The sequence below is a fragment of the Spea bombifrons genome, chromosome 10 (genome assembly GCF_027358695.1).
Source record: "Spea bombifrons isolate aSpeBom1 chromosome 10, aSpeBom1.2.pri, whole genome shotgun sequence".
Classification (NCBI taxonomy): domain Eukaryota; kingdom Metazoa; phylum Chordata; class Amphibia; order Anura; family Pelobatidae; genus Spea; species Spea bombifrons.
In genome coordinates this window covers 17,722,755-17,794,843 of record NC_071096.1, presented here as the reverse complement: position 1 = coordinate 17,794,843, position 72,089 = coordinate 17,722,755, and the positions used below count along the sequence as shown (strand labels likewise).

Here is a 72,089-nt window from a genome sequence, read left to right as displayed (position 1 = left end):
CCAGAATTAGAAGTAATGATGAAATCAGATATAAGAATTGGAGAGTTGGAAAATAAAATTAGCTTATACGCAGATGACGTTTTAATATCCTTGTATGATCCGATAATTTCCGTAGCTAGATTGATGAGGGAAATTTACATTTTTAGTGAGTTCTCAAATTATAAATGGAACCCTAAAAAGACGCAAGCCATTCTGGCGAATATTCCAGATCAGATAAAAGCAAGCCTGGAGGAAACATACGATTTTATTTGGGACACCAATAAGATTGATTACTTAGGAATAGTAATTCCACTTAAAATATCTCAAATAATTGATGTTAACTAAAGTAAACTCCGAGCTGAGTTGTTAAATCAAATGAAGGAGTAGAAAGGACTATTTATATCTTGGTTCGGGAGCATAAACGTAATAAGATCGTATATAATCCCTAAATGGCTATATTTACAGATATGAAGTCAAGAATTTCAAAGAAAACTCTTTATGCTAGTAAAATTAGGGGGCTGAATGTCCCCAGTCTTGGGAGATATGTTCAGGATAGAATGTTGCTGCACATTTTGAAGCTACAATACAAGAATAGCAACAGAGAAAGCTGGTTTGAAATCGAACACGAATTGACTGGAATGTCAAATTTAGAATACCTATTATGCCTGCATCAACATAAGCTAAAATCAGTTAAAAACATCCTCCCTACTTCCCTTAAAAGTTTTATAGAATTCTGGTTTTCTTTCAAGCATCGTCTTTATTTATGATTTAGGATTTATGATAAAATAATTCCATCAGTGCCATTAGAAACTCTTCAATACAATATTTCTCAATTAAATCTTGGAAATTGGTCTAACTTTAGGAATAAGAGAATTAATTATATCATGCTCTCGAAAAAAATAAAATCTTTTTCTCAACTCTCCGAGGAATTTAACCTTGGCAATTCAGAATCTTTTAATGTTTTGGGGATTGGGTATTATTTAAGATCTCACATATACGATGAGGGAAATTTGGCTTTGGGTCAAAAGATGAAGGGTATGTTTTCCACAGAGGTAATTTCTAATTGTTTGAAAAAATTGTATTTTCTGCTTGAAGAGATAGAAAAAACACATGTCAATACTGCTTTGAATTCATGGCAACAGGATCTTAGAACTCAAATAGACCAAAATCTCTGGATTGGTAGTCTGACCGAAATTACTACCTGATTCGCACGTATTTTTTTTCTTTTTCAATATTTAACATTTAAACATTTTTATGATGTTATGTGTACTGTAAGCTTATTTATAATTCTTTATGTTGGTATTGTGATGTTTTATGTGAAATTTCTGAATAAATTATACTAAAAAAAAAAAAAACCTAAAAAGTCATTCAAACCTGTATTTGCAGGAATACATAAATGATGTATGGAAACATGGCATAGATGATATGGATCAACAGAATAATTGGAATTCACATAAAAACTCAGCATTAGAGGTAGTAGCGTACCTAGCGGGGGGGGTCCGTCCGTAATGTCCGCCGCTGGAGGAGCAGACTCTCAGACCTCCCATACCGCTCCCTTGCGATCGGCGCGGCAACTGCTGCTGTGTGCCGGGGTTTCTAGTCAGATCCCGGCACACAACACTGAAGCCGCGCCCACCGCCGTCCGTGCCCTCTGAACCGGAAGAAGACAGAAGAAGAGGAGCGAAGAGCAGGAAAAGGAGCTGAATGCTGTAAGGAGAAAAGAGGAAAGGTAGGAAAGCATTCAGTGAGAGTGACAGCGAGAGTGGATTGGTATGTGTGGATTGGTAAGTGTGGATTGGTATGTGTGGATTGGTATGTGTGGTTTGGTATGTGTAGATTAGTATGTATGTGGATTAGGATGTGTGGATTGGTAAATGTGGATTGGTATGTGTGGATTAGTGTATGTGTGGATTAGTATATGTGTGGATTAGTATATGTGTGGATTAGTATGAGTGGATTGGTATGTGTGGATTGGTAAATGTGGATTGGTAAGTGAGGATTGGTATGTGTGGATTGGTAAGTGTGGATTGATAAATGTTGTGAGAGTGATGGGTGTTATGCTGTACCATTTCCAATGTCTTTTTCATTATATAATTATGCTGTAAAAGTACATCATAACTCCCATCACTCTATACTGTTCCATACAGTGGTAGAGCTGGGAGACAGAGGCCTTGCACCCCCACTGCAGGACTCCTGAAAGGTAAGTGATCTTCAAAGGGGGGGAGGGTAGATAGTTAGGAGGGGGTAGAGAGGGAGAATGGAGTGAGAAGGGGTAGATAGGGCAGAAGGGGGTGAGAAGGGGGTAGATCGGGCAGAAGGGGGTAGATAGGGCAGAAAGGAGTGAGAATGGGTAGATCGAGAGAAGGGAGGAAGGAGGGTAGCAAGAATATTGAAAAAGAGTCAGAATGAGAGAGAGAAAATGAAGTAATTAATGTGTGGATGAATTGTGTGAATGAGTGAAAGAATTAATGAATTTGTGAGAATGCATCAATGAATATGTGTAAATAATTTGTGTGAAAGAATAAATGATTGTGTGAATGAATTGTGTGAATGAAAGTGAATTAGTGAGTGACTGTAAAAGTGTTTGTGTTATTTATAGGTGTATAATTGATTTGTCAAAAATGCAAAGATGGTATAAGCAGGGTGCTTACGGGACAAAAATGGCACAGGCAGGGTGTTTATGGGACAAAGATGGCACAGGTAGCGTGTTTATGGGACAAAGATGGCATACACTCGGCTGTTTGGGAACAATGCTGACTCATGCTGGGCTGTTTGGGGGCAAAGATGGCACGTCCTATGTGTGTGTGTAATTTGGGTGCTGGTCAGGTTCTATGTGGGCAATGTGGATGCTGGCTTTGGGGTATGCAATCTGTGATATATGCTGTAATTTAGGGGGTTTTATCTATACCTTTATTGCTGAGTTTTTATGTGATTTCTAGTTGATCTATACCTGCAATGCTATGTTTTCGTACATTATTATTGTATACCTGCAAATATGAGATTTGTTTGTCTGATTCTATGCCTCCAGTGCTGAGTTCACATGTGAACAATAATAATAACAATATTTATATATATATATATATATATATATATATATATATATATATATATATATGATTGCTAACAGCAGCCACACACCTATCATGCCCAGGCAACCAGTACATGCTAGAACCTGGGTATGCCTGGGTGTGATAGCTGTTAACAATTATATATCTTTGTTTCACAAGATTCCAAGCTATCATAAAATTTATTTGGGAGGCTTCATACAGGCTTTTTAGATCTGGATAGCCAAGACCTCCAGCTTCTATGTCTCTCTTGAGCAAATCTGTTGGTAGTCTAACCATTTTTGCCGCCCAAACAAATCGAGAAAATAAATTATCCCAATCTGTAATCGTTTGGTTGGGAACTTGGAAAGGAATTAATCTAAAAAGATAAAGAATTTGGGGTATAATATAAGCCTTAAGGATATTAATTCTTCCCATCCAAGAGGACTCGAGTTTTCCCCAGTTATATAACATAGATTTTACCTCTAAAAAGAGTTTTTTGTGATTTAGAACCGAAGTTTCTTCTAAAGCTGCTCCAATGTTAATCCCTAGATAATCTATATATATAGAATAATCATTAATCTGAATCTGTGTTTGAATTAAATTAATCTGAGATTCTGATAAATAGAATGGAATTATCTGTGTTTTAGATATATTAAGTTTATAATTAGAATATTGTCCGAATCTCACAACTCCTTCAAGCAAGGCAGGGACAGATGTCGATGGAGAGGACATTGTTAGAAGAACGAAGAACGTCATCAGCATAGAGGGTAATACGATAATCATATTTACCAATTTTTATACCCTGAATGTTCATGGAGTTTCTGATAAAGATCGCCAGGGGCTCAATTGTTAGAGCATAAAGCAAAGGAGCCAGTGGGCATCCTTGCCGAGGTCCATTTCGAATAAGGAACCATTCCGAATCTAACATGGGTCCTTTTATTTTAGCCACCGGGTTTGAATAAAGCGCCATTATTGAACAAAGGGAGAATCCATTGAAACCGAATGCTCGAAGAGTTTCTATTAAGAATCTCCAATTTACCCGATCAAAAGCCTTTTGGGCGTCTAAGGCCATTATAACCGAGGGAATTTTATTTCTATGAATACTTTCGATGATATTAAAAATATGACGAGTATTTTCTACGCCTGCTCTACCTGGGATAAATCCTGCCTGATCGGGATGAATGAGATCTCTAATTACTTGAGCCAATCTTGTGGCCCAAATTTTTGCATATATCTTGACGTCGATATTAATAAGAGAAATAGGTCTATAGTTAGAGACTAAAGTAGGATCCTTTCCAGGTTTTGAGATAGGTGATATAGTTACTTCCAGCATTTCTCTTGGAAATTCTTTACCTAGGGCGATAGAGTTGAATGATCTTAGCAAGATAGGAGAGATCACCGGATCTAAGATTTTGAAAAATAACGCTGAAAAGCCGTCTGGGCAAGGAGATTTCCCTCGTTTGAGTGTAGCAATTACATTCGAAATTTCTTGTAAAGAAAAGGGTTTATTCAGCTCTAATAACTTTTCTTCCGACAGTCTTGGAAGACCGAGGTTCTCCAAAAATTGAGTAATATCAGATAAAGGAACAGGAGATTCAGGTAAGTTATATAGAACTTCATAATAGATTTTAAATGCATTACTAATTTGTTTTGGTGATATACAGGTTTCTCCCTTATATAGAATTCTTTTAATTTTAAATTGTTGGCCTTGGGCTGTTAATCTTTTAGTTAGATCTTTACCTACCCTATTATTAATACAATACCATCTTGATTTCAATCTCTCCATCAATAATTTCAGTTTTAAATTTAAGTTTAGTAACTATTAAGTTTTGGATACTCTCTATCCGTTTGCAGAGGTCGTGAGAAAGATTTTGTTTATTTGCCCTCTCTAGTAATGCCAGGTCTATATAAAGGTCTGCAAGCTCCTTTCCTCTCATTTTTTTTAACCAAGCTCCCTTTTTAATCAAATAGCCCCTTAGGACACATTTAAGTGTACACCAGAGGTTCAGGTCTGAAGTCTCCCTATTTTCATTTTGTTCTAAAAAGGACCTTGTCTGTTCTATTAATTCATCCTTATCTATATCTCTTTTTAGAATAGTTTCATTAAGAGTCCATCGAGATCTTATTTTATAGTGGGGGTTGTCCTTTATAGAGACATACACTGGAGCATGGTCCGACCATGAGATATTCCCTATAAATGAGGAGATACATTTTTCTAGATTATAATTTGGGGTTAGAAAATAATCTATACGTGAGTAGGATTTATGTACCTTTGAAAAAAGGAATAATCCTTTTCATCTGGATGTTGGACTCTCCAAACATCATACAGATCATGGTTGAATAGGGAGGTAGAAAAGGCTTCTGCTTTAGCTTCCAGACATGTATCCGTTTTTCGCTTTTTAAGTGATTTGCTATCTTTCTCTATGTCGGATATACAGTTTAGGTCTCCCGCTATAATTAATATCCCTTTCGAAAGATTTTCAATTATTTCCATTGATTTATTTATGAATCTTGTTGATCCCTCAGATGGAGAATATAAACTAACAAGCGTGTAGGTAACATCGTTTATATTACAGATAAGGATAAGCCTCCTACCCTCCTGATCGATATCATGAAAAACATACTCAAATTTATTCTTAGATGCAATTAATATCACCACGCCCCTTTTTTTATTATCTGGGAGAGAGGATGTAAAGACATCACCATACTTGCGGTATTTCCATAACAATTTTCCCTTAGAGCTTAACCAATGTGTCTCTTGGACAAATGCAATATCCACCCTTTCTTTAATCAATGTATTATATAATAGAGATCTTTTATGCGGAGAGTTTAGGCCCTGTGCATTGATTGTGAGTAACTTAAGAGACATATAAATTTCGAATTTCCGTGGAGCCGGTTATTACATTATTTCCCAGAATCGTCCTCTTCTCAAAAATCCCTAATCTTGAAGCATCACTCCTTAAACATTCACACACATAAAAAACCATTCATTCTCTTCGTGCCATGAAGGAAAAACCATGTATCCGTCATTAGCAAGAAAAAACTCCCTGAACCAACAGAGAAGCATTAGCATATCACCAGACTGGTGAGCAGAGAAGAAAAAAAAAAAAAAAGAAACCTATAAATTCCATAACAAATAATATAGTCTTGAAAACTAAAATTATAAAAATATAGGGTCATTCTAGTCCTTTTTTGTGTGCTATTTAAAAAGTCTCCACTTTTTAAATACAGGCTACAAAATCCAGTGCAAAAGTGTTTAGATTAATAGTATTTATAGGATTTTTTATTAAACAATAATTTTAAAAGTCAAAATAATTTAATTCAATGTGTTAAGTGTAATTACCATAGATAAATATCTATAGTCGTGTGAATATTAATATATATTAATCTGTGACTATTACTCCTGTGAGTGACTCTTTCGAATCATAATTTATAACCTTAAATCAATGACTTAAATATGGGTATATTAAGTTATTAAGTGAATACCCATAAGCCTACGGATATTGAGACATATTAAAATATATATATATATATATATATATATATATATATATATATATATATATATATATATATAAATTCAAACAGGTGATATAGTCAAGAAAATAAAAATATAATATTATTATATTCTTATACCTTTCAAAATCCAAAACAAAAGTGTTTAGTTTAACAGTGTTTATAAAATTATTTGTTGAACAATATTTTTACAGCTCTACAAAATTTAATTTGGTGTATTAAGTGTAAGTAAAATAGATAACTGTAATCATGTGAATGTTGATGTATTAGTCTATGTCTATTACCCCTAAGAGTAAATCTTACATATTACCTTACTTCGGTGCTTAAATAAATATCCATACGCATATAAATATTCATATATATGGGAAAGAAAAAGAAAAGAAAAAAAAAAATTGTAGAAGGAAGAACCTGTTATGCTCCCAACATATCCCCCATATTAAATCATAATTTGTAACGAGACAAATGGATTAAGATAGCTTCCATTTGGACATGTATTCCTCAGCCTATATATGATTGTTGCAAATATACGTCTTTCCCTGGTATACAATTCTTAATTTTGTAGGAAAACCCCACGAATACAAAATATTATTTCGCCGAAGACATATAGTAGCGTCCATAAATTTCTTCCTTTGAAGCCTAGTTGCTCGTGAGAGATCCGAGAATGTTGTTAATGTTGCAAATTTTTCTGATTTAGTAGGGTTTTTCCTCATTTCCTTAACCAAAGTTTCTTTTAAGCGAATGTTATTAAAACGAACCATGACATCTCTTGGAGAGTTACTCTGTGACCATGAGGAAGGAAAAGGCAGTCTATGCACTCTTTCAATCGGCATATGGCCTTGTATATCATGATCCACAAATGTTGATAATAGTTCATTCAAGTATACTTCGAGATCTTTAACTTCTTCTGGGATACCTCGGATTTTTAGGTTTTGCCTTCGAAATCTATCTTCAAGGTCAGCTAACTTAAGATCTTGCTTTGTTATTTCTAGCTTCATAGATTCATTCTGGGATTGTAAGTCCTTACATTTTGTTTGTAGAATGGCTATATCTTCAGATTGCAAGGCAATAGACGTTCTTAACTGAGTCAATTCTTCTCTATATTCTCTGAAGTGCTGGTCCAAGTCAGATTTAATTTTATTATATAAAGTGTCTAGAGCTACTGTTAAGTTAGTATTCGTGATATACTCTGATAAGTTGGTGACACTTGTCTCAAATATTGGTTCCGGGGATGATTTAGATGAGATAATAGATGTATCTGTTTGGCTTTTAGGTGAATAATAAGCACTAATTGGTGGAGGTTTCTTCACTTTAGTAGAAATCTTAGCTTTTTCGTCTTTATCTCCTTTACCAGCTTTCTCCCCTTTAGGTGCCATTACAATAGAGTTATTGAAAGGATTTGTTTTTAAAGATAGAGCTGTTGTTCTTCTTTCTTCATATATTATTTACCACGTAACTATAATTATAGTTGTTTCAGAGAGATTGTTTCTAAAGCACCAATATCTTCAACTTTAATTTGTATATGCACAGATAAAAAAAAAAAAAACAATTCTAATCATTTCAAATGATTTGTGTGTAGCTCTTTTCCTTATAGGACTTAGAGAGGACTCTGTATTTAATGCTCTATATATAAATCTTCAGTATACTTGGTAGATACGTGAATATAATAGAGCGAATGCTAAGTTCAAAAAGTTCAGATCAGTCTAAATACTCAGTAATTGGAGTTGTATTCCAAGAAACCCATAAAGCTACTCCAGTAAAATAGTATAGAAATAACTGCAATCAGAAAAAGTCATTAACTTCAGATGGTTTGTGTATAGGTCCTTTCCTTATAAGCTCTGGAAAGGACTCTATTGTATCCCTCTGTGTATATGTATTCAATATACTTGATAAATACAAATCTATAGTATAATAGGTGATAGCTTCAAAAAATTCAGATCAGTCTTAGATAATCAATAATAATAATTAAAGCTGAATTAAAGCTGAGTTCCAGAAAATCCAATGAGCTGCTCCAATTATATAGTATAGAAATAATTGACTTCAGAGAAGTCAGAGAAAATTGATTAACTCACAATTTGGTGGACATTAGTCTTCAGTTCTTCTTATAGAGCATTAGCAGTTTCCATAATTAATCGATAGAATCAGTGAAAGATGATATATTTCTCCACTTCCCTTATCTAGGCCCTTATCAAGGCCTAATATGCAGCCTTCGCTTCGTCACCGCTAATTGCCTTGCGCCCCGGTCACCGCCGCGGACCCATGATGGAAGGCAGGGTCCAGTCTCCAGTCTCCTGCCCCAGCCTCCAACCTTGGTGCCGGTCTCAACGCCGGATTCGTGAACTGGTAGCCGGTTTCAAGAGCTGGTCTCAAAGCACCTCGGGGGGGGCATACAGTACCCTCGACGGCAAGCTACCTGGTAGACTGTCCGGATGTCTGTCGGACGCGGTGGCGCCGTGGCAGCCGCAACGGTCGGTCAGTAGATCGGTCGTGGCAGGCGAATCGAAGGGGTCAGGTGTCGGGAGCCGGGGATCGTCCCTCTACATTCTCTGCTCCACACGGAGGGACACGCCCCAAACACAACGTAGCTGCGTAGCTACATCATCACCACTGACAGACCCCTATTTCTAATATTCAAGGACTCTATAGTAACAGGGTCTGTTCCCCACGACTGGCGCATAGCAAATGTTGTGCCAATATTCAAAAAGGGGACAAAAAGTGACCCGGGGGAATTATAGGCCTGTTAGTTTAACCTCTGTTGTATGTAAACTGTTTGAGGGTTTCCTAAGAGATCCTATTTTGGAGTATCTCAATGAAAATAAATGTATGACTCCATATCAGCATGGGTTTATAAGGGATCGGTCCTGTCAAACTAACCTGATCAGCTTTTATGAGGAGGTGAGCTCAAGACTGGATCGGGGTGAATCGCTGGATGTTGTATATCTTGATTTTTCCAAAGCATTTGATACGGTGCCACATAAAAGGCTGGTCCATAAAATGAGAATGCTTGGGCTGGGGGAGAATGTGTGTATGTGGGTAAGTAACTGGCACAGTGATAGGAAACAGAGGGTGGCTATTAATGGTACATACTCTGATTGGGTGACTGTTACTAGTGGGGTACCACAGAAGTCAGTTTTGGGTCCTATTCTTTTTAATATATTTATTAATGACCTTGTAGAGGGATTGTATAATAAAGTATCAATCTTTGCAGACGATACTAAGCTCTGTAACGTGGTTAACACAATAGAGGACAGTGCACGATTACAAATGGATCTGCGTAGGTTGGAGGCTTGGGCTGGGATGTGGCAGATGAGGTTCAACACAGATAAATGTAAGGTTATGCACATGGGGAAGAAAAATCCAGGCTGGGAATATGTATTAAATGGGAAAACACTGGGGATGACTGACATGGAAAAGGAGTTTTAGTTAACAGTAAATTTACCTGTAGCGACCAGTGTCAGGCAGCTGCTGCTAAGGCAAATAAAACCGTATTTGCTCGATTATAAGACAAGGTTTTTTCCAGAGCAAATTCTTTGAAAAATACCCTTCGTCTTATAATCGGGGTCGTCTTATAATCAGACCTCAAATAGGTCTGACTATGAGACGTCTAAGATCCAGATCCCCCCCCAGATCCCTCGCCGTGCGAGGAATTCTCTCTGACAGTCGGGGAAGGTCTGCGCGATGGACGCAGACAACCCCCGCTGCTAGCCACACCTCCTTCCGGCTGCAGCGTAAGTTGTCTACGCGAATCGCGTAGACATCTACACGCTGCCCCGGCTGCATGACAGGGGACTCAGAAGCACCGGTAAGTTTGTGGGGGGGGCAGGGGAGTGTTAAATGGGGGCATAAGGCATTTCTGGAGGCTCTATACGCCACTCTGCCTCCTGAAATGCCTTAAACCTCCCTATATGCCACTCTGCCCCATAATATGCCTTTTAACCCCCTTAATGCCAGAGTGAAATGTAGGGGTATAAGGCATTTCTGGAGGCAGAGTGGCACATAGGGGGTCAAAAGGCATATCATGGGGCACAGTGGCATATAGGGTTAAAAGGCATATCATGGGGCAGAGTGGCATATAGGGGGTATAAGGCATTTCTGGGGCAGATGTGCATAACTGGGGTGGCAGGTTGGAAAATAGAAGGAAATAAAACCAAAATATTTTTCTCAATCATAGCTTTTATTAAAAAAAATCATTTAAATGAACTAAGATTTACTGGTAAAACTTTTTTCCTATAGGGTCGTCTTATATTAAGGCTTTTTCTTTTTTTTCCCTAAATTAATATTCAGATTTGGGTCGTCTTATAATCGAGCAAATATGGTATTTCATTTTTACTTATCCAGAGATAAAACGCCCTCCTGAATTTGTAGTGACTTCAGGGGACAAAACAGTCAAGGCACTGAAATCATTTAATGGAAAAGATAAGGTATTGTGTTATTTACTCTATAATATTTATTTCAAGGATTAGTTGTACTAAATTGTGGCATCAGGCTTCCCATGTTGAATGACCAAGTATTATGTATGTGTATGTACATATGTTTTTTCATAAAAATGGGCTGCTCAGTCTGAAATGCCCGGCCCTATTTTTTGTCCCTAGTCCGGGCCTGGTTACGTCCCACCAGTTTTGGTGGTCTTGCAATGTATCCCCCATTCCAATTTACATTCCTAGAGATAAGTAGCTTGCACTCCTTAAATTTTCCCATACAAGATACACTAATTAGGAAATATTTGCTGAAGCAGCTATATTCTTAAAAGCTTCTTTGTTCTCAACTATAGAGAGAACAAGGAAAGAAAAAAAGTCATATGACTGTAGAAAACAAAATGGCTCTGACTCCATTTTGTATTCTTGTAATATACACAAATATAAAATATTTGGGATTTTTAATGTAATCTAATAAAAGTTAATTGTTATCATATTATTTTTTTCTCTTTGTCATTTGTGCCTATACGTGTGCCTCAAGTGCGTGTTCCGTTATTAGATTCCTGTGTTTGACCTCATCTTGTTATTTGGTTATTCTGATCTCTGGCTCCCTGACCTTGGCTTGGACTCGATCAACCTGATATGTGGTGCCCTGACTTCCACTGGACTTTCAACTTTGTTGCTATATTCTTGTTGCCCTACCTTGTATCTGGCCTCAGATATTTTATCTCTAATCCTAAATTCTTTCAGATCACACACACACAGATCAAAATGTAAAATTCAAAATAATATATCATACCACAATGATACTTAATCAAGATACTATTTATTACATAAACACAATCTACAAAATGTCTATATTATCTGTGCAGTGAAAAAGATAAAACAGAAAAATGATCTTCAAAACACGTCAAAATAAATCATCATATAAAATATAGTGGTTTATCAGGTATTAATCACAAAAAACATACAATGATGGAACAGGTGAAACAGCACATTGCACAAACATTTCAGATTTATCAGAATGATATCACTTTACAGAAACAGCATGTGTTAATATCAAACCAGTTTATTTCCAATCCACTCAGTAACCACCAGTAAAAAAAAGCAATAATTAGGGTGGTATCTGTCCATAAGACTACTTTAAGCCATACTCTCCACAGAGCTGGGATTTAGGGAAGAGTGGCCAGAATAAAGCCATTAAAGTTAAAGAAGAGAATAAGCAAACATATTTACTGTTCGCCAAAAGACATTAAGGAGACTACACAAACATATGGAAGAAGGTACTTTGGTCAGATGAGACTAAAACTTAGCTTTCACCCAACACCTCTCATCAACCTGACAACATCATCATGTTTTTTTTTATCATTAGGGACTAGGAAATTTGTCAGGATTAAAGGAATGATGGATGGCGGTATATACAGCGAAATTCTTCAGGGAAACCTATTTCAGTCTTCCAGAGATTTGAGACTGGGACAGAGGTTTATCTTCCATCAGTAGCATGACCCTAAGCATACTGTAAAAGCTACACTCTAGTGATTTAAGGGGAAACATTTAAATGTTTTGAAATGGTTTAGCCAAAGACCAGTCCTCAATCCAATTGCAAATTGGTCGTATTACTTAAAGATTGCAGTACACCGGTGAACCCTCTCCAACTTGAAGGAGTTGGAGCGGTTTTGCCTTGAAGAATGGGCAAAAATCACAGTGGTTAGATGTGCCAAGCTTATAGAGTTGTTTCCCATGAAACCTGAAGCTGTTATTGCTATAAAAGTGGCTCTACAAAGTATTGACATCCATCTTGCTGCCTAGATGGGAGAACACTGGGATTACCTGGGCCAGACTGGCAGTGTTTGAGCTTAAATTTTCTGTGGCATCCCTGGATGGTTTAAGGACTGCCACTAGCTGGGCGATCACTGTCCAATCCTCCCTATTCAATGGAGATGTAATCCCAATATTATGATCTGAGGCAAGATTATGGATTGCCCTCTGCTGCTCCAAAATCCTCTCCAGCATCTCTAAAGTGGAGTTCCACCGCGTACTGACATCCTGTCATAGGCAGTGTACGGGAAGACCTGCCCTCTCTTGCTCTTCCCTCAAAAGTTGGCTAGCCTTAACACTATGGTGAAAATGCCCAGTGATCTTTCTGCAGGGGGACAGAACTACTGCTGCTACATTAGTTCCTTCTGACATTGCTGCCATGACTACAAGATGGATGATGTGGGCTGCACAGCGCACACCAACAATATGACCATCTTGCAGCGCTTTCACCATATTGGCACCTCCGTCAGTTACCACAAAACCAACTTCAACATTGGTTCCCGCCTCTGCTCCCACCCAAAGGCTAAACATTTTCCTCATTGCATGCAGAATATTTTTCGGAAGTGTGCTTTTCATCCATCACTTCTGCATGGAGAAGGAATGATCGGTAGCCTGCTGCAGCAGCTTCCTTAGACACACAGGGCTGCCACCAGTGTGCTGTCAAAGAAAGAAAGGCATGCTGCCCGCTAGGTGCACTCCACAAATCTGTTGTGAAATGAACACACTGACCAGCAGCCTTGGAAAGCTCTGCTTTCACTGCTGAAACACAGGACCGATACAATGAGGGGACAATGTTCCTACTGACGGAACTGTGTATTGTGGAGCCACAGCCGCCATCAATTGTTTGAAAGGCTCCCCTTCAATCATGGAGAAGGATGCCCCTCCAACAGCAAGGAACTGACCAATAAGTTGGGTTACGTTATTGGCCTGCTGTTTGTGCATTGATCTCTTGGAGTGGAATGCCCCAAATTCTTCCAGGGTGGGCTGGACATGCAGTGTTCCAACCTGCCTTGGTCTCTGGACGCCAGCATTAGCTGTTGCTGCTATTGGCTCAGAAGCAGCTGTTGGGGTTTTTCCACTCTCTCTGGAGATGGTACTAGTTGTTGTTGTAGTACCACGGCCACCAGCTATGCTGCCTGCACGTTTTCTTCTGCATCTTTCCCCAATAGCACAGCCATGTGTTGAGTGCTGAGGTGATGCTTCATGCTAGCACTGGTAAAATGTCCAGACACTTTCCCTTTGATTATTAGCTTCCCACAATGTTTGCACTTTCCATAGCGCCCTTCTTCGACATTTTCAAAGTGCTCCCAAATTGGGGCGCGCATAGCCTTGGACTGTGCCTTGGGTGCTGCTTCTACTGCTCGGGTTGGATGAACAGCGGCAGAACTAGTGGTGGTGGCACTGGTGGTACCAGTACTGGCCATAGTGGGACTGCTAATTGCTTTAACTCTACCAGATTTGGTAGGTTTTGCTGCTGGTGGTGGTGATGATCACAGCGGAGAAGGTGGAGGCTGTGGGAAAAATTGTGCACTAGTCATTTGTACACTGCTCCCTGAGGAATATGATTCCTGAGGGAGCAGTGATCCTGATTCCACTCATCTCCTCTACTTCCTCTGGCTCATAGTCAAGTTCTTCATTAGCCAGATCAAATGGAATTCCTGCTGGCCTGGAGCTAAGAGGGAAAAGAAAAAATGTCGGTGCGCTAAGCTAGTCTCAGGCTCAAATAATACAAATGCATAATATGAGGCCTACCAAACAGTGTGAGCATGCTGCAAATACAGTGTGTTGGCTGTACAATGTATACATAAAACAAAATACTGTCTGCGCTTCTCACCCTAATAAAGTTGGCAACAAATATATAAACATAATATAAATGAGAGGTTTTGGTTATATGAATTGGCCAAAGCATAATTAAGCTCACCCGCCACGTCAAGACTGATATCATGACTTGTAGTGCGAGCAGGAAGAACAGACTCTGCACTTGGCCTCTCAGTCTCAGGCTCCTCTGGTACCTCGCTGGGTGGAGTTCCATTATGTATTGCCCTCTCTCTAACTATCTTTACAAAAATATTGTAAGGACTTGGTGGCTTGCTAGAGGTGCTAGGAGGACATGGTGTGGCGGGTACCGGTAGGAACAGTAGGTGCAGCACTAGTGGTGGTAGAGGTGGTGGTGGTTTTCCCTACGAAGGAATGAGATCGCTTTGGTTTGGGAAAACCCCTCTGAGTCTTGCTGCTAATTTGGCTCTGCTTGGTACCTTGCATGCTGCTTGTGGATGAGGAAGATGCTGCTTGGGGCAAAAGGCACTTCTTTTTACTCACTGGGCTAGTAGAAGTACTAGTTGTGCTACCCTTTAACTTTGAACGTGCTTCTGGTGCTTTAGGCTTTCCGTAAAAAAAACATAGAGCTTGTGGGCCTAGCAGCACTACTACTGCCTGCTTGTGGTGCCTTTATTTGATGATCCTTCAAGCAATGCTTCCCCAAACGATAAGCGAGAGCTTGGCCTACTTGGCCAATTAGACTGAAGCAAAGACTGCATCTTAGAACTGGTGGTGGTGGTGGTAGATGGAGCTTGTCCCTCCTTAGTCCCAAAAGGAGGACTCATTTCAAATTTTGTTTTGTGTGTGTACTGTAGTGTTTAAAACTATAAAAAAAAATTTTTTAAAAAAAATGTAAAAAAAAAAAGAAAAAAAAATGAAAGACAAAAAAATTAGAGGAAGTTTCTCTTCAGTGCTACTGCTGAAAAAGTAAAACTATGCACAACTGCACTGTACTGTTGTGTGCAATCTGCCAAAGTGCTCAAGTTATTTAAATTATTAACTCAAGATTAACTATTTATATTAACTAGCAGTTGTTACTCACCTGTCCTCGGCTCCCACGCCGCCGCAGCAACCGCTGCGAAGGAGAGGTAGACCCCCCTCCAACTCACGGCCACCGCTGCCGCAGCAGCTGCCACGCAGGAGAGGGAGACCCCCCTCCAACACACGGCCACCTCTGCAGCAGCCGCCACGAAGGAGAGGGAGACCCCCCCTCCAACGCACTGCCGCTTCCGCCGTCGTCCTCTGAACTGCCGCGCAGGAGAGGCAGACCTCCTGGGACACGGCGTCCTGCTTCGGCGCTCCCGAACTGCAGGCATATATGAAGGGAGATTATGCCACACTCATAATGGCCGCGATTCCCGTACACCAGAAGTGACGTCATGACGGTTTGGCGGGAGATTCGAACTTCCCATGCGGTTTCCTATTTAAACCTCCTCAGTTATGACAGCATTTGCCTTCTGTTGGTTGTCTATGCCCTGTGCTAGTACCCAGATAGCGTTTCCTATTCCGTTTTCTCGTGTTTGACCCCGGCTTACCTGACTTCGTTGTTTTCCTGAATCCTGACCTCGGCTACGTATACTGTTTATCCTGATCTCCTGAATCCTGACCTCGGCTACGTTATACGACTATCCTGCTCTCCGGAATCCTGACCTCGGCTTGTTTAACCTTGTTCTGTCCTGGAGTCCTACCTGACTACGGTGTCTCCAAACTACTTGTACGTGACAGCAGTATTTTATTTTTAATTTAAGTTTACACGGGCCTAAGAGCCTAGCCTACTACTATCCTAAAGCTATATTTCCTTACTATTCTAAGTTTAACTCTAGGCAGACGCTCTCAAGCCCACTAAGCTAAAGTGAGGTTAAATCAGATTCAGTATATGATTTATGAATTATATTAAGTTATATAATATTAATAGATTAGAATTATTTATATTATGGATTATAGAATATAGATTATGAATTCGAATTACTTATATTATAGATTATGAATTCGAATTACTTATATTATGTTATATAATATATTACAGATTAAGATTAAAGATTAGAATTATTTATTAAATTATATTATGGTGCTAAACAACTTTTAGTTTAAATCAGATACAGAAGCAGACAGATATAGTTGTCCTACTTCTGCTTACTCTACAAAAATGTGCTAAATTATTGTTCTTTAATAATACAGCTAGTACCTTGAAGCTTTGCTTAGTACAGTTGTCGTCACACAGTCAATCTTTCTTGAAAAGAAATTAGAAAATAAAATGTAACAGCAAAACAGCTTCACTGCTTGCTGAACAAAAACACACAGCACTTATGCGGCTGCACTCACTAGCCCAACAAGTTCACTTCACTGATGGACTAATGTGAGCAAAACACTAAGGGTACTTTTAATAAAATTTAAATAAAATGTTGTTGTGGTCGTGGCCTGTTTTATGCAAAATTATGCTAATATTTAAATACACAATTTAGACAAAACACATCTAATAATACAACAATAAATTTGATTCAGGAATACAGTTAAATTATGTAAAGACGAATACCAACAGATGGTTTGATATATAATGATATACTTTATTAATACCTCTAATGGTAAAAACAATATATTGAAAAAGGTTACCATAACAAAGCTACAGACAGTCAACAATTATATTCTAATAACATTTTGATAACATATGTACTTAACTTCAGAGAGTATCAGCATATCAAATGACTCCTTTGGTGTTCAGTTTCCAAAATGGCTCTAGATCCCAGGATCATATAGAAGACTTTAAAGGATTCTTTCAGTAGTAGTTTTCTAATTTTTAGTTACAATACTAGGCACTAAACTAGTCTTAGCTTCTTGGCACATAACTAGCCCAAGATGGAAGAGCAGCTTTCTACTTCATACTTTTTCTCTGGCAAACTTTTGCAGCTCCCTTAGCTTCTGCCATGCTGCTTCCTTCCTCTCCTTCCAGTCTCCTCTGCTCCTCCCCCTTCTTCCTGGTGTTCCTGATATCCCATTGTTCCTGGTATAGCCCACATGGCTTTTCATGTAGGTAGCCATTATCTATGGTCTTAGATAAACAATAGATGTACACATCATCACTCACTCTCTAGTGCAACCTGGTGGTAGAGGTAATGCACTTCTTAAACAATAGAACTAATTGATATTGTAATGTATGCCACAGTTAGGGGAGTGGTTATCCAAAGGGAGATACAGATATTGCGTCTGTGACGTGAATCACTAACATTGGACTACGCAATCCATGTCCACAACAAATGTAAAATGAGAAAATATTCTTCTTTCCAAAACAGTTAACGTCACTGCTCGCTGATCAAAAAAGAACACAGCACTTATGCGGCTGCACTCACTAGCCCAACAAGTTCACTTCACTGATGGACTGAGGTGAGCAAAACAAATGAAATAAAATTAAATATTAATTAACCCCTTAAGGACCGGGCTCATTTTTTCTTTTTGTACCCTGTGGGACCGAGGCTGTTTTAACACTTTTGCGGTCCTTGTGTTCAGCTGTAATTTTTTCCTCACCCATTTAGTGTACCCACACATGTTATATATTGTTTTTTTCAGGGCAAGATGGGCTTTCTTCAGATACCATATGTTTTGATCATATCACCTTATTTACTATAAAAAAAATAATAAAACATGGTGAAAATTGGAAAAAAAACACCTTTTATGACTTTTCTTTGAAAAATCTTTTACTCACCTACAAAAGGAAGTAAAAAAAAACTAGCTAAATAGATTCTACTATTTGTCCTGAGTTTAGAAATACCCAATGTTTTTATGTTTTTTTGCATAGCGTTTTATGATTTCCAAACCTTTTTTTCCAAATCTGGTAATTCTGCCTTCATCTCCTCTTTGGAACATCTTTGAAGCCGGTTAACTCAATTAATCCCCATCAAACCATATATTTTTGATAAACAGGCACCCCAGGGTATTTCAAATGCTGGTATTTTAACCCTTTCCATGCACTAATTATACAACCACACTTTGTCAAACTTTGTAATAGTTTGTAATATTTTTTTTTCACACGAATTGTAATTTAGTTATAAATATAAAGGTCCTGGTATATGTCACTGTCAAACAACACTCCAATATGTGTTCAGCAACATCTCTTGAGTATGGTGATACCCCACATGCATAGGTTTGTCAGATTGTTTGGCTGGTAAAAGGCTACTTTTGGGACATGCGTAATTCAGGTGGTCATTTGGTCATTCTGCCTCTATCTCTTCTTTGGACTACTTCAATTTAACCCATCAAACCATATATTTTTGAAAACTAGACAACCCCAAAGTATTTCAAATGCTGGTATTTAATTCCCAAAATTTAATTTTATATTTTTTTCCACACAAATTGTACTTCAGGAATGAATTCATAGCTCCTGGTATGCGTCACTATCAAACAACCCCCCAATGTGTGTTCAGCAACATCTCCCGAGTGCAGTGATACCCCACATGCACGGGTTTGTCGGGTTGTTTGAGATTTAAAATTCCACATTTGGGAAGTGCGCTTTTTTTCTCTATTTTGGTCAGTCTGTACCTATGCCCTATGTTTGAGCCCGGCCACTCCAATTTACCCCATCAAGCCATTTTTTATTAAATTTGACACCCCTTGGTTATTTGAAGTGCTTTTTGTATGTTGAGATTTTTTTTTGAAATTTTAGCACTTGCTCAAAATAATAATTTTTTTATTATTTTTTTTTTTTTTTTTTATTTAGTTTTTTTTTTTTTTACACATTTTGCTGGTACTGGATGGTTCCTCTGGTGACATCACTGCATAATTATTTTTAAATGTTAGCACTTTTTTTTTTAAGCTTTTTGTTTCCATATATATTTTTTTATATATATATATATATATATATATATATATATATATATATATATATATATATATTTTACTAATCACATTGTGATTAGAAAGCTTGGCTCCATTGACTTGCATGGTTAAATGCAGTACCTGTATTCAACCTGCAAGTGGAGCCAGAGTTCTCTAGAGGGTCTGGAGACCTTCTAGCGAACGTTTTCAACTTTATTATGTTTTTTTACAGGGCGGCCGCCATCTTGCGGATGGTGAAGATCACCGGCAGTGGCGGCTGTAACCGCTCTCCAGAGCGGTCACAGCCTGTCCTGGGGTAAGTGTTTGGTGTCGCTGAATGCCTCCTGATCGAGGCATTCCAGCGACACCATTGAAGTTTAGGAGGTGATCGTTGATCGCCTCCTAAACTCTTTTAAAAAAGAGCTGCAGCACCAGTACTAATAAGATTAGCTGAACTATAAAGTTATTAAATTATTAACTAAGTAAGTAATTATTAATTCAGTAGAACTGAAGTGAAGAAGAGTACACTGTGAGAAATGGCAGGCTGAGGCTTACCAGTCTCACACAGAACTATCTCTCTCTGTAACGCTCGGATGCAGCACAGCAGTGTTGCCAAAGCAGTCACAGCGAAAAATGAATAGATCTGTCAGGCAAGCTCTGGTCTTATAAAGGCGGTTTCAGAATTCAAAAAACAGCAGCACAGGCATTGGACGAGACCCTTAGCGTGACGTCACAAGAGCGAGCTGATTGGATCAGCTCACTCCTGTTTGACATTTTGGTGGTTGCGCTGCGAAAACGATTCTTTGTGGTTGTGCATCTTCGTCTTTGCCTACATTTTGCCAGCACTGTATTCTGTTCTACGTTTCTTCGGAACGAACAAAAAAACGGACTCTTCGTGTTCGTTTTCATGTTCGCCCGAAGCCGAATGCACAAGTCTAATTGAAACTTACCATTTATTTATTCAGGAAATGCATGTTGAAGCATCTATCTTCATCAATGCTTCTTTGTTCTCAACATTGAGAGAAAAAGAGGGAAAATAAAATCCTATATGATTTAACAACTTCATGACAATTGCTGAGTTAACATTTCTGCGGTACTCATGTTTAGCTGTAATGTAATGCTTTCCCGTTTACTGAACCCACACAAGTTATAATGACATCTAAAGAACGCCCCGGGGAGTGCCCAGACATAGCCCCTGATGCCGATCTCAGTGTTGTTGAATGCCTTGACATCGAGGCATTACAGCAACACCGCTTGGGTGCAAAAAGCTATCTACGCCGTTTAAAGCCATGACGGTCCTGGCACGTCAATTAGATTGCTCTGACTCCATTTTGTGTTTATGTGAGTGTGATATGCTAAAATATAATACACTTTCTTTCCAGCGTAAAATATCTTGCATAATAAAAACCCAAGATGGTTTTCAAAAAAGGGTATACAAGCTGTGGATAATAGATGTGTTTTTTCTTTTAAGTCCTACTTGTCCCAAATAAAAAGTATATTTCTGTGGGTATACTAAATTAGAAAGAGGAAAATAACTCTTTAAGACAGACAGAGACAAAGTCAAAGATTTTATGCATTCCCTGACAGTAATGTCATTGAGAATGTTGGCAGGGGATCATCTTCATGTGGCAGCGACATGTTTGATCTGTCCCTGATTTTGTTTCCTGCCATGTCACTAGGCTGAATGAATGCAAATTCATGTGTAAGCTCCTATAGTTCCAATGACAGACCTGCATTCAGTGGGTTAACGATAGGAGTCTCCTTTTTACTATACAGGGGAAACCAAAGTAATGCCATATACCGTATTTGCTCGATTATGAGACGACCCTGATTATAAGACGACCCCCCAAAATCTGAATATTAATTTATGAAAAAAAGAAAAAGCCTGAATATAAGACGACCCAATAGGAAAAAGTTTTACCAGTAAATGTTAATTCATGTAAACTATGTGAACTATTTTTTTTTAATAAAAGCTATGATTGAGAAAAATATTTTGGTTTTATTTCCTTTTTTTTCCAACCTGCCCCCCCAGTTATGCACATCTGCCCCCAGGCTTGCCACTCTGCCCCAGAAATGCCTTATACCCCCTATATGCCACTGTGCCCCATGATATGCCTTTTTACCCCCTATGTGCCACTCTGCCTCCAGAAATGCCTTATACCCCTATATGCCACTCTGGCATTAAGGGGGTTAAAAGGCATATTATGGGGCAGGATGGCATATAGGGAGGTATAAGGCATTTCTGTAGGCAGAGTGGCATATAGAGGGTTAAAAGGCATTTCTGGAGGCAGAGTGGCATTAAGGGGGTTAAAAGCCATTTCACAGAGCACTCTGCCTACAGAAATGACTTATGCCCCCCATTTAACCCCCTCCCTCCTCCAAACTTACCGGTGCTTCGAGTCCCCGGTGCGTAGCCGGGGCAGCGTGTAGAGGTCTAGGCGATTCGCGTAGACAACTTCCGCTGCAGCCGGAAGGAGGTGCGGTTAGCAGCGGGGGTTGTCTGCGTCCATCGCAGACCTTCCCCGGCTGTCAGAGAACTCAGGGAATTCTGATCTCTGACAGCCAGGGAAGGTCTGTGCGATGGACGCAGACAACCACCGCTGTTAACCGCACCTCCTTCCGACTGCAGCGAAAGTTGTCTACGCAAGTCGCGTAGACGTCTACCCGCTGCCCGGACAAAACACCGGGGAGTCGGAAGCACTGGTAAGTTGGGGGGGGCATAAGACAGGAGGATCCAGGTCCCCTGCAGTGATGCGGGGGATCTGGATCTTAGTCTCATAGTCAGACCTATTTGAGGTCTGATTATAAGACGACCCCGATTATAAGATAAAAAAAAAATTCTGGAAAAAACCTCGTCTTATAATCGAGCAAATACAGTATATATATATGAATATAATTTCAAAGGGAGGCCCTACTTACGCTTAAAAAATCATAGGTTTTGTGAGTACTCATTGAGGTGGAAATTGCAGATGAAGAAAGGTGTAAAGTAAAAACATGTAAATTACTCTGTTTCCATAGTTTTAAATTGCCCTGGTCATAAAGGGATTCATTGTTTGTCTTTGAGGTCTGAGAACATTTTTGCATGAAAACAAGTTGTTCCCAAAGCCTTTTTTAAATCATTGCATGCATAAAATATTAATACCATGATCACTTAAACCATTCACCAATACTTGGAATAATCCTATAGACAGGGGCTTCTTTCACTGCTTTGCAGACCTTACAGTATTCAATTACCCAAGATCGACGTTTTTTTGTTGGCTGATACATAGATCTCCAGTTAAAATATTGCTGGTATCTTTGATCATCCTTGTCTAGCTCATGTAGATAAGAAGCCAAATCTTTTGCAGTAGGAAAATCATCTACATGAATAAATGAGTCAGAAGGTATAAATCGTTCATAATTTTTTCGGGTTGGACCCATTACTACCGGCACTGTCCCCGAAAGAAATGAATTTGTCCAGAGTTTCTCTGTGATATAATCTTGATGGATAGAATTCTCAAACGCAAGGTAAAATTTGTATTTGGACATGGTATCTAATAGCCCACTCTTTGACAGTGGCATGCGTTGTCTACCAAATATGTCAACATTTATGTATTTTTTTAGTTCTGCATAATACTGCACTCTTCGGGAATTTCCATTCCAGTTGGTGATTGCCCAGGCTACAAGCTTGGTCTTTTTAGGAATGGTAAAGTTCTGAGATTCATTTTTCATCTCCAGCCATCCATAAGGTGTGAAGATATCTGAGTCTGCCCTGTAAGACATAGTAAGGTTGATAAGATTGTCCATGAAGTTTAGATTTGGACTATGAGATGGAGACTCTGTGTTGAACCAAATCCAGTACTGATTAGGAGGTCTTGGGATTTGAGGTAATTGAGCTTTAGAATTACACACATTCCTATGGTGGATAACAACAGCCTTTGCAGATGAATAAAAGCTACGGTTGACTGTAAAGAAACAATCAAGTGCATCGAAAGCTTGCGGACAATTGTTGAGCTGGAACTGATAGTGAAATGGCCATGTCCATAGCAGTATAATATGCAGAGGCTTGTCTGGACCATTTGTCACTTCCTTTGACAAGGAAGGAACATTTTCTAAGTCACTAAGCTTCTTTTTTGTAGTTAATGTAAATAATGTGTATGAAATTATAACCTGTAGAACAAAGAAAAAGAAGATTTTTTTCATGTTTCATAAATTTATATGGAGTCCCGAGAAGGTAAGTCAGCAGTTAGATGGTGACCAATTTCATTAAGTACTTCTGCTTGTAGAACTCGTCCTTTGTTGACCTTTTTGTTTCAATTACTAAAACATAAACAAAATAAAAAAAAATAATTAATGGATTAATTACATACTTATTTTACATTCAGGGGATACACAAGACTCTGCAAACCAACTAGTTGAAGAGTAAATAGCTAAGCAAGGTACATATAGTACTGTGCATAAGTTTCAGGCAGGTGTGAAAAAATTATATAATGTAAAAATGATTTCAAAAATACACATGAGAAGAGTTTAATTTTATCACTTAACAAAATGCAAAGTGAGTGAATAGAAGAAAAATCTAAATCAAATCGGTATTTGACGTGACCAACCTTTGCCTTCAAAATGTCATCAGTTCTTCTAGGTACACCTGCAGACATTTTGTAGGCATAAAGTTAAGTGTATGATTATACCAAACATGTGCTAATGATCATGTATTTAATATATAGGTTAAAACACAATCATTAACTGAAACAGAAAACCAATAGAAATCGGGGCGCATATGTACATGGGAAGAAAAAATATATATAATAGTGTAATCTGAAACAGAAACAGCTGTGTAGGAGCAATACAACTGTCCATCATGCAATACCAACAGGGAAAAGCTCATTTGTTCACTCACTTTGCATTTTCTTAAACTATAAAAATAAATTATTAACATGTCTAATTTGAATACTTTACAGCACAGTTGCCTAAAACAGATAGTTTTCCTCATAGTAGAAAAAAAGAAGTATTGTTTCCCTAGAACAGGGCTCGGCACGGGTGCAAATGAGCGGCACGCGGGGCTGCCAACTGCTCACAGTGGCGTCGGCAGTCACCAGCCCCCAATTGAAACTCTGTTTTTTGTTTGTTTTTTGCAGCCCGGAGGAAGCGCTAGACGCAGAGGAGAGAGAGGGGCGCCAAGAGGTCGCTCAAGTTTTCGACAACCGCTCGGCGCCCCTCGGTCTCCTCCTCGAGGCTGCACAGGACAGGCACTGGCAGAAAGACTGAACCCTCCTCCCCTGTATAAGAATACAGAATATGAATTGATCCCTCAGAGTAAGGAAGGGCATTGAGGCTCAGGGTCAGGGAGACACATCAGCCACAAGACTGTAAGGGCCTACAAAAACCAGATTAAGGCAATTGTGTAGTTTAATCACACCTTTATTAAATATAAATAAAAAGAAGAAGAATTGATCCCCCAGAGTAAGGAATGAGGTTGAGTCACAGAGGCAGAGCAGGGCACAGGGCAGGTACTGGCTGACCGAATACCACATATTAGAAAAAATGAATAAAAATTAATCTCCCCAGAGTATGCAAGGACAGTGAGGCCCATGGGAACCACAGGGTACAGGAGAGGCACTTGCACACAAACATTTCCAGCAACAAGACTAAATCTCCTCCAAAAACAAGACTTGATCGTTAAAGTAAGGAATAGGATTGGGTCACAGAGGCAAGGCACAGGACAGGCACTGATAGACAGACTCACCTTTTATATGGAAATAGGTATAGCAGTAGCAGTAGTAGGGCACTGGGGCTAGACAGGCACTGGCAGGTGATAGGCACATGCAGCCCTGTGGAGCAGGACTGATATTTCACCACAACATTACAGAAATTACAAAAAATGTTCCCCCAGAGTAAGAATAGTCAAAGAGGTGCAGTAGCAGTACTAGAGCACTGGGCAGGTAGACACTGGCAGATGGTAGGCACATGCAGTCTCATAGAGCAGGACTGAATTTAACAAAATTAACAAAAATGATCAGTCAGAGTAAGGAAGGAGACAGAGCAGTAGCACTAGACCTCACTCATTAGTTTGAATATAGAGTGCTGGGTAGCCTAATATGAGAAGACTGATTTTTCAAAAAAAACTATCTGCTGAACCAGTTCTGGAAAAAGCTGTGTTCTCAGGGGGTTTAGTATGTTGAGAAAACCTTCACGCGTTCATCGCTGGTGTTTGGGCATGATAGCACTTGCTGAACCAGACAACAGCCTTCTCTTCCCAATAACGTAGATGGTCAGTACCAGAAGGTCGTGACAGTTCCCCGAGATAAGCTTTCATAATCTCAGAGGAGCTACTCTGACTTTGGGGAGCTTGGACAGTACTAGTACCCACCAAAGTATCAAGGGCCGCTGCCCAAATAGCTGAAGCTCTGGTGGGTCTAGTGCAGCTGCTCTGCTGGGAATAAGACATGTGGCTGACACTACTACCACTGCTGCTGGGAAGTTACTATTTACAACTCTTGCATCTCTCCTTCACTTAACATGCTTTCTAACATTTAAAATAATTTCAAGGTTGCCTTTAACCATTGGGTCAGAGAGGTTTGCCAGCATGTTGTCTGGGGTTAAGTCCTCAGTCACATCTCTAAAAGGCTTCAGGACCTGCCCCATTAATGCCCATTATCCTCTGCCCAAGAGATTGGACACCCCAATGCTCTACTCAGAGGACATTGAATGAAGAGCCCGCTGCTGCTCTAGGATCCGTCCCATCATGTCCAGAGTGGAGTTCCAGCAGGTGACTACATCCTGATGTAGGTTGTGGTGGGGTAGGCCTGCCTTCTCCTGCTCCTCCCTCAAGTGCTTGCTTCCCTGCACGCTGTAGTGAAAGTGCCCTGCAATCTTATGGTACTTTTCAGTCAGTTTTGAAAGCCTACAGTTGGAATAGCTGCCCTTACCACCAAGTGTAGTACAGTGTTAATTTTGTTGACGAAGAGATTTTGTCATAGTTTTCGTCAGCTGCATGTTTTCCATGATGAAAATTATGACGGAGGCCGACTAAAACAGAGCTTAGGAAGTGATCAGCAATTGCTCCCTAAGTGTAATCGGTGTTGCTGACATGCCTCAATATCAAGGCATTTAACAACACAACCTCCCTATCCCGATCACCTTGTGATTGCTCCGAAGAGGAGGAGGGGCATTGATTGAGTGAGCTGATCTTCCCTTGTTCATTCACTGTTATGACATCATCTAAGGGCTCATCCAATCTCTGTGCTGTGTTTTCTAGAAAAAGAAGACAGCCGGGGCCGGACTGGGACTGAAGAGCAGCCCTGGAAACATTTGGAGACCAGCCCCATATAGTTTATCTCGAGCTCTTATATCCACACGGACCCCTAATAAATACCCGAGACACACTATTTGCCATACAAATAACTATAAAACATTATTTGTATTCAAATGCCAGAAAGCAAAAGTGTTAAAAGGCCCTAATAAATGAAATACATTAGACATAATGGAATCAAAACATTTGCTACTGCAAACATTTTAGATGAAAAAGTTCCATTTCATTTAAACAGTGATGACATTATTCTTCACGATATTCTTGTAAGAAACTTTTATTTCTTTATTAATTCATGTAAACTATTCTTTCATGTTTAAGAAAATCTATGATTGAGAAAAATATTCACCAACCTGCCCCCCAGTTATGAACATCTGCCTCCAGGCTTGCCACTCTGCCTCCAGAAATGCCTTTTAACCTCCTATATGCCACTCTGCCTCCAGAAATGCCTTATACCCCTATATGCCAGGGGCATATCATGGGACAGAGTGGCAAATAGGGGGTTAAAAGGAATATCATGGGACAGAGTGGCATATAGGTGGTTAAAAGGCATTTCTAGAGAAGCCTTATGCCCCCCTATAACACTCCCCCGCCGACTTACCACTGGTTCTGACTCCCTGGTGTCCAGTGTGGGCAGCGGGTGGAGGCCAGCATTCATGAAGTTAAAGGGGCTGGTGTGCACGCACCGCCCAATGGCCGTGCCTGGGACGAAGTGCTGAGGAACAGCCAATGGGCGGCGCAGTGCATGCACTCCAGCTCCTTTAACTTCATTAGGCGACGGCGGCCGAAGAAGGCGGCCGAAGAAGGCGGCCCGGCTGCCGCTTTCAATGCTGCTCGCAGCCACTTAGGGGGTGTTTTGGTCTGCTGGCCGCCCGGCCCACGGACCGACCAGCCCACCGGGAAATTTCCCAGTATCCCGGTGGGCCAGTCCGGCCCTGAAGACAGCCTACATAAGAGCAGAGCTTGCAGAAGATCTATTCAGTGTTGCTTTTGCAACACTGTGCTGCATCAGAGCATTATAGAGAGAGATTGTTCTGTGTGAGACTGGTGGTCAGCCTCAGCCTGTCATTTCTCACAGTGTACTCTACTACTCTACTGAGGTAGGATTTTTGTTGAGCTGACAGTTTACTGCACACAGTGCCTCACTGGCACTGCAGTGCCCTTGCCCTGGCTGGCAGTGCCTACTGCCTACCCTGTCTTCCATTATTTTTTTAAAACTTTATCTTGTAATACTAATTTCAGGAGAGTCAGTCAGTAGATAAATTACCATATTTGCCATATTTTACCATATTTGCTCAATTATAACACAAGTTTTTTTCAAGAACAAATGCTCTGAAAAATAACCATCTTCTTATATTCGAGGTCATCTTCTAATCAGACCTCAAATAGAGGTCTGACCACAAGACTAAGATCCAGATCCCCTGCAGCACTGCAGGGGACCCGGATCCTCCTCCATGGCAGATGCGCTCAGACAACCTCAACTGCTGCGGGCACTTCCTCTGAGGCTTCTATGACAGAGCGCCGGCATCACGTGACCTTCCGGTGCTCATTCATAGAGTGCCGGCAGTAGCACTGGAGGTCGTCTGAGACCTCCACCGGCTGCCCCACTAGACGCCAACGAATCTGAAGCGTGGGGGACAAGTCTAGGGGTGCACTAGTAAGTCGGGGGAGGGTAAGAGTGGCATATAGGTGGTTAAAAAGAATATCAGGGAGGCAAAGTGGCATAGGGAGTTAAAAGGAATATCAGGGAAGCAGAGTGGCATATAGGGGGTTAAAAGGTATATCAGGGAGGCAGAGTGGCATATAGGGGTGTTAAAAGGAATATCAGGGAGGCAGAGTGGCATATAGGGGTATAAGGCATATCTGGGGGTCAGAGTGGAATGTAGGGGCGTTAAAAGGCATATCTGGGAGGCAGAGTGGCATATAGGGGGTATAAGGCATTTCAGATGGCAGATTGGCATTTTAGAGAGGGAGAGTGGCATATAGGGGGTATAAGGCATAACGAGGCATTCAGCAACACCGAACACTCACCCCAGGACGCGGTCACAACCGCCACTGCGAGTGATTTTGCAGCACGACATTGAAAAAAAATAACAAAGTTGGAAAAGTTTGTTAGAGGGTCTCCAGACCCTCATGAGAACTCTGGCTCCACTTGCAGGTTGAATACAGGTACTGCATTCAACTATACAAGTCTATGTGAACTATGTGATTGGTAAAATATTTTGAAAATAATGAAAAAAACTATGGAAAAAAAGCTAAAAAAAGTGTTAACATTTAAAAATAATTATGCATCAGAGGAACCATCCAGTTCCAGCAAAATGTAAAAAAAAGTCCAAAAAGAATAAAATAGATAAAGAAAATAAAGTTTATTATTATGAGCAAGGACTAAAATTAGTGCTGTATCTTCCCAAAAATCTTGACATGGAAAGCGTTAAAAGTAAAAGCATTTCAAATACTGAAGGGGTGTCTAATTAAAAAAAATGAATGGCTTGATGGGGTAAATTGGAGTGGCCGGGCTCAAAGATAGGGAATAGGCAGTGGAGGCTCCTCCATAGGAGCACATGCGCACAAGAAATCTCAAAGTGCAATTAAAATGGATTTTTGATGAATTTTGCAATTTCTTTTTTTCTTTTTGTGCTTTGGGAAGCCTCCTGTCCCCTGATTTAGCCTGCCTATGCCTATTGCGTGTGCAATAGAAGAAAGACCCAATTTGGCTGAGCCACCCATTTGAACCCTGTTCGCACAATAAAAGCTAGGTGAACGGGGGAGGCACTCCCAGCTGTCAGCTCCCAGCCAACACATTCCCCGTCCAGCCCATAGTCTCCCCGCCCTCCCCAGTGACTGACGCAAGCCAGGAGGTGGGTCTAACAACTTTCTGCTTCACAGTCCCTTCCTGCAGTCACACTGACGATTGGCCCCGCCCCTTTCCTTATAGCGTCCACACTGCTCAGCAATTAATCTCACAGTAAGTATAAAATTAATATTTGGGCTGCTAAAAGTTAGGAGAGGTGGGGGTTAATTTAGGGGCAGTTATGGTTAATGGGGTGTTTAGGGTTAATTTAGGGGCAGTTATGGTTGATGGTGTGTTTAGGGTTAATTTAGAGGCAGTTATGGTTGATGGGGTGTTTAGGGTTAATTTAGGGACAATTATGGTTGATGGGGTGTTTAGGGTTAATTTAGGGGCAGTTATGGTTGATGGGGTCTTTAGGGTTAATTTAGGGATATGTATTTTAACCTGTACATTACGTGGTAAATATACATTTCATTTTCAAAATGTATATATTGTGAACCCCCATTGGAATTACCCACCAGCCGCCACTGGGCATAGGCACAGACTGACCAAAATGGGGGGGGGGGAAAGCCCACTTCCCAAATGTGTTTTTTTAGCCCCCAAAATACCAGACAAACCCATGCATGGGTGGTATCACTGTACTCGAAAGATGTTGCTGAACATCTTGTTTGAAAGTGACGTATACCAGGAGCTGTAAATCCCTACCTGAAGCGCAATTTTTGTGATTAAAAAAACACAAAATAAATTACTACCACAAAGTTTGACAAAGGGTGATAGTAGAATTAGTGTATGGAAATGGTTAAAATACCAGCATTTGAAATCCTTAAGGTGTCTAGTTTTTGAAAAATATATGGTTTGATGGGGTAAATTGCATTGGCCAGCTTCAAAGATACCCAAAATAGCACATCGGTGGGAGGTCCTGCTGGCGTCGGTGGGCAGTCCCGCTGATGTTGGGGGAGTTCCCGCTGACGTTGGGAGATTTGCTGCTGACGGTAGTGGGAGACACCCCCATTTAAAGGAAAAATGGGCGGGGAGTGTCAAGACCCGCTCCCATTCTCCCTGAGGTTTCAGGAGAAGCAGTGCTCACCCGGCAATACCAGTTCCCAGGTATGCTTATTGCCCAATAACTTGCAGAAAAAGTAAAAAAACATAAAGACATTGGGTATTTCTAAACTGAGGACAAATAGTAGAATCTATTTAGCAGTTTTTTTCATTAGCTTTAGTAAAAGATTTTTCAAATAAAAGTGAGAAAAAGGTTTTTTTCTTCAAAGTTTCATCATATTTTAATATTTTTTTTAAAGGAAATTAGACAATATGATCAAAACAATGGTATCTGAAGAAAGCCTTTCTTGTCCTGAAAAAACAATAAATGTGTGAGGAGAAATTTACATCTAACCACAAGCACAAAAGTGTTAAAACAGCCTCCGTCCTAAAGGGAACAAAAAGTAAAAAACGTCCTGGTCCTTAAGGTGTTAAATATGAAAAAATAGTTGACATTAATATTTACTAGTAAAACTATTTTTTCATATAGGGTAGTCTCATATTTAGGCTTCTTTTCTAAATTAATATTCAAATTTTGGTGGGGGCGTCTTATAATCAGGGCTGTCTTATAATCAAGCAAAAATTGTATTTTATTTGTTTTCTCTTATATTTTTTTATTAATATTCAATTACAGTTACAAAATGTATAATCAACATCCACAGCAGCATCAATTACAGTGCTTTGTAAATCAGTTTGTGCTTGTCAAACTTCAAAATGGCCAAATGGCACAGTGTGTGCTATATATTCTATCTAAAAACAACAAGAACAATATGAATCTGCTGATGTAGCATACAGGTGTTGTATAATATTCACTGATGCTTTATGTCAATGACCTGTGGTTTTAGCCATTTTAACAGCGCTATCGTGCTAGATATTACAACTGTTGTGAAATCCTCAGTGGTGGAATCAAAGTGCTTCAAATCAATGTTTAGTAATACAGAGCTATAGTGCTAGATTTTAAACTTCAGTCAGTCCAAAGACCAAACAGTTAATTTCCACTTCAGGTTCAATCATCCCATTGTTCTCACTTATTGTTGGAGGACCTCTTTACTTATTCAGCATCTTGCCATGATAATGTTCGCCCCTGTGGACCTTCCTCTAGAAGATGTGTCACTTGTCTCCTCTCAAGTCTGACTCGTAATCTAAATCCAGGTCATTGTCATCATCAACACTGTCATCAACCATGATGGTCATTGAGCATCTTCTTTTCCACCTGGGCAGAATGCCCTTTCTGCTGGAGATCTTCCCTCTTCTTCCTATGTTTTGGGACAAAAATAGATCTGCTGCTATCATCTGACAGTGGCACTGCTTGCTGCCCCTCTTTCCTCTGGAGACTGCTGCCAGTACTAACGGTACTGGAAACCCCAAGGGCAGTTGTGGTTGCACTGGTAGTGTTGGTTTTATTCCATGTTTTACCATAAAATAGCGCATAAGCTATCTTCGCAGGTATACAAATCCTGTATTTGTAGGTATACTGTAACGATTGGATGAGGAGGACCCCGGATGGCGAAGTGAGCCAGGCAAACAGGAACTAGGAGTAGCCAGGAGAGCTGGAACCGAGAATCAGGTCTGGTAACCAGTAAAGCAGGAAGCCGAATCAAATCCAGAAGAGTAGTCAAACAAGCCGAGTCAATAACAACAATCAGAGAAGAGGAGCCAAATCAGAAAACAGGAGCAAAGTCAGCAAGCCGGGTCAAACGAAGAAATAGTTACTGCAAGTTGCACAGGAAAACCACAGAATACACCAACCAAGGGTGACCCAGAAGAGGAAGTCCAGGTTTAAAAAGGGACAGGTGGAGGTGTGTCCTGCATTAAGGAGGTCACCCAAGGTTATAAGAAGACGTTACAGATGTAACGTGTAATATTATGTTTTGACCACACGGTGCTACACGCGGTGAAGACGCCGACCGGGTAGCGGTGGTACTCGCTGCCCGGGAAGCCGGCCGAGGAGGACCGGAGAGGCAGGTAAGTCCTTACATATACAATAATAATGTATGGAAATATAGCATTGCAGATATAGATCAACAGAACACAAAAGCCCAGCATTGCAGGTATAGATCAACTGGAAATCACATGTAAACTCAGCACTGAAGGCATAGAATTAGACATACAAATCCTATATTTGCAGGTATACAATAATAATGTATGGAAACATAGCATTGCAGATATAGATCAACAGAACACACAAGCCCAGCATTGCAGGTATAGATAAACTGGAAATCACATGTAAATTCAGCACTGAAGGTATAGGTCAAATAAACACATGGAAACAGCACTGCAGGTATTGATCAACTGAATAAGACATACAAACCCTGTATTTGCAGGTATACATAAATAATGTATGGAAATATAGCATAGCAGATATGGATGAACACATTAACACACAAACCCAGCTTTGCAGGTATAGATTAATTGGAATTCACTTAAAAACTCAGACATATTACAGATATAGATAAAACCCCCTAAATTACAGGCATAGATCACAGGTTGCACAACCCTAAACCAGCCCCGGTGTCCACACAGCCCACATAGAACCTGACCAGCACCCGGATAACACACATAGGACTTGCCATCTTTGTCCCCCAAACAGCCCAGCATGAATCGACTTTGTCCTGCAGACAGGCCTCTGTCTCCTTGCTCTGCCGCCCGAGCTAGAGGCCTCACGAAGGAGACACTTCATAAGTGCATTGTCCCGAATTGAGGCTTGACCCTAACTGGGCCCCTTGAAGTTCTCCGAACCTCCCGTCCATGCCTTGAGTGCTTGATGGGTCAGTCCACCCCCGGTTGGATCCATCAATTAGCAGCCATAACATCCCATTTTTGGCTACTTCTACTCTTCTACCCAGTCATTGATATGTACCTTCCTACACACAGTCCCTTCCACTTTACCTTATCAATGAGCACCAAAATAGATTTAAATGGCGCCAAAATTACTTGTAACAGTGGCAGATACACATGGTGACAAATGGACAAATCCTGACAATTTTTCTGCACCTTTGCAGCTTGTTTTTGTCAGTTTCGTCAGAGATGGTCCTCGTTTTCGACGATTTGTACAAACACATGGAACAGGCAATTTTCATTAAAAAGAAGGTTTGTACGCAAATGAATGCACAAGTCTAATATATATACCAATATTTTAGCAGATGAAATACAATGGCACAAAAAAAATAAAACGATAACTTACATGGTGATAAAGGCAAAAATGGCCTGTTGACGACCTTTAACGGTCCTGAAGCGTCATTAAATCAAAAAAGCTTAGAAAGATCACTTTCCTCGCTTAAACCGCGTTGCTGTAATGCATCGATGTCGAGGCGTTCAGTAACGCCAAGATCGGCATCAGGGGCCGTGTCTGGCCCATCCCTGGGGCGTCAACATCCACCATACACTGTATGGCGGTGGACGTCCGTTTTAAAAGAGTTTATGATCCAGTACCCGAGCATAAGCCTGTACCCGTGCATGAACCTGTACACATGCCTGGCCCGGTAGTACTCCGTTCCCGTCCGCCCCACCAGTGGGCCTCCATTCCCGTCCGCCCTACCAGTGGGCCTCGTCTGTGCCTGAACCTATACCTGGACCTGTACCTGAACCTGCCTGTGGGCTTACCTGCCAGTGGGCCCGCACCCGAGCCTGTACCTGTGCCTGAACCTGCCAGTGGGCTTACCTGCCAGTGGGCCCGCACCCGAGCCTGTACCTGTGCCTGAACCTGCCAGTGGGCTTACCTGCCAGTGGGCCCGCACCCGAGCCTGTGCCTGTACCTGCACCCGAGCCTGTGCCTGTACCTACAAATAAACCAATCCCGTTCCCGGGATCAAAAAATACCCTTATTATAACCCCACCCTAAAACATGACTTTTATTAATATGTTTATTAAAAGGTATAACCAAAAAAAGATTTTTAAAAACACCAGTGTCACCAGTCCTACCATAAAAGGTATACGTCACAGTAACATAAGCTATGTAACACTAACATACTGTTGATGGCTGCAGTCCTAACAACAGAAATAATTCAATTATGACCAGTGACAGAGGCTAAAACTCAGACAAGTAGCCCCCCTGACATGTTTCGCTCCTCAGAGCTTCATCAGAGGTCTGGGCTCATGGCTTCCAAAATGGAGACTGTTTGGCCTTATATCTCCTTTGTTAGTGACATCACGGATTCGGGGAGGGAACAATCATATCCAATGGTTACCGATGTATTAGATGTGTTGCCAGATCCAGCCAATTGCTTTAAAGGTGGCTAAGCATGACATCACCCACATAGTCCAATAGAATTCCATATACATGATGGGCAGTGGTTCTCTCCAATTCCCAAAGGTGAGCAGTCAAAGAAATTGACTGACAGTTATTCTCACCAATCATAGATGTTCCTTTCCACTCAGAACTACTCCTATTACTAGATCTCCTATCCATTGTAATTCTTATTATTCACATTACACCCGGTTCACCAATGCAAATTGCCAGGCAGCACAGTGGCTCAGCGGCCTATACCGTTGCCCTGCAGCACAGGGGTCTAGGGTTCAAATCCCACCAAGGACACCAAAAACCATCAAGGCACCACATCCAAAAAACACCAGTGCAAATTTACATCATTTTGGCATATTTACCGTACATAGTTATACGCTTCACAATTGAATAATTCCCTTCCCAAATATCCCTATCACAATGTAAGTCTCCATAACATGGCCATACCTCCATATAAAGTAAGTAAATCATTATCAGATAATCAATGTTACAAATCAGAGTCCTATTATTTAAAATCTACAAATAGGCTGAGAAGGAGAAACCTTCATTTAAACCTAGAGGACTCAAACTTTTGAGTCTATAGATCCACTTGGCTTCCTCTTTTAATAGTAATCGATCCAGATTCCCTTTTCGTGGACCAAGTTTAAGTTGAGAGATACCCCAAAACCTCAGAGACTCTAGATCTCCACCATGGAAAAAAATAACATGACGGGCCAAAGATGTTTCTTCTTTCCTCCTAATCGTGCCCAGATGTTGGGATATTCGTCTACGGAACTCCTGGATGGTTTTCCCTATGTACAATTTATCACAGCTACATTTAGCAGCATATACAATTCCCTTACTTTTACAATTTATGAATTGTCTGACTTCATAATTCCTGCCATCCACGGGATTCCGAAATGTTTTTACAGTAGGTAGATATTTGCAAAAGCTACAGTTCCCACATGAACCAACCAGTTGGGATTTCAATCACGTTCCTTTCTCTTTTTTTATCAGTCATAAAATGACTATGTACAAGCATGTCTTTAAGGTTAGGGCCACGTCTATATGTAATCATTGGTCTATTTCCGATTACATCTTTTAGGTCTGGATCAATGGTCAGTAATCTCCAGTGCCTCTTAAAAATCATTGACACCTCAGTAGAGTAGCATTCATAAGTTCCAATGCACCGTATCACTTGTGGGGAACCATTGTCTACCTTGTCTTCATGGAGTGCCCGATCTCTGCTGGTATTCTTTGCCCTTCTAAACGCTTTTTTTAAACACTTGATGGGGTATCCCTTAGCCATGAATCTAGACTTTAAATTCTCACATTCCTTTTGGAAAGTGAATTCCTCAGAGCAGTTTCTCCGTGCTCTGAGGTATTGAATCCGTGATGTCACTAACAAAGGAGATATAAGGCCAAACAGTCCCCATTTTGGAAGCCATTAGCCCAGACCTCTGATGAAGCTCTGAGGAGCGAAACATGTCAGGGGGGCTACTTGTCTGAGTTTTTAATTAGCCTCTGTCACTGGTCATAATTGAATTATTTCTGTTGTTAGGACTGCAGCCATCATCAGTATGTACGACCTAATATTAGTGTTACACAGCTTATGTTACTGTGACGTATACCTTTTATGGTAGGACTGGTGACACTGGTGTTTTTAAAAATCTTTTTTTGGTTATACCTTTTAATAAACATATTAATAAAAGTCATGTTTTAGGGTGGGGTTATAATCAGGGTATTTTTTGATCCCGGGAACGGGATTGGTTTATTTGTAGTTGTAACTTACCCTTGTCCCCGCTGGGGCATTATTTTGGAATTGTGCCTGTACCTGCACCCGAGCCCGTGCCTGTACCTGCACCCGAGCCTGTGCCTGTGCCTGTGCCTGCACCTGAGACTGTGCCTGTGCCTGCACCCGTACCTGCCTCAGCTCCCGTCTCTCTGCCTCAGCTCCCGAGCCTGTACCTGCCTCAGGTCCCGTCTCTCTGCCTCAGCTCCCTAGCCTGTACCTGCCTCAGCTCCCGTCTCTCTGCCTTTCCAGTTCTGCTACTCTGTCTGTACCTATCTCTCTGTCACCATGCATAAAGGGGTACAGACAGAGTCCCCCGTATCCCCTGCACATGGACTCCTACCAGACCTGCTCGCCCGGGTCCTGACATCAGGAGAGTCTCTCCAGACCCTCCTGAGAATCTGGCTCCACTTGTAGGTTGAATACAGGTAATGCATTCATTAGTGCCATCATGCAAATGATGTTGCGTCATTCACAAGATGGCGTCAACAATAGAGAACTGAATGAGTTCACAGAGGGTCTATCCAGCTCTTGAGCTCCTCCTACTGCATTCAACCATGCAAGGTCAATGGAGCCCAGCTCACTAATCTTTACTAATAAGTAAAAATTTAAAAAAAATTTACTTTTTTTTTTAAATATGGTAACGTAAAAATTCTCCACTGTCACCAAAAAAATAAACAAAAATACGTTTTTTATGAGCAAGTCCTACAATTCACGCTTTAGCTTCACAAAAATCCCCGCGTGAAAAGTTACAATATTGGCATTATAAATGCCCATAGGGTGCCTAGTTTTAAAAAATGTATGATTTGATGGGGTAAATTGAATTGGCCGGCTTCAAAGATGTTCCAAATATGGGACGTGGGCACAGACTGACCAGATGTCTAAATGGCAAAAAATACACACCTCACAAAGGTGGCCTTTTACCTCCCAAATAACGCAACAAACCCATGCATGTGGGATATCACTGCACTCGGGATATGTTGCTGAACACATATTGGGGTGTTGTTTGACAGGGACATATACCAGTAGCGGTAAATGTATACCTGAACTACAACGTGTGTGGGAAAAAAATTAAAAAAAAATTTACTACCATACAGTTTGACAAAGGCTGGTGGTAAAATTAGTGCATGGAAAGAGTTAAAATACCAGCATTTCAAATACCTTGGGGTGTCTAGTTTTCAAAAATATTTGGTTTGATGGGGTAAATTGTATTGGCTGGCTTCAAAGATACCCGACATAGGATTCCAATTTGAAAAATGAACATCTCTCAAAAAGGGCCTTTTAGTCCTCGAACAACATGAAAAACCCATGCATGTGGGGTATCGCTGCGCTCAGGAGATGTTGCGGAACACATATTGGGGTTTTATTTGGCAGTGACATATACCAGGAGCGGTTAATTTATACCTGGAATACAACGTGTGTGAAAAAATACAAAACATTTTTACTACCATAAAGTTTGACAAAGGCTGATGGTAGAATTAGTGCATGGAAATGGTTAAAATACCAGCATTTGAAATGCCTTGGGGTGTCTAGTTTTTAAAAATAAAATGTGTGTGACAGTTCTTTGCTATTTTGGCCTTTTCTGCAGGGTACCACAGTGGTTTCTTCAATTTTTTCTCTTACTGACAAACCTGATACAATTCTGTGTTGTCTTTAATAATCCAATTTTTAAATAATTCCATTTAAACTGTTCAGACTGGTAATGACTCCTTTGCACCTTTTCTAATTTTAGAAAAGTATTTTTTTCTAAAATTCTAAACTTTTGTTTTTGTGTGGTGTGATCCAGTCACTATTCTTATATATAAATCTGAGCTTTAGGTGAAAATAATCATATTCTTTTTACAGCTTCGTGAACAAAGCTAAAAAGCTCTTGCAATTTTCAAGAAGTGGCAAGAAATACAAGTTTAGAAATTAGTGTTAAAAACAAAAGGTACCAAGCTAGTGCTACAGTGCAGGAAAAAATTATTTGATCCCCTGCTGATTTTGTACTTTTGCCCACTGACAAAGATCATTGACAAGATCCTCCCGTCTAGTTCTGGGCTGATTCCTCGCCGTTCTCATGATCATTGAAACTCCATGAGGTGAGATCTTGCATGGAGTCCCAGGCCGAGGGAGATTGACAATTATTTTATGTTTCTTGTATTTATGAATAATCACACGAACTATCGTCACCTTCTCACCAAGCTGCTTGGCCATGGTCTTGTAGCCCATTCCAGCCTTGTGTAGGTCTACAATCTTGTTCCTGACATCCTTGGACAGCTATTTGGTCTTGGCCATGGTGGAGAGTTTGGAATCTGATTGATTGCTTCTGTGGAAGGTGTCTTTTATACGGCTAACAGGCTGAGATTAGGAACACTCCCTTTAAAACTCACAATCTCAGCTTGTTACCTGTATAAAAGACACCTGGGAGGACTTCGGGGAGGCGGGCCCTTGAGATGGCTGCTTTTTAATCACGCTCCTCATCTTCAACTAACATCTATAGTCATCTAACCGTCTCAAAACGAATTTTCAACCGTTACTCACTAATTTTTACTTCGGAGCTGCAATTTCCGCACATCGTGCTGCGGCCTGGGAGTTGAGGCCTCTTTTGAGCCTGTTGACCTGCTGTGGGGATTGCCCTACTTCGGCGCAGCATTTCCACGGACACATCAATATCATCTATCCGCTGGGACCCACTTACCTGCCTGCTCCGGTCTGGTAACAACTGGCAAAGCCTGCTACTTACCCTACTTGGTTTCGCTGTTCTGCTGCGGTGGCCTTGGCGAGTTGCCGTGCAGTCGGCGATATCGCTGGGGAATCGAGGTACACAGGTGGCGTGTTTTCAGGGTGTTGTGTTGGGGATTACGGGGCTGGCGAAGACTGTGACTGGCTGATTCTGACACCAGGTGTGCCATATTGCATCCGACGCCTGTTTTGCTTGTGGAGTGCCGCGTGAGTGAGGCCATCGATTGCATCGGCTGCATCATCTCCATTACATCAGCTTTCTACATCTGGCTGCCACTGATACATGCTGTGACCCTCTCCGGTACTTCGGCCCTGAACAAATCTAACGGGCGGTGAGGTAGGGCCCACCAGCGTGCTTGGCGGGCTTTCTTTATTAATATTTTTTTTTCGTTTTCTGCCCGACATTTGACTTTTTATTTTGCGTTTTTATTTTTGTTTTTTGTGTGACCACCTTTCAACATTAGTTTGATAAAAGGGTGCGGGGGGGGTTAGTTAGGTTGTCTGGGGGGGTTTGGGGTACGGGCCTTATCATCCACAGATTGCTCATTTCTCCATACTTTCTTGGCAACAAAATTCTAGACCAGCTGTACTTTGTTGGACCTTGGCATTAGTTAGTTGGGAGATAAAGGTGGGTTATAGTTAGGTTGGGTGGAGGGACTGGGACCAGGAAATCAAACAAAACATTTTTTTTTTTGCTGTAACCGATTGGGACATTTATTTTTCACTGTGCTGTGAAATCCTAAACGCCATGTTTTGGTTCAAAAAAAACAAAATGGGAAAAGTGTCACATTCTATTACACTATGTACTTGATATGTGCATTGGTTTCTGGTCACCATGGGGGGCTTGTTGGGACTCCCCTGGGTCAAGCTGGTTGGTGGCTTCTTGTGTATCACGGGGTATCGGTTAAGTGTCCATCCTAAATCACTTTGTACCTATGACACAATCTAGTTGTACTAACAGTTTGTCATCCTCTTTGCGCCTATTGTCCTGGAATGCTGAAGGCTTAAATACCCCGATTATGAGAAAGAAGGTTCTTAGTCATCTTAAACGTTTGCATCCAGACATTATATATCTTCAGGAGACACACTGGTGTGACCCTGCTCATAACGCCTTGAGGGCGCCCTGGCTCAGAGAGTGCTATTCCTTCATGTATGTTAAAAAATCTAGGGGGTTTCCATTTTATTTTCCAAAAGACTGCCTTTTGTGGTTGAGTCTAGGGACCCAGATGGAAGGTACATTATCCTCACTGTTAAATTATATACCAAAACATTTACGTTGGTTAATGTTTATGCCCCCTCTTTTGGACATACTACCTTTTTGAATAAAATCTATGAACTCCTCCTGGGAATGTCCGCTCCTAATGTTATCCTGGGGGTGAGTTTAATTTGGTGGCAAACTCTACCTTAGATGTTTCAGGGAGATCTGAGCGCTCAGCAGCATTATCCTCCCTGCCCATGCTGGAATACTTTTCTTTGAGGGATGGTTGGAGATACCTTAACCCAGTTGACAGACAGTACACTTTTTACTCCCACCCACATGACTAGTTCTCCAGAATTGACTACCTATTTATTCCAGACATACTCTTACATCGTTTGTTGGATGCGACGGTGGGCCAAATGGTAGTATCCGACCACGCTCCCATTTGGTTGGATGTTTGACTGAATGTCTCCCTTTGCACTTCTCGTAACTGGCGGTTTCCCTCATATCTCTATCACTCCGAAGCATTCAAAGCCTTTTTGATTGCAAAGTGTAATGATTATGTAGACGACAATCATGTCCACCTGGACAATCCGGATTTATTCTGGGGGGCCTCTAAACCTGTAATGAGGGGGCACATTATCGCCTATGTAGCAGGGCGCAGGTGGGAGGCTGAGGCACGGTTCACTCAACTAACCGATGATCTTTCCAGATCGTATGTTGCCTATAAAACATTCAATACGCCTCATACGGTGAAGGTTTACAAAGAGACCAAATCGCTATTTGAAGCTTGGGCCAATGAAAAGGCTCAACTTTCCCATAACTATGCTAGAAATGCCTTCTTCAGGTGGGTTAATAGATCCGGGAGACTCCTAGCGAACCTGATTCAATATTCAAAAACGGCTCATCATCCTGTTGTACAAATCTCCAACACTGCCCGGGAGGTGGTATAAGACCCTAATGATATCACACAATTGTATGCAGACTATTTAGAGAACTTCTATAAAGAAGATCCGGCTGACCCGAATATGGTTTCTCACATTTTTCATAGAGCTAATATTCCTAAATTATCGCCTGCAGATAGGGAGCAGCTTATAGCTTGTAGCCGGTGGTACCCCTCCCAAAGAGTTTACAGCATCCAGGATTATTGTCCTCCCCAAACCTCTTAGAGACCCTACAATATTATCCTCTTACAGACCTATCTCCTTATTAAATCAAGACCTAAAAATTTTTGCAAAAATCATGGCTGCTCGTTTACAGCCTATCTTAATGAAACTCATATCTGCTTCTCAAACAGGTTCTGTGACAGGTCACCATTCTACCCAAAATGTCAGGAATGTGATTGCGGCTATTATGGCCTCTAAACTCAAAAAAATAAAAAGGGTATTATAATAAGTTGTGACGTGGATAAGGCCTTTGATAGGATTTCCTGGTCTTATCTTTTTTTTTTAATTTCATCATTTTGGTCTCCCATTTATTCATGCCTTCAGAGCTGTATATAACTCCCCCATGGCTCAACTAACAGTAAATAATATTACGTCTAATTGGTTTCCCTTGGGTAAGGGTACACGGCAGGGTTGTCCACTGTCCCCACTCTTTGATCTTGCTATCGAGCTATCTGCAGAACTTTCGATAATACGTATTATCGAAAGTTCTGCAGACTTTCAGGGAGTCTCGGTTGGGTCTGCCGACATGAAAGTTGCTGCCTTTGCCGATGATCTCTTGCTGTTCCTATCTGTTGGAACACTTTCAAATGGCCTCAGGGTTTCTGGTTGATGAACAGAAAACAGAAGCGCTTCCCATTTTTCCGCAAGCTAGGCAGAAATGGGGAAATAACTTCCTATTTAAGTGGACTCCCTCCCCCACTTTGAAATATTTGGGGCTTAATATCCCGACTAATCTATCACACCTTTATCAGTTATATTTTGTTCCATTGTTACGTCACATGGAACGCTCCCTTAAAACTTGGTCTAAATTTCATCTTTCCTTCCTGGGGCGCTGCCACTTATATAAAATGGTTATCTTCCCGAAACTGCTCTATCCACTTCAAAAGTTGCGAATTACCTTAAAGAAAAAGGATGTTTTGTTCAATAATAAGATTCTGCGACAATTTTTATGGCACAACAAAAATGATCAAACTCCAACAACCGGTCCATAATGGTGGCGCAAACTTGCCAAACTTATCTGATTATAACTTAGTAGCTACCGTATTTACCCGATTATAAGACAAGGTTTTTTTCAAAGCAAATGCTCTGAAAAATTCCCCCATCTTATAATCGGGGTCGTCATACAATCAGACCTCAAATAGGTCTGACTATGAGACTGAGATACAGATCCCCGTCGCGCTGCAGGGGACCTGGATCCTCCTGCCCCCCCCGATAACTTACCGGTGCATCTGAGTCCCCGGTGTGTAGCCGGGGCAGCAGACAAACCCCCGCTGCTAACCACACCTCCTTACGGCTGCAGCGGAAGTTGCCTACGCGAATCGCGTAGACGTCTACATGCTGCCCGGACAACACACCGGGAGTCAGAAGCACCGGTAAGATTTTTTACTTTCAATAGTTTTTTATTAATTTTCAAAGAAATAAGAAGTACAAATAACACAAATAGTAATACATGGGAGACAGTCACAGCTGTCAGTTATGATCAAACCAAGACAGTCGCAGCTGTCATTACAGTGAAAACTCAAACCATCTTGATAAGCATGTATCTCAGTTACATTTTAACGTTATAAGGTAATAAAAAACGTAAACAAGAAAACTTCCCTGTAAAGGAAGAGGAACAGAACAGTATGCCTGAGTGAATTTTAAAAATCATAAGTGTATATCTGCTCAAGTATTTTATAGTGAATAGTTTTAATAGTTGTCATGCCATACCAGTAATGATGACTGTAGTTACAGATAGCATTTGTTAAATTGAAGAGAGTTGGTCTGGAATCCTTAAATATACTAAAGAACCTCAAATATCTATACAATAGGATGAAGAATACCATGGTTTCCATCTGATAGAGAATTTTGTGTTGCCTGAACCTCAAGCTAGAATTTTTTCGTAGGAATATGTAGTATTTAGTTTGGAAATGACTATATCAATAGAGGGAATCTCCACAGTTTTCCATTTGCTTGCAAGAGTGTTTTTTGCAATAATGCAAATGATCCAGAATAATTCCCGTTATTGTGGGGAAACATTTTGTATCCCTAGAAAAAGTAAAATTAATTGAGGCGACCAATTTATAGGGCAGTTTAATATCCTAGAAAGAAGGCTTTTACACTCTACCCAATATTATTGTCAGGGGAGGGATGGCAGCCTAAGGCCTGGGGGGCAAGTCTAGTTAAGTGGCCCGTTGCGCCACCGAATCAGCCCACTATACATGCCCATCTTTTCCTGATTTTCTAACGCATATTGATGTAATGTGATGGGACTGGCAGTAAAAAAAATTATGTTTAATACATTAAAAAACAGCGAATCTTTGTAACAAAATAAAATTTAAATATGGAAAAATTGGACCCTAGGCATTTCCTTGGGCCCCTGTCTGTAATTATCCCCAGAGTCCCTTTGTCCCTCATTCACTAAGCCACACCTCTGTTTTACTTACTCCCGGTAGTTCAGGTATAGATCAAATAAACAACACATGTAAACAGCACGTGCATGTATAGATCAACTGAATAAGAAATACAAATCACATAACAACTAAGCATTAAATGTATAGATAAAACCCCCTAAATTACAGGCATAGATCACAGGATGCACATCCCCAAAGCCAGCCCTGGTGTCCACACTGCCCACATAGAACCCGACCAGCACCAAGATAACATTAACAAATTACAGTCCAGAGTGAGCCAACTTTATCCCCAACAGCCCAGGGTGAGCCAATTTTGTCCCCAAACAGCCTGCCCTGACACCAGTACAAGCTCTGCAACACCGACACCCAAACACACACACCAGTGCAAGCTCTGCAACACCGACACCCAAACACACACACCAGGACAGGCTCTGCACACACCGACACCCAGACACACACACCAGGACAGGCTCTGCCACATCAACATCCAAACACACACCAGGACAGGCTCTGCCACACAGACGCCCAAACACACACACACACACACCAGGACAGGCTCTGCACACTGATATCCAAACACACACACCAGGACAGGCTCTGCGACACTGACACCCACATCCAAAATGCTTTCCACACTGGTTTGTTTGTTTGTTTTTCCCCCTTGTGTATTGATGCCCAGCCAGCTCCCCCTTTGGTTTTAATGTATTTCCCCCCACACCCTTGTGTATTGCCCCATGTGGATTTGTGCCCCCAGCCAGACCCCTTTGTACATTATGCCCCTTGTATATTGCCCCATGTGGATTTGTGCCCACAGCCAGCCCCCTTTGTACTTTATGCCCCAACACCCTTGTGTATTGATTTATGTGATGTCCCCAGCCAGCCCCCTCCCTTGTGTATTGATGCCCCCCTTTGCATTGTTAATGACTGACCCATGTAATTTGAACCCAGCCCCTCACCTTTGTGTATTGATTTATGTGGTGCCCTAACCACCTTTTTGTGTACTTATACCCCCTAGCCACCCCATTTTGCATTTAATTGTTGTCCCAATGCAGCCCCCTTCCCTTTGAATATGGCTCCCCTTCCGCCTATTACCCCAACTATTTTTTTTTTAATTGGCAGAAATGATATGGTTGGTACCCAGGTTAAGTATCCTAACTTTTTTCATTAGCTGAAGCAGCAAAAGTGTATTTTTTTATTTTTTTAATACTTACGTTTTTGCCTCATCGATTACACAGGCTTTGTCATTAAGGGGTTAAATGATAATATGACAGGTGACCGTATGTGTTGATGTTTTCCATAACTGCGGGTAAAGATGTTTCTGGCGTGGCGAGGGAGAGGATGACATCATCCGCATATAGAGAGATGAGATGATCTCTACCATTAATACTCTGTCATCCAGTCAAAGGGCCTGAGCCAGTGGCTCCATGGATAAGATATAAATTAAAGGGGAAAGAGGGCACCCCTGTCGTGACCCATTTGTAATATTGAATTCCTCAGATAAGGCACCATTAGATAAAACTTTCGCTGAGGGGTTGGAATATAAAGATGACACTGCCAGCAATATACTACCAGTAAAACCCATATGTTCTAATACCGAGAAAACATATGACCAGCGCAACCTATCAAAAGATAGGCATCTAAGGCGAGGATCAAAGCAGGGGTGCTGTCCTCCTCAATATAATGGAAGATATTTAATAGTCTTCTGGTGTTGTCAGAGGTCTGACGGCCCGAGACAAAACCCGACTGTTCTTGGTTCACCAGATGTGGGAGAATTAAGGCAATTCTATTAGCTAGGACTTTTGCATATATGTTTAGGTCCTGATTCAGTAGAGAGATCGGTCTAAAATTTTGAGGGTGGTCAGTCGATTTGCCTGGTTTTGGGAGGGTGGTGATCAGGGCTTGTAATTTTTTTTTGGGCAGTGAACCACTGGACATAGCCACCCGACTAAGTTTCGTAAATAGGGGGACAGACTAGTGTTATAGGTTTTATAATATATGCTAGTAAAACCGTCAGGGCCAGGGGCCTTGCCGGATGGAAGAGAACGTATGGTTTTTTGAATCTCTTCTGTGGTGATCTCCTCGTTTAATTTATTTAATTGGAAAGAATTCAATCGTGGTAGATGTAAGCGGTCCAGATATGTCTGAATAGCTTTTATGTGATCTGGGGGGGGGATATAATCGAGTCTATTAAGTTATATAAATGAGAATAATAGGTTTTAAAACCATTAGAGATGTCAAATGGGGAGAAGAGCTTATTGTTAGAGGTCAGGTGAATGAGAAAAGGAATGCGGGAATTTAATTGTCGCTTTTTTAAGCGATGTGCTAATAGTTTACCCGTTTTATTGTCTTGAGCGTAATAGTGGGCTTGTGTCTTTCGGTGGACTTTTTCATATGTTGTCAGCATGTGGCAACGGAGATCGCGTCTAGTATATCAGATGGTGAGGCTAGTATATCAGATGGTGAGGCTATATTAGCTTGTTCTGTATTTCGCAATTTAGTCAGGAGATCCGTTAATTGTTTTTCTCTTTGTTTTTTGAGTATGGATCCGTATTTAATACATAAACCTCGAATCACTGCTTTATGACAATTCCATACAGATATGGGGCTTTCTACAGAGGGTGCATTAATTTTGAAATACTCCTCAATATCAGTATGTAAACGTTTTGAACATTCCTGGTGAGACAGTAAGAAAGGGCTAATGCGCCATTGATGGACTCCATGCGAGGATATCTCATCGTCAAGCGTGAGTGTGATTGCCGCATGGTCGGACCATGTTATAGTTTCGATAGTTGAAGCTAATATGGATCGTAAAAATATTCTATCCACCAGGAACATATCCAAACGTGAATAGGTGTTATGTGCTGCTGATAAATTAGTATAACCCCTCTCTGTTCTGTGATTGATCCTCCAGGTGTCATAAAGGTCTCTTTCCCACATCCATGATGATAAGAAAGTGGGTTGGGTTCTAGAGAGTGAGGTAGAATTTAGATTAGTGTCCATTACGGTATTAAAATCGCCACATAAAATATATGAGCCCCATTGTACCTTGCTAGCAACTTTAAGTAGCTTATTAAGAAATTGTGATTGTCCAACATTAGGGGCATAAAGAGAGATCAATGTCCGGAAAGATTTTTTATTTTTGGGGGGGTGTTAAATGGGGGGCATAAGGCATTTCTGTAGGCAGAGTGCTCTATGATATGCCTTTTAACCCCCTTAATGCCACTCTGCCTCCAGAAATGCCTTTTAACCCCCTAAATGCCAGATTGGCATATAGGGGTATAAGGCATTTCTGGAGGCAGAGTGGCATATAGGGGGTCAAAAGGCATATCATGGGGCACAGTGGCATATAGAGGGTTAAAAGGCATATCATGGGGCACAGTGGCATTTAGAGGGTTAAAAGGCATATCATGGGGCACAGTGGCATATAGGGGGTCAAAAGGCATATCATGGGGCACAGTGGCATATAGAGGGTTAAAAGGCATATCATGGGGCACAGTGGCATTTAGAGGGTTAAAAGGCATATCATGGGGCACAGTGGCATATAGGGGGTTTAAGGCATTTATGGGGCAGAGTGACAAGCCTGGGGGCAGATGTGCATAACTGGGGGGCAGGTTGGAAAATACAAGGAATTAAAAACAAAATATTTTTCTCAATCATAGCTTTTATTAAAAAAAATAGTTTACATAGTTTACATTAATTAACATTTACTAGTAAAACTTTTTTCCTATAGGATCGTCTTATACTCAGGCTTTTTAGTTTTTTTCCTAAATTAATATTCAGATTTTGGGGGTGGTCTTATAATCAGGGTCGTCTTATAATCGCAAATGCGGTAATTAACACTTTGCGGTAGATTGGATTCAAGCTCGTTCTACATTTGTCAACTTTCCCCTGGAACAACAGCTGTCCCCACATTGTCTCCTCATTTCCTTGGCCTCCCTCCTGCATCTGGTGTCCAACTCCCTCTTTTATTACACGTCACGGGCATGGGAGCGTGTTCGACGCCGCATGCATTTGGATCCTAGTTGCTCCAGATTTCTCTCCCTGGTACATAAGGGTTCCATCATGGCAGGGAGGATGTTATCTTTAGTCTAGCTCATGTGGTGGTCATTTGGTAAATGATTTCTTAGATCAAAAATCAGGTAAATTACTCACCTATACACAATTACAGACAAAATTCTCCTGTATAGTGATCCATCCTATCCATTACTTACAGCTCCGCAATTCTGTACATACCATCTCTCCCAGTCTCACGGGTAGTAACTTAAAAAATGTCCTAGATTCTTTCACATTATTATTTTCTCTCCAACAGCTACGTATGGCAACCATTTATAATATCTTTAGACCCAAAATGGAGGGAGATACGCAAGGGGCTTAGACTCTAGAGATCACAGTGAAATGTTTTGGAAAATACTACATAAGGCCCATGTCACTCCCAAGCTTCGATATTCCATGGGTCTTGCTGACCATTCCCAATGCCCGAAATGTCAAACGTCAAGTGCAGATCTCATTCATGGTCTATGGTCGTGCGGGCCTATTGTCCTATTCTGGAAGGAGTTGCAGGATTATATAACTGGAGTCCTGGGTATCCTCTTCCAAACTACGGCGGAATGGGCGGTGTTTGGATTATTTCCACAAACTCTACACCGCAGTGCTTTCCGAGCCGGGCCCATTCTTAGCATCCTTTCAGCTGTAGGTAAACAAGCCATTCTATCCCAATGGATATCGCCTCAGCCACCTTCTTTGGAAATGGTTAAATCCCGAGTACAATTTTTGTTCCAAATGGATTGGATTGAATCCATTCTACACAAGGAAAGTAAGGTTAAGAATCTTTTTAATAGGTGGTCACCATACATAGCGACCCCGAGTCATGATATTGTTTGATGTCATAATGCACATTACTACTGTTATTTTATATGACGCCTTCCCGATTAATAACTTATTTCACTGAGTAAAATGCAAACCAATGTATAACTTATTTGAAATGCCTTATTCTGGTTATTCTGGATAAGCAAGAATCCTGCTGCCTGTGCCTTGCCTAGCTTTCCTGAAACAACTCAAGCCCTCTACAGACCACCATATGAAATCAAGCATTAAGAGATGCATTTGCAAGAATAAAAATGCTTTTCTGAGCCATCACAGTCTCCTATGCAGACCACCCTGTGAAACCAAGCTGTGTCTGTGTCACAGCTCTCGTCACAGCAATCCTTTACGCCCCTCCATCAGCAGACACAGGCAGATGCGTCGTCTGAGCTCTGCGGTTGCTGTACTCCACTCTTCTATGTGGATGATGCAGGCTTTTTCCTGGAGGTGTGATTGTACAGAATGGTGTCATCAGAGAACCCCATATTCAAACATAAAAGCCCTTTCTTCATAAAAGCCCTTTCAATCTAATTGGTTAACAGTTAGCTGGTATCTGTATCAGTAGCTTAGCACTTTCTCTGCTTTACCCATTTTGATTACCTGGTGTACTTTGGCAATCCATTGACCTTCCGGCTTGCACCCTGACTTCCTGCTTTTGGATTTAACCCTTTGTATCCTGATGCCTGGTTAGTATACAATCGGCCATTCGATCATTGGGGCTCAACCCCTGGGTAGTTTTGATTGTTCCTGTATATACAAAATTTAGCCCTATAGGACCCACAGTAGAGCTTCAAAAATACCCCTCCATATTTCATTACCAAATAATAAACCTTGCAGAATTTTATCCAAGCTGAACCGTCGGTAAAATAAATTTGTTTTCCCAAAATGAATTCGGCTAACTAAACGAAAATGTTGTCCAAAACAATTTTGTTTCTCATGCACAATCCATATCTGTATGGTATAGAAAAGGTAACAACTAGGAACTAAGGTAACACCTTGGAAACAAGATAATTCTCAAACAACTCAGGATATTTTACAAGCTAAATATCTAAGACCTTTGTACTGTGTTAAAAGTAAGGGTAGCTATCTTAACTTGCGTTAACCAGGAATGTATTAAAGTACCGTATTTGGTTGATTATAAGACACAGATTTCTTTAGAGCAAATGCTTTGAAAAATAGCCCTTGTCTTATATTTGAGGTCGTCTTATAATCAAACCTCAAATAGAGGTCTGACTACAAGACTAAGCTCCAGATCCCCCGCAGCACGCTGGAGCTTCTATGACGGAGCGCCAGCGTCACATGACCTTCCGGTGCTCCACCACAGAAGCCCTGGTGGAAGTAAGGGCCAGCAGAAGTGGAGGTTGTCTGCACTCATCACGCAGACGTTCGCCAGCTGCCAGAAAAGAGGATTCCCCGCAGCACTGTTGGGGACCTGGATCCTCCTCTCTGGCAGCCGGTGAACGTCTGAGTAATGCGCGCAGACAACCTCCACTGCTACCCGACACTTTCGCCGGGGCTTCTATAATGGAGCACCGGAGTGACGTGACATTTTATAGTACCCGTGCTCAGTCATAGAAGTCACAGCTGAAGTCAAGGGTAGCAGAGGAGGTTGTCTGTGCACATTGTGCAGACATCCAATGGCTGCTCCCACTTGACACCAGGGAGTCTGGAGCACGCAGGACAAGTCTAGGGATGCATCGGTAAGTCGGGGGGGGGCATATAGGGGGGTATAAGACTATCGGGGGGGCAGATTGACAAGTAAGGGGGTATAAGGCATATCAGGAGGGCAGAGTGGCATATAGGGGGTATAAGGCATTTCTGGGGCAGAATAGCAAGCTGTGGGGCAGGATGGCAAATAAAAGGAAATAAAAACAAGAAAATGCATTTTTCTTAATCATAGTTTTTATTAAATATGAACAAATAGTTCATAGAATAAAAATAATATTTACTAATAAAACTTTTTTTATTATAGGGTAGTCTTATATTCTGGCTTTTTCTTTTTTCCTAAATTAATATTCAAATTGTGGGGGCTTGTCTTATAATCAGGGTTATCTTATAATCAAGCAAATGTGGTACATTTAAAACTGTGTCATAGTGTAACACAGTATCACACAGCACAATGACTGATCCTAACAGTGTTTTACAGACGTCCTACCTCATAATTAAATATATGGAATTGAAGCCTCAGTACAAGAACACACTATTAAACTGGATATAATGTCTCTGCAATAACATTTGAGAAAACTGTGTTGTATAATATTAATGTTTTGATTGTGCGTAGGGAAAAGCACAATGTTGTGATATACTCGGCCGCATACTACAGGGATACATTTTATCTATTATTTGATCGATTCTTGAGTCCTCTGATTTTATTTTTGGATATTGACATCCTCTATTGGTGTTTAAAATCATTTTTTAAACTTAATTTCCTGTAATCTGCATTAAATAACCCATTGTACAGCGCTAGGGAATTTGATGGCGCTATTTAAAACAATAAATAATAATAATAATAAATAAATAATTTAAAAAAACATTATGAAGTATGTTAGAATGAATACAAGATATCAAAGATGCCGATTATTAAACCAGACATACCAGTATAAAGAAAGTCTTTTACTGTAGTTTATAAGTTAAAGAACTTGTAGGTTTTCTTATACAAAACATATACCGGTACTATAAAATATGCGACAAGTAATACAAGAAATTAAAGATACAGATTATTAAATCAGATATATCCGTATATCAGCGCAAAAAGATTTGTGCACATTATAAAGAGGGGTCATACTTATGAATAACTTGGTAAGATTTGACATCAGTACGAAAACATGTAACACAAATTAATGTAACTACAATCAATCCATTAACATGTTAAAATCATATCTGGAACTATATCTATATTACTGAGAATGATTAAAACATCTTTATTATATCCACCAAAATGAGTAGAAAACAATATTAATAATGCAAAAAAGCCCTCTTTCCTTTTACTAAAATAGTCAAATGAACTAGAAATAAATCAACTTGTTAATATTGATTTTTTTCCAGACAATATAACTAATGAACTAAGCTGAAGCCTTTTAAACTCACCTTGTTTCTGAATAGTTTGCTGCCGATTACAAATTTCCCTGTAAAATTAGATGGCCCACAGCTCATATCTGTTTCTATAAGTGAATGAACACGTTTCACTTTACAGTTAATGTTTTTGCTTTGCTGTGCTCCCAATGCTGCACCCTTCACAGCTCATAACTGTTTATATACATAGACAAACACGTTAGTTTACTTTACAGTCAATGATTTTGCCTTGCTGTGCTCATGATGTTTCACCCTTCACATATCTCCTAACGAACCTGATTCAATATTCAAAAGCGGCTCATCATCCTGTTGTACAAATCTCCAACACTGCCCAGGAGGTGGTATCAGACCCTAATGATATCACACAATTGTATGCAGACTATTTAGAGGACTTCTATAAAGAAGATCTGGCTAACCCGAATATGGTTTCTCACATTTTTCATAGAGCTAATATTCCTAAATTATCGCCTGCAGATAGGGAGCAACTTGCTGCACTATTTACCCCCCTGGAAATTTCAACTATAATTAAAAATCTCCCTAATGGTAAAACCCCAGGCCCTGACGGTCTTAGTGCAGAATACTACAAGCTTTTAACAACATATGTACCGGTGCATCTTCCCGAGATCTATAATCATTTTCTAGCCGGTGGTACCCCTCCCAAAGAGTTTACAGCATCCAGGATTATTGTCATCCCCAAACCTCTTAGAGACCCTACAATATTATCCTCTTACAGACCTATCTCCTTATTAAATCAAGACCTAAAAATTTTTGCAAAAATCATGGCTGCTCGTTTACAGCCTATCTTAATGAAACTCATATCTCCTTCTCAAACAGTTTTTGTGACAGGTCACCATTCTACCCAAAATGTCAGGAATGTGACTGCGGCTATAATGGCCTCTAAAAAGGGTATTATAATAAGTTGTGACGTGGATAAGGCCTTTGATAGGATTTCCTGGTCTTATCTTATCCATTTTTTTTAATTTCATCATTTTGGTCTCCCATTTATTCATGCCTTCAGAGCTGTATATAACTCCCCCATGGCTCAACTAACAGTAAATAATATTAAGTCTAATTGGTTTCCCTTGGGTAAGGGTACACGGCAGGGTTGTCCACTGTCCCCACTCTTTGATCTTGCTATCGAGCTATCTGCAGAACTTTCGATAATACGTATTATCGAAAGTTCTGCAGACTTTCAGGGAGTCTCGGTTGGGTCTGCCGACCTGAAAGTTGTTGCCTTTGCCGATGATCTCTTGCTGTTCCTATCTGTTGGAACACTTTCAAATGGCCTCAGGGTTTCTGGTTGATGAACAGAAAACAGAAGCGCTTCCCTTTTTTCCGCAAGCTAGGCAGAAATGGGGAAATAACTTCCTATTTAAGTGGACTCCCTCCCCCACTTTGAAAAATTTGGGGCTTAATATCCCGCCTATTCTATCACACCTTTATCAATTATATTTTGTTCCATTGTTACGTCACATGGAACGCTCCCTTAAAACTTGGTTTAAATTTCATCTTTCCTTCCTGGGGCGCTGCCACTTATATAAAATGGTTATCTTCCCGAAACTGCTCTATCCACTTCAAAAGTTGCGAATTATCTTAAAGAAAAAGGATGTTTTGTTCCATAATAAGATTCTGCGACAATTTTTATGGCACAACAAAAATGATCAAACTCCAACAACCGGTCCATAATGGTGGCGCGAACTTGCCAAACTTATCTGATTATAACTTAGCAGCTACCGTATTTACCCGATTATAAGACAAGGTTTTTTTCAGAGCAAGTGCTCTGAAAAATTCCCCCATCTTATAATCGGGGTCGTCTTACAATCAGACCTCAAATAGGTCTGACTATGAGACTGAGATACAGATCCCCCGTCGCGCTGCAGGGGACCTGGATCCTCCTGCCCCCCCCGATAACTTACCGGTGCGTCTGAGTCCCCAGTGTGTAGCCGGGGCAGCAGAGAAACCCCCGCTGCTAACCACACCTCCTTATGGCTGCAGCGGAAGTTGCCTACGCGAATCGCGTAGACGTCTACATGCTGCCCGGACAACACACCGGGAGTCAGAAGCACCGGTAAGATTTTTTACTTTCAATAGTTTTTTATTAATTTTCAAAGAAATAAGAAGTACAAATAACACAAATAGTAATACATGGGAGACAGTCACAGCTGTCAGTTATGATCAAACCAAGACAGTCGCAGCTGTCATTACAGTGAAAACTCAAACCATCTTGATAAGCATGTATCTCAGTTACATTTTAACGTTATAAGGTAATAAAAAACGTAAACAAGAAAACTTCCCTGTAAAGGAAGAGGAACAGAACAGTATGCCTGAGTGAATTTTAAAAATCATAAGTGTATATCTGCTCAAGTATTTTATAGTGAATAGTTTTAATAGTTGTCATGCCATACCAGTGAGGTCCATTTGCTTGCAAGAGTGTTTTTTGCAATAATGCAAATGATACAGAATAATTCCCGTTATTGTGGGGAAACATTTTGTATCCCTAGAAAAAGTAAAATTAATTGAGGCGACCAATTTATAGGGCAGTTTAATATCCTAGAAAGAAGGCTTTTACACTCTGCCCAATATGATTGTCAGGGGAGGGATGGCAGCCTAAGGCCTGGAGGGCAAGTCTAGTCAAGTGGCCCGTTGTGCCACCGAATCAGCCCACTATACATGCCCATCTTTTCCTGATTTTCTAACGCATATTGATGTAATGTGATGGGACTGGGAGTAAAAAAAATTATGTTTAATACATTAAAAAACAGCTAATCTTTGTAACAAAATAAAATGTAAATATGGAAAAATTGGACCCTAGGCATTTCCTTGGGCCCCTGTCTGTAATTATCCCCAGAGTCCATTTGTCCCTCATTCACTAAGCCACACCTCTGTTTTACTTACTCCCGGTAGTTCAGGTATAGATCAAATAAACAACACATGTAAACAGCACGTGCATGTATAGATCAACTGAATAAGAAATACAAACTCTGTATTTGCAGGTATACATAAATAATGTATGCAAACATAGCATAGCAGAATAACACACAAACCCAGCTTTGCAGGTACAGATCAACTGGAAATCACATAACAACTAAGCATTAAAGGTATAGATAAAACCCCCTAAATTACAGGCATAGATCACAGGATGCACACCCCCAAAGCCAGCCCTGGTGTCCACACTGCCCACATAGAACCCGACCAGCACCAAGATAACATTAACAAATTACAGTCCAGAGTGAGCCAACTTTATCCCCAACAGCCCAGGGTGAGACAATTTTGTCCCCAAACAGCCTGCCCTGACACCAGTACAAGCTCTGCAACACCGACACCCAAACACACACACCAGTGCAAGCTCTGCAACACCGACACCCAAACACACACACCAGGACAGGCTCTGCCACACCGACACCCAGACACACACACCAGGACAGGTTCTGCCACACTGACACCCAAACACACACACACACACCAGGACAGGCCCTGCCACACAGACAGCCAAACACACAGACACCAGGACAGGCTCTGCCACATCAACATCCAAACACACACCAGGACAGGCTCTGCCACACAGACACCCACACACACACACCAGGACAGGCTCTGACACACAGACAGCCAAACACACAGACACCAGGACAGGCTCTGCGACACTGACACCCACATCCAAAATGCTTTCCACACTGGTTTGTTGTTTGTTTTTCCCCCTTGTGTATTGATGCCCAGCCAGCCCCCCCTTTGGTTTTAATATATTTCCCCCCACACCCTTGTGTATTGCCCCATGTGGATTTGTGCCCCCAGCCAGAACCCTTTGTACATTATGCCCCTTGTGTATTGCCCCATGTGGATTTGTGCCCACAGCCAGCCCCCTTTGTACTTTATGCCCCAACACCCTTGTGTATTGATTTATGTGATGCCCCAACCACCTTTTTGTATACTTATACCCCCTAGCCACCCCATTTTGCATTTAATTGTTGTCCCAATGCAGCCCCCTTCCCTTTGAATATGGCTCCCCTTCCGCCTATTACCCCAACTATTTTTTTTTTTAATTGGCAGAAATGATATGGTTAGTACCCAAGTTAAGTATCCTAACTTTTTTCATTAGCTGCAGCAGCAAAAGTGTATTTTTTTTATACTTACGTTTTTGCCGCATCCTTCACTGCTACTGTGCTCCAACGTGCTCTTCTAGCTGTCACGAGGAGCTTTTCCGTGTGATTCCGCCCCCTTGAGCGGCCCATCACATTGATGTGCCGCTCAAGGGGGCGGGGTCACACAGGACATAGGGCAGCACTGTGCAGGCACGCTGGCTGCTTAATGATTTTAATCATTAAGCGGCCGTAAGACACGCTGGCCGCTTTAAGAGTCACAGCCATATCGGCTGCAATGGCATTTCGGTGTGCCGGCAAGTTCGGCCGTCTACCGCAGATGCTGCGGGCATTAACGACGGCCCTGGTGTGGCCGAATCAGCTGCTTAAATGGGCGGCCGCGCCGCCGTTTAATGTAGATTCAGGGCGGCCTGGGGGGCAATTGCCCCCCGGCCCAGCCCGCCCCTGATGATTGTATAAGAGGGCAATTCCATAAGATATGGTATAAGGGTCCCTTCTGGCCACACATTTATTTGAAGACTTAGGGAAAGCTTATGCTATCCTATCCGGAGTATAGTACCAATGGGATACTGTCTTAAAGGTGGATTCTGCATGTGACAAGCAATGAAGAGCTTTATGTGAACATTTAAAAGCTAACTTGAAGGGCTACATTTATTCCTATATCATTTTCCCATTGTTTTATGGGATAAGTTTTACATTTATCATATTTAGTGTAAAGAGTATATATTGGTTTTAATCCCTTCATATCAGATGAGAGGTATTTGAGAGTGAAGTTATCTACATGCAAAGAGGAGGGGGTCAAAGATTGTAAAAAATGTTTAATACGTAGATATTTGTAAAAATCCTTATTGGATAAATTATATGTTCGTTGAATGGTTTCAAATGTCATTAATCCATTAACATCATATATATGCTTGACATGAGATACACCCCATAAAGACCAGTTAGTTAATTCAAGCCCTGGGTTGGGCACCGTAGAGGAAGCTAAGGCAGTATGATATTGCAGCCAAACATTATATGAGGCTTTTACTAATGGGTTTGTGAGAGGAGGCTTGTGACGGTTCCAGGCTGGAAGTAGTAAAAGATCACTAATTTTGTAGGGATATACCGAGGAATTTTCAATGTGGACCCAATGTGAATTAGAAGTATCACACCACCACTGTTTTAGGAGAGTTATCAAAGTAGATATGTAATAACCTTTAATATTAGGCATCCCATTCCCTCCGGCGAGTTTTGATTTAGTGATAATGGTAGCTGATAATCTTGGTCTCTTCCCAGCCCATACAAAACGTGACAGAATTCTATTTATTTTAATGAAGAAGGATTCAGGGAGGTGTATGGGCAATGTCCTAAATAAAGAAAGAATTTTTGGTAATATGAACATTTTTAAAGAAGCTATTCTGCCCAGCCATGAGACTTCATGTTAAGCATATTCTGCAGAGTCTGACACAATAGTTGCAAGGAGGGGGATCTAGTTGTTAGTAAATAGGAAAGACAAAGGGTATGACAATTCTACTCCCAAGTATTTCAGACTAGCTACCTGCCAGTCAAACTGGTATTGGGACTTCAAGGATGTTAATTGCTGAGGGGGAAGGTTCAGAGGGAGAGATTGTGTTTTAGAGTTATTTAACCCCTGAAGGACAATGGGCAGTCCCTAAACCCAATGAAAACAATGCATTTTGAGCCTGTACTTGTACAGGCTTTGTCATTAAGGGGTTAAATGATAATATGACAGGTGACCGTATGTGTTGATGTTCCCAGATGGAAGAGAACGTATGGTTTTTTGAATCTCTTCTGTGGTGATCTCCTCGTTTAATTTATTTAATTGGAAAGAATTCAATCGTGGTAGATGTAAGCGGTCCAGATATGTCTGAATAGCTTTTATGTGATCTGGGGGGGGATATAATCGAATCTCTTAAGTTATATAAATGAGAATAATAGGTTTTAAAACCATTAGACATGTCAAATGGGGAGAAGAGCTTATTGTTAGAGGTCAGGTGAATGAGAAAAGGAATGCGGGAATTTAATTGTCGCTTTTTTAAGCGATGTGCTAATAGTTTACCCGTTTTATTGTCTTGAGCGTAATAGTGGGCTTGTGTCTTTAGGTGGAATTTTTCATATGTTGTCAGCATGTGGCAACGGAGATCGCGTCTAATAGATGTTAGTTGTGAGGCTAGTATATCAGATGGTAAGGCTAGTATATCAGATGGTGCGGCTATATTAGCTTGTTCTGTATTTCGCAATTTAGTCAGGAGATCCGTTAATTGTTTTTCTCTTTGTTTTTTGAGTATGGAGCCGTATTTAATACATAAACCTCGAATCACCGCTTTATGACAATTCCATACAGATATGGGGCTTTCTACAGAGGGTGCATTAATTTTGAAAAACTCCTCAATATCAGTATGTAAACGTTTTGAACATTCCTGGTGAGACAGTAAGAAAGGGCTAATGCGCCATTGATGGACTCCATGCGAGGATATCTCATCGTCAAGCGTGAGTGTGATTGCCGCATGGTCGGACCATGTTATAGTTTCGATAGTTGAAGCTAATATGGATCGTAAAAATATTCTATCCACCAGGAACATATCCAAACGTGAATAGGTGTTATGTGCTGCTGATAAATGAGTATAACCCCTCTCTGTTCTGTGATTGATCCTCCAGGTGTCATAAAGGTCTCTTTCCCACATCCATGATGATAAGAAAGTGGGTTGGGTTCTAGAGAGTGAGGTAGAATCTAGATTAGTGTCCATTACGGTATTAAAATCGCCACATAAAATATATGAGCCCCATTGTACCTTGCTAGCAACTTTAAGTAGCTTATTAAGAAATTGTGATTGTCCAACATTAGGGGCATAAAGAGAGATCAATGTCCGGAAAGATTTTTTATTTTGGGGGGGGTGTTAAATGGGGGGCATAAGGCATTTCTGTAGGCAGAGTGCTCTATGATATGCCTTTTAACCCCCTTAATGCCACTCTGCCTCCAGAAATGCCTTTTAACCCCCTAAATGCCAGATTGGCATATAGGGGTATAAGGCATTTCTGGAGGCAGAGTGGCATATAGGGGGTCAAAAGGCATATCATGGGGCACAGTGGCATATAGGGGGTCAAAAGGCATATCATGGGGCACAGTGGCATATAGAGGGTTAAAGGCATATCATGGGGCACAGTGGCATTTAGAGGGTTAAAGGCATATCATGGGGCACAGTGGCATTTAGAGGGTTAAAAGGCATATCATGGGCCACAGTGGCATATAGGGGGTTTAAGGCATTTATGGGGCAGAGTGACAAGCCTGGGGGCAGATGTGCATAACTGGGGGGCAGGTTGGAAAATACAAGGAATTAAAAACAAAATATTTTCTCAATCATAGCTTTTGTTAAAAAAAATAGTTTACATAGTTTACATTAATTAACATTTACTAGTAAAACTTTTTTCCTATAGGATCGTCTTATACTCAGGCTTTTTAGTTTTTTTCCTAAATTAATATTCAGATTTTGGGGGTCGTCTTATAATCGCAAATGCGGTAATTAACACTTTGCGGTAGATTGGATTCAAGCTCGTTCTACATTTGTCAACTTTCCCCTGGAACAACAGCTGTCCCCACATTGTCTCCTCATTTCTTTGGCCTCCCTCCTGCATCTGGTGTCCAACTCCCTCTTTTATTACACGTCACGGGCATGGGAGCGTGTTCGACGCCGCATGCATTTGGATCCTAGTTGCTCCAGATTTCTCTCCCTGGTACATAAGGGTTCCATCATGGCAGGGAGGATGTTATCTTTAGTCGCCTAGCTCATGTGGTGGTCGTTTGGTAAATGATTTCTTAAATCAAAAATCAGGTAAATTACTCACCTATACACAATTACAGACAAAATTCTCCTGTATGGTGATCCATCCTATCCATTACTTACAGCTCCGCAATTATGTCCATACCATCTCTCCCAGTCTCACGGGTAGTAACTTCAAAAATGTCCTACATTCTTTCACATTATTATTTTCTCTCCAACAGCTACGTATGGCAACCATTTATAATATCTTTAGACCCAAAATGGAGGGAGATCCGCAAGGGGCTTAGACTCTAGAGATCACAGTGAAATGTTTTGGAAAATACTACATAAGGCCTATGTCTCTCCCAAGCTTCGATATTCCATGGGTCTTGCCGACCATTCCCAATGCCCGAAATGTCAAACGTCAAGTGCAGATCTCATTCATGGTCTATGGTCAGTTGCAGGATTATATAACTGGAGTCCTGGGTATCCCCTTCCAAACTACGGCGGAATGGGCAGTCTTTGGATTATTTCCACAAACTCTACACCGCAGTGCTTTCCGAGCCGGGCCCATTCTTAGCATCCTTTCAGCTGTAGGTAAACAAGCCATTCTATCCCAATGGATATCTCCTCAGCCATCTTCTTTGGAAATGGTTAAATCCTGAGTACAATTTTTGTTCCAAATGGATTGGATTGAATCCATTCTACACAAGGAAAGTAAGGTTAAGAATCTTTTTAATAGGTGGTCACCATGCATAGCGACCCCGAGTCATAATATTGTTTGATGTCATAATGCACATTACTACTGTTATTTTATATGACGCCTTCCCGATTAATAACTTATTTCACTGAGTAAAATGCAAACCAATGTATAACTTATTTGAAATGCCTTATTCTGGTTATTCTGGATAAGCAAGAAAGTAAATGTCCCTGAATGGCAATTAGGAAATATGGTAATCCTGCTGCCTGTGCCTTGCCTAGCTTTCCTGAAACAACTCAAGCCCTCTACAGACCACCATATGAAATCAAGCATTAAGAGATGCATTTGCAAGAATAAAAATGCTTTTCTGAGCCATCACAGTCTCCTATGCAGACCACCCTGTGAAACCAAGCTGTGTCTGTGTCACAGCTCTCGTCACCGCAGCAGCAATCCTTTACGCCCCTCCATCAGCAGACACAGGCAGATGCATCGTCTGAGCTCTGCGGTTGCTGTAGCAACACATCTCCACTCTTCTATGTGGATGATGCAGGCTTTTTCCTGAAGGTGTGATTGTACAGAATGGTGTCATCAGAGGACCCCATATTCAAACATAAAAGCCCTTTCTTCAGTAATCTATTTGGTTAGCAGTTAGCTGGTATCTGTATCAGTAGCTTAGCACTTTCTCTGCTTTACCCATTTTGATTACCTGGTGTACTTTGGCAATCCATTGACCTTCCGGCTTGCACCCTGACTTCCTGCTTTTGGATTTAACCCTTTGTATCCTGATGCCTGGTTAGTATACAATCGGCCATTCGATCATTGGGGCTCAACCCCTGGGTAGTTTTGATTGTTCCTGTATATACAAAATTTAGCCCTATAGGACCCACAGTAGAGCTTCAAAAATACCCCTCCATATTTCATTACCAAATAATAAACCTTGCAGAATTTTATCCAAGCTGAACGGTCAGTAAAATAAATTTGTTTTCCCAAAATGAATTCGGCTAACTAAACGAAAATGTTGTCCAAAACAATTTTGTTTCTCATGCACAATCCATATCTGTATGGTATAGAAAAGGTAACAACTAGGAACTAAGGTAACACCTTGGAAACAAGATAATTCTCAAACAACTCAGGATCTTTTACAAGCTAAATATCTAAGACCTTTGTACTGTGTTAAAAGTAAGGGTAGCTATCTTAACTTGCGTTAACCAGGAATGTATTAAAGTACCGTATTTGGTTGATTATAAGACACAGATTTCTTTAGAGCAAATGCTTTGAAAAATAGCCCTTGTCTTATATTTGAGGTCGTCTTATAATCAAACCTCAAATAGAGGTCTGACTACAAGACTAAGCTCCAGATGCCCCGCAGCACGCTGGAGCTTCTATGACGGAGCGCCAGCGTCACATGACCTTCCGGTGCTCCACCACAGAAGCCCTGGTGGAAGTACGGGCCAGCAGAAGCGGAGGTTGTCTGCGCTCATCACGCAGACGTTCGCCAGCTGCCAGAAAAGAGGATTCCCCGCAGCACTGTTGGGGACCTGGATCCTCCTCTCTGGCAGCCGGTGAACTTCTGCGTAATGCGCGCAGACAACCTCCACTGCTACCCGACACTTTCGCCGGGGCTTCTATAATGGAGCACCGGAGTGACGTGACATTTTATAGTACCCGTGCTCAGTCATAGAAGTCACAGCTGAAGTCAAGGGTAGCACAGGAGGTTGTCTGTGCACATTGTGCAGACATCCAATGGCTGCTCCCACTTGACACCAGGGAGTCTGGAGCACGCAGGACAAGTCTAGGGATGAGTCGGTAAATCGGGGGGGGGACATATAGGGGGGTATAAGACTATCAGGGGGGCAGATTGACAAGTAAGGGGGTATAAGGCATATAAGGACGGCAGAGTGGCATATAGGGGGTATAAGGCATTTCTGGGGCAGTAGCAAGCTGTGGGGCAGGTTGGCAAATAAAAGGAAACAAAAACAAGAAAATGCATTTTTCTTAATCTTAGTTTTTATTAAATATGAACAAATAGTTTACATGTGTAATGTAAAAATAATATTTACTAATAAAACTTTTTTATTATAGGGTAGTCTTATATTCTGGCTTTTTCTTTTTTCCTAAATTAATATTCAAATTGTGGGGGCTTGTCTTATAATCAGGGTTATCTTATAATCAAGCAAATGTGGTACATTTAAAACTGTGTCATAGTGTAACACAGTATCACACAGCACAATGACTGATTCTAACAGTGTTTTACAGACGTCCTACCTCATAATTAAATATATGAAAGTCTCCGTACGAGAACACACTATCTAACTGGATATAATGTCTCTGCAATAACATTTGAGAAAACTGTGTTGTATAAAATAATGTTTTGATCCTTGTGGCAGAGCCTGTCCTGGTGTGTGTGTTTGGGTGTCAGTGTGGCAGAGCCTGTCCTGGTGTGTGTGTTTTGGTGTCGGTGTGGGAGTGCCTTTCCTAGTGTGTGTGTTTGGGCGTTGCTGTGGCAGAGCCTGTTCTGGTTTGAGTATTTGGTCATCTGTTTCCTGGCACTTTACTTACTGTAGAAATAAATTTAACTATTTAATTCGTACTTATCCAGAGATAAAGGCCCTCTTGAATTTGTAGTCACTTTAGAGGACACAACTTTTGAGAAATCAACTTTCGAGAGGGAAAGTAAAGGTATTGTGTTATTTACTCTATTTAAATCTGCATATTTTATTAAAAAGGATTAGTGGCACTAAATTGTGGCTTCAGTGTATGATATCCTGTGTATGATACTTTTTTTAGTGTACTGATGTACTCCCAATCCAATCATATTACATCAATATGCGTTAGAAAATCAGCAAAAGATTGTCCTGGATGGTGGGCTGATTCTGTGGTGCAATGGGGCACTTGACTAGACTTGTCCCCTAGGCCTTAGGCTGCCAGCCCTCCCCTCGAGTACAGTTATGTGGCCAGATCTGTCTGTCTGCCAGTGTCTGCCTTGTGCCCTACCTCCACTGGGTTCCATCTCCTTCCTTGCTCCGAGTGATCTATTCTTTCTTTTAAAATTACACATTTGGGGGAAATTTTGTCCTGTACAGTCTGGATGTGTCTGTCTTGTAAAGCCTGACATTTGCCCTGTCATGTGCTCCTCTGCAGCTCAATGTCCTATTTCAGGGGCGTCCAACATGCGGCCCGCGGGCCAAATGCGGCCTGCGGGACCTCGAGGTGCGGCCCGCGTGAGATCGGCAGCCAGGATCGCAAGAGCCCTGCTGCTTACTTGTGGTTTGATTTGTGTGTGTGATAGCATGGATGTGTAAGTGCTGGAACCTAGGCATGATGGGACTGTGATTGCTGTTAACAATCCCACTCATAGTAACATAGTAACATAGTAACATAGTTCATAAGGTTGAAAAAAGACCAAAGTCCATCAAGTTCAACCTATATACATATTGTGTCCCTACCGTGTTGATCCAGAGGAAGGCAAAAAACCCTTATGAAGCAGATGCCAATTGCCCCATACCAGGGGGAAAATTCCTTCCCGACTCCAAATATGGCAATCAGAATAAATCCCTGGATCAACGTTCTGTCCCTATTAATTTACTATCCATAACTTGTGATATTATTGCTTTCAAGAAACACGTCCAGGCTCCTTTTAAACTCTTTTATTGAGTTTACCATTACCACTTCCTCTGGCAGAGAGTTCCATAGTCTCACCGCTCTTACTGTAAAGAACCCCCGTCTGTGCTGGTGTAGAAACCTTCTTTCCTCCAGCCGTAGAGGATGTCCCCTTGTTATAGATACAGTCCTGGGTATAAATAGGTCCTGGGAGTGATCTCTGTACTGCCCCCTTATATATTTATACATAGTTATTAAGTCCCCCCTAAGCCGTCTTTTCTCCAAACTAAATAACCCTAATTCTGATAATCTTTCTGGGTACTGCAGTCCTTCCATTCCCCTTATTACTCTGGTTGCCCGTCTTTGAACCCTCTCCAGCTCCACTATATCTTTCTTGTACACTGGTGCCCAGTACTGTACACAGTATTCCATGTGTGGTCTGACTAGTGACTTGTACAATGGTAGAATTATTTCCTTGTCATGGGCATCCATGCCCCTTTTGATGCACCCCATGATTTTATTTGCCTTAGCAGCAGCTGCCCGACACTGGTCGCTACAGGTAAATTTACTGTTAACCAAGACTCCTAAGTCCTTTTCCATGTCAGTCGTCCCCAGTGTTTTCCCATTTAATACATATTCCCAGCCTGGATTTTTCTTCCCCATGTGCATAACCTTACATTTATCCGTGTTGAACCTCATCTGCCACATCCCAGCCCAAGCCTCCAACCTATGCAGATCCATTTGTAATCGTGCACTGTCCTCTATTGTGTTAACCACGCTACAGAGCTTAGTATCGTCTGCAAAGATTGATACTTTACTATACAATCCCTCTACAAGGTCATTAATAAATATATTAAAAAGAATAGGACCCAAAACTGACCCCTGTGGTACCCCACTAGTAACAGTCACCCACTCAGAGTATGTACCATTAATAACCACCCTCTGTTTCCTATCACTGAGCCAGTTACTTACCCACATACACACATTCTCCCCCAGCCCAAGCATTCTCATTTTATGTACCAGCCTTTTATGTGGCACCGTATCAAATGCTTTGGAAAAATCAAGATATACGACATCCAGCGATTCTCCCCGATCCAGTCTTGAGCTCACCTCCTCATAAAAGCTGATCAGGTTAGTTTGACAGGACCGATCCCTTGTAAACCCATGCTGATATGGAGTCATACATTTATTTTCATTGAGATACTCCAAAATAGCATCTCTTAGGAAACCCTCAAACAGTTTACATACAACAGAAGTTAAACTAACAGGCCTATAATTCCCCGGGTCACTTTTTGTCCCCTTTTTGAATATTGGCACAACATTTGCAATGCGCCAGTCCTGGGGAACAGACCCTCCTATCATGCCAAGTCAGCCAGTTGAAACCTGGCTAGCTGCCCCCTTGTGTATTGATGCTGCCAGCAGTATGGGGTCTGCACTTACAGCCACCCTGTACCAACATGTACTGGTTGACTTGGGATGATAGGAATGTGATTGCTAACAGCTAACAGAAATCTGCTAACAGCAATCACAGTTCCATCATGCCTAGGTTCCAGCATTTACTGGTTGCCTGGGTATAAAAAGAGTGTGTTTGCTGTTAGCAATCACACTCCTATCATGCCAAGTCATATTGTTGATTTTTTTTGTCCAATTGTGGTGTGTTACTTTTAATAAAAGCATGGTTACACACTAAAATTGGACAAAAAATACAATGCCCAGCCAACCAGTACATGCTGGAATCTGGGTATGCCTGAGATTGCTTTTAACAATCATAATATATAATTTTTTGTACAATTTTGGTGTGTAACTTACTTTTATTAAAAGTGTGTGGGGGGGTCATTTTCAGTTTCGGCTAAGTGAACCCTGAATTTTCGGTTTTGGTCCAGAATTTTCATTTTAGTGCATCACTAAAATAAATAGAACTATTTTATTTTAACTTATCCAGAATCCTGAATTTGTAGTCACAAAACTTTCTAGGCCCAGAAATCAGTGAGAGGAAAAGTAAAGGTTTTGTGCCATTAAATTTATTTTAATCTGCATATTTTATTAAAGGCGATATTTTCTCACAGTGAAAAATGAGTGCGGCCCGCGCACGTATACAATTCTGATGAAGTGGCCCACTGCAGAAAAAACTTGGACGCCCCTGTCCTATTTGGTTGTATATGTCTGTCTGTCCTTTAGGGTGACAACCTGTCCTAGATCACCCAGGACACTGATGCCCTGATCATTCCTATCATCTGAGGGATCAATTCTTTATATGCCTTCTAAATCTATTTAGAAACTTTCACAAGCTAAAAATCTAAGACCTTTGTACCATATTAAATGTACAGGTGGATATATTGACTTATGTTAACCAGCAATGTATTAAAGTACATTTAACCTCTTCAGGGACGGGTTGTTGGTTTTTTTTACCATGTTTGCATTAAATGAGCAGAGCAGTTTTTGTGCTTTTGGTATGACTTTAGCACAAGTAGGGCTTTATTTTGAAATAATAATTATGTATATTTTTTTTTTAAATAAAAGCTATGATTGAGAAAAATATTTTGTTTTTATTTCTTTTTTTTTCAACCTGCTGTATCAATATGTATGGAACCAAAGAGAGGGTTTGGTTCTAGGGGGGGAGTTTAATATGTATTGCACTGCAGTTAACCAGGATGTAGTTAAGGGGATGAGACACATGTGTACTGAGTAGAAGTTGGAGTTCAAGTTTATACAGTATGTTTTAAGAAGATCTGTTAATAAAATCATTAAACACTGCAGCTGGAGTCTGACAGCCCTGTTAATGCACAGTAACATTGAAACATGGTGGCAGCAGATATTTGAGCACTATACTAAGAGCAGATATGGAAGGTCTAAAACCACCAGGTTTGCTGGATTTTCAGGCAAGGAATCTGTCTCAGGCATGGAGGAAATGGAAAGAAGAAATTCTCCTATACACAGACCTCACCATGACTGGCAAACCAGAGGAGCTGAAGGTAAAACTGTTCCTGTAGTTACTTGGGGACAAAGGCAGAGAGGTTAAAGACACCCTTCTCCCTGGAGTGGCAGCTCCCTCACTAGCACAGCTAATTAAAGTATTTGATGATTATTGTGAACCAAAGCAAAATGAGACTGTGGAAAGATATACCGTATTGGCTCGGATATAGGCCGCCCCCGTATATAGGCCGCACCCTAAAAGTTTGGTGCTTTTTTAAAGAAAAAGTTTTTTTCTTTAAAAAAGCACCAAAAAAACATGCTGCCACTCTGTCCCCCCCGAGATATGCTGCCACTGTCCTCCCTCCCCGAGATATGCTGCCACTGTCCTCCCTCCCCGAGATATGCTGCCACTGTCCTCCCTCCCCGAGATATGCTACCACTGTCCTCCCTCCCCAAGATATACTGCCACTGTCCTCCCTCCCCGAGATATACTGCCACTGTCCTCCCTCCCCGAGATATGCTGCCACTGTCCTCCTCTGCCCCCCCCCGGACTTACCGGAGCAGACTCCCGGGTGTCTTGCGGGGCCGGTGGGGGTCATCTACGCAATACGCGTATACAACTTCCGGTGCCGGCACCGGAAGTTGTATACGCGTATTGCGTAGATGACCCCCGCCGGCCCCGCAAGACACCCGGGAGTCTGCTCCGGTAAGTCCGGGGGGGGGGGCAGAGGTAAAACGCTTCGTGCGGACGGTCCGCACGATGCGCTTAGACAACCTCCCGTGCCGGCACCCCCCCCGTGGGAAATGCTGGCAGGGGAGGCTGTCTGAGCGTATAGGGGAGTAGGATGCAGGTCCCCTGCACCGCTGCAGGGGATCTGTATCCTAACCCCGCTGCCTGCCCGGCGCCCGGGACTGCATGTCCCGGGCGTCGGGCGATAGACCCCGAATATAGGCCGCACCCCCACTTTAAGGACTTAAAGTGGGGGGAAAAAGTGCGGCCTATATTCGAGCCAATACGGTAATTTTTTTTCACGGAATCAGAGGGAAGAGGAAGGAATAGATGCGTATGCCACAGAGCTGCGTACACTGGCAGCTACTTGCAACTTTGGTAATATCAGAGACTCATTAATAAGGGACAGGATTGTATGTGGCACAAGGGACTCTAAACTCAGAGAATGCCTACTGAGAGAAGTGGATTTAACACTGGAAAAATGTGTACTAATAGGTAGAGCTGCTGAGCTGTCTAAAGCAAGGGTGCAGCTCCTAGAGGGTTCCAGTGCCAGTGCCGTGTCAGTCCACGGGATGGAAACAAGGTACACCCTTAGGAAGGGTCACAGCAGAATGTCAATGACTCCAGACAAGATGATATAGTGTATATATTGTGGGAAGCGTCATGAGAGACTGAAAGAGAAATGCCCAGCATTTGGACAACAATGTAGAGGGTGCGGTAAAGCCAATCATTTTATTAACCAGTGCCGTACCAATACACAACACAGAAAGCCAGCAGTACAAGCTATTTATAAGGAGACAGAAGACTCAGAGCAATATGAAGACATTCTAGGTCTGACTTTGGAACCAGCTTTTCAGATTTGTGCATTGAAGAAAACAGTAAGCAGATTTCCATCAGCTTTATTTGCTACTATGCTAATCAACCAGGAGGCTGTTAGATTCCAAATGAACTGTGGAGCAGACTGTAATGTCATACCAGAAAGGTTGGTAAAAGACAAATCCAAAATAGTACCATGTGATAAGTTGCTACGGATGTACAATAAGAGCACACTGAAACCAATAGGGTTATGTAAACTCAAAATAAGAAACCCATGCAATCAGAAATTGTATCAGGCCGAGTTTGTCGTAATTGACACGGATGTGTGTCACCCTATACTGGGAAGTAGAGCTATACAGGCAATGGGACTGATCTCGGTGCAGCACCAAAATATCCTGAATGTGGAACAAGATGGTGACCTACCACATGCCGCTGGGTGGGGTTGGCCAGCCATCAATAAAGAGTATGCAGATATTTTTCAAGGAGTGGGCTCTCTAGAAGGAAAACTGAAATTGGAAGTGGATGATCTTGTACAGCCTGTTAGACTTCCAAAAAGAAAGGTTCCTTTGTCGTTACTTAAACCCCTTAGAGAGGAACTTACCTGTTTAGAGAATCAGGGTATTATTACCCCTGTAGAGAGAAGCACAGACTGGATTAGTAGTATGGTAGTGGTGAAAAAACCATCAGGGAAGTTAAGAATTTGCATTGACCCTAAGCCTCTGAACAAGGCTTTGAAACAAAGCCATTATCCTTTGCCAACAATTGATGACATACTACCAGATCTAGCAAGAGCAAAGATTTTTTCAGCGTGCGATGTAAAGAGTGGATTTTGGCATATTGAATTAGAGGAAGAATCTAGCTATTTGACCACTTTTTCTACCCCTTTTGGCCGTTACCGCTGGATTCGAATGCCTATGGGTATCAGCCCCGCCCCAGAAGTGTTCCAGCGAAAACTAAATCATGCATTGGAAGGGCTTCCAGGTATCCGGATAATTGCAGATGATATTCTGATTGTAGGAGAAGGAGATACCGAGGCCGAAGCCATTCATGATCATGATAAAAAGTTGAAGAACTTGCTAGAACGTTGTAGAGAAAAACACATCATACTAAATCCAGAAAAATTCCAGTTAAGAAAACCTGAAGTGCCGTATATTGGACACTTGTTGTCAGCCAAGGGACTTCGAGCAGACCCAAACAAGGTAAAAGCCATTACTGAAATGCCCAGACCTTTGGATGTTAAAGGAGTACAGAGATTTTTGGGGATGGTAAACTATCTCTCAAGGTTTTGTGAGAACATCTCTGGTGCTGCTGAACCACTGCGACAACTAACCCAAAAGAATGCAGTATGGGAGTGGACTGATGTGCAGGAAGAGGCATTTCAGCAGATTAAATCAAAAATCAGCAGTGCACCTGTACTTAAGTTTTATAACCCAGATGAACCATTAGAACTCCAATGTGATGCATCAGAGAAAGGTCTGGGAGGTCTTATGCAAGGTAAACAACCAATAGCTTTTGCAAGCAGAGCAATGCCGGAGACAGAGCAAGGTTATGCACAGATAGAGAAGGAGCTGTTAGCAATCCTCTTTGGAATGGAAAAATTCCACCAATTCACATTTGGGCAGACAGTAGCTGTACAATCGGACCATAAGCCCCTTGAAAGCATTATGAAGAAACCCTTACTTAAAGCACCCAGACGTCTTCAGCGTATGATGTTACGGCTTCAGATGTATGATGCTTGTATCAGATACTGCCCGGGGAAGTCTCTGGTAGTGGCAGACACATTGAGTAGAGCTTATCTAAAAGAAGGTTCCATGGAGGGCTCTGTGGAGCACCAGATTGAAACTATAAACATGCTCCAATATCTACCCATCTCAAACAGGAGACTGGTCGCTATACAACAAAGCACGCATAAAGACAGGTCTTTACAAGCAGTGAAGCAAATTGTGTTAAGGCGATGGCCTCATGCAAAGGAGCAGGTACCCCTGGAAGCATTGCCATTTTACCACATACGTGATGAACTGAGTGTACAGGATGGTGTTCTATTCAAAGGTGAGCGAGTAGTTATTCAATCAGATCTTCGAGCGGATATTATGTCTCGGATACATTCTTCACATTTCGGTGTGGAAGGATGTCTACGGAGAGCCAGGGAGAGTGTTTACTGGCCAGGAATGAATGCACAGTTGAAAGAATATATGGACCAATGTGACATATGTCGATCATTTGATACTAGACAACAGAAAGAGACATTAATTCCTCATGAGATCCCAACTAGACCATGGGAAAAGCTTGGCATTGATTTGTTCACATTTAATGGAAAGAAATATTTAATATCAGTGGATTATGACTCTAACTTCTGGGAGATAGACCATCTGCATGATACAAGATCTACTACAGTAATACGAAAATTGAAGGCCCATTTTGCCAGATATGGAATCCCAGATACTGTATGTTCAGATAATGGACCCCAGTTTATAGCAACAGAGTTTAAAGACTTCAGGAAAGATTGGGATTTTGAACATGTTACCTCGTCACCAGGATATCCTCAGAGCAATGGGAAAGTGGAGTCTGCAGTAAAGACAGCCAAGAGACTATTGCAAAAGGCTATGTCATCCGGAAATGATCCTTACCTGGCATTGTTAGATCATCGAAACACGCCAACACAGGGCCTGGAGTGTAGTCCTGCTCAAAGACGGATGGGTCGAAGAATCAAATCATTACTCCCGATGAGAGGGAGTCTCTTACGACAGGATCAAGTGATTAATGGACGGCACCAAAACCTATGCAGGAATCAGCGTGCATTGCAAGCTGCTCAATACAACAGGGGAGCCAAAGACCTGCGGCCTCTAAATGTTGGTGAACATGTGTGGGTACAGCCTCCAACAAACCAAGGAAAAGAGTGGCGTAAAGCATGCCTACGAGCCCCTGTAGGAATCAGGTCATATGAAGTGGTGACGGAGTCAGGACAAGTTCTGAGAAGAAATAGGAGGCATCTAAGAGGTACTGGATGCTACATGCCTCAAATTAGCACCCAAGAAGAATCTCACTTTGAGAATACAAATCTGCCGTCATTGGAAAATAGCCCAGCAGAAGTTCGAGAAGAAACAAACATTGAGATATCAGACACAGATGTGCTACAGGGTGACAACAGAATCATGCCTGAACAACCACAGGAATCTAGAAACAACCAAACTAAAAGTGGGAGATCTATCCGAAAACCAACATATCTAAATGATTATGTAGACTAATGCTCAGCACCACCAGAAGAGAGGAATTCATATTCCTTCTGGAATGGAACTATAAAGAGATCAACTTTCCCAAAAGGGAAAAGATGTATCAATATGTATGGAACCAAAGAGAGGGTTTGGTTCCAGGGGGGGAGTTTAATATGTGTTGCACTGCAGTTAACCAGGATGTAGTTAAGGGGATGAGACACATGTGTACTGAGTAGAAGTTGGAGTTCAAGTTTATACAGTATGTTTTAAGAAGATCTGTTAATAAAATCATTAAACACTGCAGCTGGAGTCTGACAGCCCTG

General features: G+C 41.3%; 1 protein-coding gene across 1 annotated transcript; it reads right to left on the bottom strand.

Annotated features, from left to right (window-relative positions):
* Positions 1–22,482: 22,482 nt before the first annotated feature.
* Positions 22,483–52,094, bottom strand: LOC128467394 (3-galactosyl-N-acetylglucosaminide 4-alpha-L-fucosyltransferase FUT3-like). The gene is made up of 2 exons (XM_053449037.1): positions 51,953–52,094; positions 22,483–23,695 (listed from the first exon to the last, which is right to left on the bottom strand). The coding sequence occupies exon 2, from the start codon at positions 23,576–23,578 to the stop codon at positions 22,544–22,546; it is 1,035 nt and encodes a 344-aa protein (XP_053305012.1). The 5' UTR covers positions 23,579–23,695; positions 51,953–52,094; the 3' UTR covers positions 22,483–22,543.
* Positions 52,095–72,089: the final 19,995 nt, after the last annotated feature.

Coding starts and splice junctions, on each gene's coding strand:
- LOC128467394 (XM_053449037.1), bottom strand. CDS start 23,578: ATGAAAAAAATCTTCTTTTTCTTTGTTCTACAGGTTATAATTTCATAC.